The 61281-nt window shown below is 41.3% G+C and overlaps 1 protein-coding gene across 1 annotated transcript; it reads left to right on the top strand.

Annotated features, from left to right (window-relative positions):
* Window positions 1-26561: 26561 nt before the first annotated feature.
* On the top strand, window positions 26562-59988 carry RAB21 (RAB21, member RAS oncogene family; the record flags this gene model as incomplete). The annotated part of the gene is made up of 7 exons (XM_080705516.1): window positions 26562-26708; window positions 49019-49078; window positions 50453-50560; window positions 53773-53836; window positions 57469-57523; window positions 58698-58786; window positions 59846-59988. 7 exons carry the CDS (start codon window positions 26562-26564, stop codon window positions 59986-59988), a joined length of 666 nt encoding a protein of 221 aa, XP_080561642.1.
* Window positions 59989-61281: the final 1293 nt, after the last annotated feature.

The following is a 61281-nucleotide window of genomic DNA, read 5'->3' as shown; positions in this document are numbered from 1 at the left end:
TGCCACTATGCCCGGCAACCCCAGCCCTTTTTAAAATGTTTTTATTTGAAACAGGGTATTGCTAGGTTGCTGAGTCTTGCTAAATTGCTGAGGCTGGTCTTGAACCTGTAATCTTCCTGTCTCAGCCTCCCCAACATTGGGATTTTAGGCATGGACCACCATACCTGGCTAAGCATAAAGATTTAAATTAGAAGCCAAGCCGGGCATGGCAGTGCATGCTTGTAATTCCAGTGCTTGGGAGGCTGAGACAGGAGGATCACACAGGCTCTCAGTAAATTAGTGAAACCCTATTTCCAAATAAAGTATAAAATAGGTCTGAGAGTATATAGCCTGGATGTAGAAAAACCCCTGGGTTCCAGCCCAGTACCACAAAAATAAAATAAAATAAAAAAAATAGGGCTGGGGGTGTAGTTCAGAAGATCAATGTCCCTGGGTTCCATCTCCCGTACGGCAAATAAATAAATAAATCAGATGTCAGGCAAGGTGGTGAATATTTATAATCCCAATATTTGAGAGGCTGAGACAGGAGGATTGCATGTTTGAGAACAGCCTCAACAAGTAGTGAGACTCTCATCAACTTAGCAATACCCTAGGTGTGAAAATAAAAATAAAATAGGAGGAGGGAAATGTAGCTTGGAGGTAGAATGCCCCTGGGTTCCATCCTCAGTACCCCAGTACCAAAAAAAAAAAAAAAAAAAAAAAAATCCAAAAAACAAAACAAAAACAAAAAACCTAAATCAGTAATCTATGCTTCTATGTTAAGAAATTGGAGAAAAAAGAAAACCAAAGGAGATTCCTAGAAAAATTAATAAAGCTGGGCATGGTTTTACGGGATCGCACCTGTAATCCCAGTACTTGGGAGGCTGAAACAAGAGGATCGCAGGTTCAATTGTCTCAGCAAGTAGTGAGATTCTCATCAATCTAGGTGTAAGGGTGTGAGATGAAGCCATGGGTTCTTATTCTTAGCTAATTTTTAGGGAAAAAAATAGCCAGAACTATACTGCTGCAAATTTAAGCAATTTTATTCTTACAAAGGCCGAAAGAAGGGACAGAAATTATTATTATTATTATTTTTTGCGGGTCTGGGGATGGAACCCAGGGGCATTTGACCTCTGATCTACACCCCCTGCCTGATTTTTTATTCTTTATTTTGAAACAGAGTCTCACTAAGTTGCAGAGGGCCTAAGTAGCTGAGTCTTTCCGTGAACCCTGATCCTTCTGTCTTAGCCTCCTGAATGCTGGGATTACAAGCGTGTGACACCATGCCTGGCGAGACAGAAATTATTAAAGCACTACATCAGAGAGACAGACAGACACAGACATAGTGGAGTGCCTTGAAGGTAAGACACTGTGTTTGTTTGTTTGTTTGTTTGTTTGTTTGTTTGGTGGTACTGGGGGTAGAACCCAGAGGCTTTCTACTTCCGTGCTATACTCCCAGCCCTATTTTATATTTTATTTGGAAACAGGGTCTCACTAAGTTGCTGAGAGCCTCACTTAGTAGCTGAGGCTGACTTTGAACTTGTTCAATCCTCCTGTCTGAGCCTCCCAAGTGTGGGGATTACAAGTGTGCGCCACCATGCCCGGCACGACACTGAAGTTTTTGAATATAGAACAGTTTTTATAAAAATTCGTTATCTTCCATCTTGCCTAACCAATTGTCTTCCTGTCTAGACTAGGTGTGGGCATATGCCCATTATCTCTGGTACAAGCCTTTTGATGTGATTATGAGGATTTACTGTTACGGATTGGGAGAATATGGTTTTGGGGAACTGTTCCCGGGGACCCCTTTTAGGGTCCTGGACACAATTTCCCTCAAATCACAACAAAACCAAAACACAGAAAAAGAGAAAAAACACGGTTCTTGTCCTGAGCTAAGGATAAGTATACATAGCTTGGACACTTGCTAAAGATTTTTAAAAGTTTATTAAAAGCCAGGCGTGGTGGCGCACGCTTGTAATCCCCGCGCTTGGGAGGCTGAGACAGGAGGACCACACAGGTTCAAAGCCAGCCTCAGCTACTTAGTGAGGCTCTTAGCAACTTAGTGAGACCCTGTTTCCAAATAAAGTATAAAATAGGTCTGGGAGTATAGCCCGGAGGTAGAAACCTCTGTGTTCCACTTCCAGTACCACACACACAAAAAAAAGTTTATTAAAAATAGAAATACAGAAGATAGTTACAGTCCCATGCCAAAATGGCATGGGGGGGTGGTCCGAGCCAATTCACCACCCAAAGACACTGCATGTGGACCGAACTTTTTATACCCATGACCTCCATCTTGTTTACGTAATTCTGACATAGTAAAGGTCCCTGTAAGGTATCTCCCTTTACCCTGTAAGGTACCTCCCCCAGCAAGGTGTGGCAAGGTGTCTCCTTTCATGAAAGGCTAAGGTCAACCCCCTGCTCGGATCCTCCCTAGACTATCATGTAGACATCATGTAGATATCATGTCTTTAAAAAGAATAAGCCCCAAGCCAGGCGTGGTGGCGCACGCTTGTAATCCCCGCACTTGGGAGGCTGAGACAGGAGGAACGCACAGGTTCGAAGTCAGCCTCAGCTACTTAGTGAGACCCTGTTTCCAAATAAAATATAAAATAGGTCTGGGAGTATAGCCCGGAGGTAGAAAGCCTCTGGGTTCCACCCCTAGTACCACCAAAAATAAATAAATAAATAGAATAAGCCCCAAGCTGAGCCTGGTGGCACAGGCTTGTAATCCTCAAGCTTGGGAGGCGGAGACAGGAGGATCACGCAGATTCGAAGCCAGCCGCGCAGGCTTAAGAGACCCTGTTTCCAAATAAAAAAGTATAAAATAGGTCTGGGAGTGTAACCCGGAGGTAGAAGGGTTACCAGAATCCCCAATACCAGCACCAAAAACAAACAAACAAACAAACAAAAAAACCAGAGTAAACCCTAGCTCTCCTGTCGTTTTGACTTGCTAATTACTTTTAGCTAAGTCAATCTAAGTTTCAATAGCTGTTTGCTTCCTGACCGAAGCCAAGCCTTTCTCCAGGTCTGTCATTTTGACACAATTATTTCTGAAATATATCTATTAATAAGCAGAGCTTTCTCAAATCTTCCCAGGCCATTCCCAATACTGGTACATTTACTCTCTCTCATCCTGTTTGACCCAAAGACTTCTTCCTGTTCTGATGTAAGTGTGAGTCTGCCCCTGTCTCTGGTAGAAGACTTTGTTAAGATCAAGTAGTGTTACTTAGCTAAAAAAGTCAGGGGTCACATGGTGTCTGGCCCCTTTGACAATGGCTTGTACCATCCTCCAGTGTCCTTGGGGAGTTTTAGCCTATCTGCCAGAAGTTATTTATTATGTAAACTTGTCTTTAAAATATGAAGGCCCAGGGCTATAACTCTTTCCTGTACTTGCTAATCACCTCTGGTGCTGGGAACTCTGCCTCCCCCTCCCTGCCTGAGTGTCTGTGCAGCACCCGGGCTCTGACTACTTTTTACATTTTGAAATTAATACCAAAGCAATTTTCCAATACCGGCACATTCCCCATCACTAGAGAGACTCTGTTTCGAAATTAAAAAAAAAAAAAATAGGGCTAGGGATGTAGCACAGAGGTAGAATCTTCAGTACCACAGAGAGAGAGAGAGAGAGAGAGAGAGAGAGAGAGAGAGAGAGAGAGAGAGAGAGAGAGAGAGAGAGAGAGGGAGATTAATAAATAGAATTGATTAGCCAAGGGTTGTGGTGCATGATTGTAATCTCAGCATTTGGGAGGCTGAGACAGGGGGATCATGGTGGTTTTCAGATAGCCTCAGCTACTTAGTGAGGCCCTTTGCAACTCAGCTCAGTGAGACCCTGTTTCAAAATAAAGAATAAAAAAAAAAATAGTAATAGTGTTGGGGGTATAGCTCAGAGGTAAAATGCCCCTGGGTTCTATCCCCAGTAACCCCCCCCCAAAAAAAAGAATTAAGACTGATAAGTAGAGGCTGGGTGTGGTGGCGCACGCTTGTAATCTCAGCATTCGGGAGGCTGAGACCGGAGGATCCTGGTTCACAGACAGCCTCAGCTCCTTATGCCTTCTGCAACTCAGAGGTTTCAAAATAATAAAAGAGTGAGACCCGGTTTCAAAATAAAGAATAAAAAATAGGGCAGGGGGTGTAGCTCAGAGGTCAAATGCCTCTGGGTTCCATCCCCAGACCCTCAAAAAAAAAAAAAAAAAGATTGATAAGTAGACATTGTCGAAAAAGAAAGTACATAATAGTCAATATCAGGAATAAAACACAAGAAATCACCACAGACCCATAGATACTAAAGGATAATATGAAAGGATGACAGGAAAGGATGACAAGGGAATAGTAACTATAATTAGGACCAGAAGTAGACTGAAGGACCAGAAGAATGAGCTGACCGGGAGCTCTGTGAATGGAGCTGATGGCTGTCCATTTACATTAACACACATATCCAGGCCGCTCAGAGAATTTTTCTAGAAGTTCACTTGAAGGTTGCTGTTTTGGGATGAGGCAGTAGAAATAAAAGGATATAAGAAAATGGAGGATGTTAATAAGAGAAGGTTTAGGTGTTCAATATGGAATCTAAGCTTGGTGGTGGAGGAGTGTGACAGTACGGGGGAGCTAGAAGAAGGAGCAGAGGAGAGCTCAAGATCTAGTGTAAATGGACTGGGGAAGGGGATTGCACTTGGAGGTTAGGAATTAGGAGTTTGTAAAAAGGCCACACACGCGCGCACACACACACACACTGATATATTGAGAGAGTTGGTACTTGGAAAGCTTAATCATTTATTTTGCACCTACCATGTTCCAGTAATTATTCTGGGTGTAGGATATAGTAATGAGCAAGACAGAAAAGAAAACAGAAAGCATTTCTCAGGTAAGAGGCTTTCTTATTCTTTACACTGATTTATTTCTCAAGTACAGGGAAAATTACTGTTGTCTAGGCCTACTTTTTTGTATGTTTGTTTGTTTGTTTGTTTGTTTGTTTTGGTGGTACTGGGGATAGAACCCAGGGGCATTCTATCTTGAGCTACACTACTATCTTTTTTTATATATTTTGTTTGGAAACAGTGTCTTACTAGGTTGCTGAGGACCTTGCTGAGTTTGAGGCTGGCTTTGAACCTGTGATCCTTCTGTCTCAGCCTTCCAAGTACTTGGGATTACAGGCCTGTGACATCTCACCTGGTTCAAGCCTAGTTTAATGGTCAAATGTCTTTGGAATTTTCAGTTCCATAGAATTAATGCGTGTGGGCCTGCTACAGACTACAGTGTGACTTAGTAGGAATGTTGCCATTCAGAACTGAACTTTTAGCCATTTAATAATTTAGAAACTGGTGGCATATAATTCTGTTATCAATCATGTCAAATGTAAACACCTATCTGATACAGTTAGATAGGCCTTATACTCTGCTTTTTTTTTTTTTTTGGTGGTACTGGGGGTGGAACCCAGAGGCTTTCTACCTCCGGGCTATACTCCCAGACCTATTTTATATTTTATTTGGAAACAGGGTCTCATTAAGTTGCTGAGAGCCTCACCAAGTAGCTGAGGCTGGCTTCAAACCTGTGTGATCCTCCCGTCTTAGCCTCCCTAGCGCAGGAATTACAAGCTTGCGCCACCACGCCCGGCTTTCTACTCTGCTTATTTCAAAATATGATTTGCAAGTGCAAATATAAAATACACATTTACAATAAAACATTTACGACATCTTTATTAGTCCTTTCTTTTTAGCTCTTGAGATTACATATTTTTAATAGAAGCTGGTAAGCTAAATTTGATTTAAATTTCCACTTTGAGAAGAAATAAAATTCTTTTTTTTCTTTTAAATTTTTTTATTGTATTCAAACATCATATTGGGGTAAAAATTTTGTGTGTACAAACATGTACACATCGCTGATTTAACCCCTACCCAATTCCCACCCCATTCCCTCCCCGTCCCTCCTTCCCTTGCTTGGCTTAGTGATTGACTTCGATATGTTTAAGTACATTGTGTGTTTTAGAGATTTTCCTCTCCCCCCTCCTTTCTCCTTCTTTAGGTTGTCTTGTTTGCTGAAATAAAATTTCTTGAAACTCTTCTAGTTAACATCTGTAGCTTTAGAATGGTTTGTGAACTGTACCTTCCTCCTTCAGCCCCTCTGTCTCTTCAGTTATTTTTTTCTATAAGTCAGAAGAAAAGCTTTGGTGGTCCTTCTTTTCAATGTTGAAGGACATCTAAATTATGCAGCTATGATGTGGTATGGAGGTATATGCTTATAATCCCAGTACTTTGGAGGCTGAGACAGAAGGATCACAGGTTCAAAACCATTCTCAGCAACTGAGACCCTATAGCAAACTAAAAAATAAAATAGGGCTGCGGGTGTACCTCAGAGGTTGAACGCCTTTGGGTTTCACCCTCAGTACCAAAAACAAACAATGCGGTCTGGAATGGGTTTTAGACAGTCTGGTGATTTTCACTGATCTCCTGGCGCCCTCTTGTGATCAGTGCTTACAGTTACAGCTCCGTTCTGTTTACCTTTGGGGTGCATTTGAATTGTTGCTTTTAAGTGAAGGAACAGTGTCTTTTGAATGTGCAAAGAAGGGGAGCCGAGATTAGAATGTATCAGAAGCTGTAGGCCTGTGGGCAGGTCCAGAGGGAGTGGATACCCAATCAGGGAGTGGATTCTGATTAGAAGAAGAGAGTGTGGGTACTGAGCTGGCATCACACACCAACACCACACCTAATTGTAACTTTCCTTCTGGCCTCCCATAGCAGATTATGGAAGAGACATCTTGTCCTGTAGTCAACAAAGGCTGCTGATTGGTTGGGCAAATAAATTAGTGAAAAGGATCGATGGATAGGAAGTTCAAATTGGTTGGTTGCTATTATTTTTTTCTATTGTTGATTATTACTCTTATTGAAGTTCAAATAGGAAATGCTTAAGGTTTTTTTTTTGGGGGGGGTACTAGAGATTGAATCCAGGGTTGTTTTACTGATGAGCTACACCCAGCCCTTTTTATTTTTTGTTTTTAATTAGGGTCTCACTAGATTGCTGAGTCTCACTTAGTTGCTGAGGCTGGTCTTAAACCTGTGATCCTCCTGTCTCAGCTTTCCAAGTACTGGAATTAGAGACATGCACCACCACGCCCAGCAAGAGAAAACGTTATGTAAGAGGGCTCCAAATGCCCAAGAGCATGTCTCAGACCTCACGTCCTTACATAGTGTTTTGTAGGTTTAACTTCATTTATTAGCTGAGCGTGGTGACACATGTTTGTAATCCCAACATTTGGGAGACTGAGGTCTTGGCCAGCCTCAGCTACTTAGTGAGGCTTTTTGCAACTCAGTGAGACTCTGTTTCAAAATAAAGAATAAAAAATAGGGCTGGGCTGGGCGTGGTGGTGCACGCTTGTAATCCCCGCGCTTGGGAGGCTGAGACAGGAGGATCGCACAGGTTTGAAGCCAGCCTCAGCTACTTAGTGAGGCTCTCAGCAACTTAGTGAAACCCTGTTTCCAAATAAAATATAAAAAAGGTCTGGGAGTATAGCCCAGAGGTAGAAAGCCTCTGGGTTCCACCCCTAGTACCACCAAAAAAAGGGGGGGGGGCTGGGAGTGAAACAAACAAAAATTTCATTTATTCATTTGCTTTATTTATTTATTTATTATTATTTATTTATTATTTATTTATTTTACGGTACTGGGGATGGAACCCAGGGGCATTCTACCTCCGAGCTACACCCCCAGCCCTCTTATTCTTTATTTGGAAACAGGGTCTCAATGAGTTGCGGAGAGCCTCATTAAATAGCTGAGGCTGTCTGAGAACCTCGATCCTACTATCTCAGCCTCCTGAATGCTGGGATTAAAAACGTGCACCACCACGCCCGGCTCTATTCATTTGCTTTAAATAAAGCATATTTATAGAGCCCTACATTCCAGGATCTGGAGATCAAAATATGTGACAGACACAGTTCTAGCTCCCAGAGAATAGCAGATAAGACTGTAGTGAAAATGCCTGGCTTGCTGCCAACCCCCAAACTTCAGCCCCCTCCCCTCTGGGAGTTTTGTTTTTCCTCAGGGCTCCTACCTCTCTCATTGTGTCTGTGTATGGTGAGAGGGGGTCCCTCCGCTTTATCTCATAATACCCAATTTATTCTATTGCAAACGATTGCATATTATAGTATATTAGCTCAAACTTCTTGTACTTGTAAAAACAAACAAACAAACAAAAAACAAAGGCTACACAAAACCAGGGCATCTGTAAGTACTAGAATTTCTAACTAATTTGTAAGTAATTATAGTGGTATTTTCTGAATTCCCCCTTTGTCCCTAAGGGTATAGCAGGGTGTGGTGGCCCATGCTTGTCACCCCAGCATTAGGGAGGCTGAGACCGGAGGATCGTGGTTGCAGACAGCCTCAGCTACCTAGGGAGGCCCTCTGCAACTCAGTGAGACCCGGTTTCAAAATAAAGAATAAAAAATAGGGCAGGAGGTGTAGCTCGGAGGTCGAATGCCCCTGGGTTCTACCCCCAGACCCGCAAAAAAAAATAAAAAAATAAAAAAATAAATAAATAAATAAATAGAATAAGAATGCATTCTCTGTGACAGTTGCTGTAAAGAAACCAGGATGTCCCTGGAGGATTAAAAAAAAACCTTGGGGAGTCAGGCTTGGCAGCACACAGAGGTAATCCCAGTACTTGGGAGGCTTAGGCAGGAGGATCACAGTTTCAAGGCCAGCTTCAGCTACAAAGTGAGGTCCTCTGCAGTTTAACATGACCCCGTTTCAAAATAAAGAATAAAAAATAAGGCTGGAGGTAGAATGACCTTGGGTTCAGTTCTCAGTACCACAAAAAAAAAAAAAAAAAAAAAAAAAAAGACTTGAGGAGAGCTGGGGGTGTAGTTTAAAGGTAGAATGCTTGCCTAGCAAGAGTAATGCCCTGAGTTTGATCCCCAGTACTGTAAAAAATTAAAATTAAAAACTAAAAAATGCATCCAGGCATAGTGGCACACACTTGTGATACCAGTACTTGGGAGGCTGAGACCAGAGGATCACAGTTCGAGGACAGCCTCAGCTACTTAGTGAGGCCCTCTGCAATTTAGTGAGACCCTGTTTCAGAATAAAGAACAGCTGGGAGTGGTGGCGCATGCTTGTAATCCTAGCCTTTGGGAGGCGGAGACAGGAGTATCGCGCAGGTTCAAAGCCAGCCATGCTGGCTTAAGAGACCCTGTTTCCAAATTTAAAAAAAATATAAAATAGGTCTGGGAGTGTAGCCCTAAGATAGAAGGGCTTCCAGGAACCCCAGTACCACCCCAAACAAACAAACAAACAAAAAGATAAAAATAAAAAGTTAAAAAATAAAAGAATAAAGAATAGGGCTAGGGTGTAGTAGCTCGGAGGTAGAATGCCGCTGGCTTCAATCCCCAGTACTGCAAAAACAAACAAACAAAAAATTCTTTGAGGATACAAGATAATTCTACATGGAGAAATAGTGCTGAAAATATTTAAAATGACTATGTAAAAGACATACATAAATGACAAATGGTTTCCTCTTTTTTTGTGTGTGTGGCAGTGGGATTAAATCCAGGGGCATTTTACCTGCAAGCTATATCCCCCCCCACAAACACTGCCTTTCTTTCTTTCTTTCTTTCTTTCTTTCTTTCTTTCTTCCTTCCTTCCTTCCTTCCTTCCTTCCTTCTTTCTTTCTTTCTTTCTTTCTTTTTCTTTCTTTCTTTCAGTACTGGGGATGGAATCCAGGGACAAGCTACATCCCCAACCCTATTTTTTATTCTTTATTTTGAAACAGGGTCTCACTGAGTTGCAAAGGGCCTCATTAAGTAGCTGAGGCTGTCCGTGAACCGTGATCCTCCTGTCTCAGCCTCCCAAACACTGGGATCACAAGCGTGCGCCACCACACTCAGCTTACTTTCATTTTGAAACAGGGTCATTGCTAGGTTGCCAAAGCCCTAGCTAAGTTGGTATGGTGGTCTTGAACCTGCAATGCTCCTGTCCCAGCCTCCCAAGTACTGAGATTACAGCTGGAAAGCTTAAGCTCTTCAGTTTCTAATTTTCTTTCTATTCCTTCAGTTCTTCTTTCCATCTCTACTATAGTACATATAGGCAATTAGTAATTATGATGAGCTACAAAAATATGTCTTTTTTTGGTACTAGAGATTAAATCCAAGAACATTCTGAAACTGCTAAGCTTTCTTCCCACCCAGACTTACTTTATTTTGTAGTACTGGGGATGAACCCCAGGGCATTCTATCTCTGAGGTACATCCCCAGCCCTTTTTATTTTTGTTTTGAAACAGATTCTCAGTAAGTTTCTGAGAGTCTTGTTATGTTGCTGAGGCTGGTCTTGTGTGTGTGTGTGTGTGTGTGTGTGTGTGTGTGTGTGTGTGTGTGTTTCTGAGGGTGGAAGCCAGGGGCTTTTCTACCTCTGAGCTACACTCCCAGACCTATTTTATACTTTATTTGGAAACAGGGTCTCACTAAGTTGCTGAGAGCCTCACTAAGTAGCTGAGGTTAGCTTTGAACCTGCGTAATTCTCCTGTCTCAGCCTCCCAAGCCACCACGCCTGGCTTGTTGAGGCTGGTCTTGAACTTGTGATCCTCCTGTCTCGGCCTCCTAAATTCTGGGATTACATATGTGTACCACTATGCCCAGCTTCTTTTGTGTTTTCAAAACTTTAAATACTGGCTGCTGGAGTCAGCCGGTAAAAGTATGGGTTCTGAAGTGAGGCGTGAGGATGGAAAATTTTAAATTCTAACGTGGGGGAGCCGCCAGCCTACTATCTCTACTGGTCGACCCCTGTTCGTGGGTCAATATTTCCTACGGGTCGACGACTATGCCTGGGTCAGTATTCTTTATTGCGTCGACACTCCTGGCCAACTCAACTTCTGGGTCAATCTCATCTTTATTGTACCCGACGACGGGTTTGTTTTTCCAGAGGTATTTATACACAGCTACAGGTCAATCAACATTCTCGTGCTACCACCACCGGAATACAATACAGACCAATACAAAACACATCATTACAGATAAGCCTATCAGTACCTTCGTGTCATCACCACCTGATCCTTTCTCAGACCTCTTTGAACTTTCCATAACCCCAAACTGTGTTGGCTCTGGCCGAAGGACAGTCAGCTGACTCAGAGACACTAATCTAGGGGAAAGCCTTAATGGCTCCCCACAATTGGCATCTTGGGCTTCTGAAAAATCAAAACCCAATAAAACTATGATCTTTGTTCTGCATTGTTCTGCTGCCACAATCTCCTTTGATGCATAGGCTATGCCACAGCCCATAGAAATATTAGGGGGAAGCTGGGGGTGGTGGTGCACGCTTGTAATCCCAGCATTTGGGAGGCTGAGTCAGGTAGATCACAGTTCGCAGACCTCCTCACCTAATTAGTGAGGTCCTTTGCAACTCAGTGAGACCCTGTTTCAAAATAAAGAATAAAAAATATGGCTACGGGTGTAGATTAGAGGTAGAATGCCCCTGGGTTCCATCCCCAGTACAGAAAAAAAAAAAAAAAAAGAAAAGAAAAGAAAAAGAAAGAAAAGAAAAAGAGAGAAAGAAAGAAATATTAGCGGGGAATGCCCATAGATTAAAAAGTCAAAATGGAATTCCACCCCAATTTTTTTTTTGTGTGTGTGTGTGTGTGGTACTGGGGGTGGAACCCAGAGGCTTTCTACTTCCGGGCTATACTCCCAGATCATATATATATATATATATATATATATATATATATATATATTTTTTTTTTTTTTTTGAAACAGGGTCACACTAAGTTGCTGAGAGCCTCACTAAGTAGCTGAGGCTGGCTTCGAACCTGTGCAATCCTCCTGTCTCAGCCTTTCAAACACGGGGATTACAAACGTGTGCCACCACGCCTGGCTCTCTACCCCAATTTTTGAAACAGATGTTTATTGAGTGATCACTGTATGTTTGACACAGTACTAGTCCCCAGAGACAGTAATGTACCAGGTATTATAATATCTGAAAAGCCAGGCGTGGTGGCACACGCTTGTAATCCCCGCACTTGGGAGGCTGAGACAGGAGCATTGCACAGGTTCAAAGTCAGCCTCAGCTACTTAATGAGGCTCTCAGCAACTTAGTGAGACCATGTTCCCAAATAAAATATAAAATAGGTCTGGGAGTGTATCCCAGAGGTAGAAAGATCCTGGATTCCATTCCTGGTACCACAAAAATAAAATAAAATAAAATAAAATAAAATAAAAACAACAACAATAACAACAACAACAACAAAATTAAGTATCTGATAAAGCCCAGCATGGTGGTGCATGTTTGTAATTCCAGAATTTGGGAGGCTGCGACTGGAGGATTGCAGCTCACGAACAGCCTCAACTACTTAGTGAGGACTTCTGTAACTCAGTGAGACCCTGTTTCAAAATAAAGAATAGAAAATAGGGCTGGGGTTGTAGCTCAGAGGTAGAATGCCCCTGGGTTCCATCCCCAGTACCGAAAAAAAAAATAAAAAAAATCTGATAGCGCTTATAAACAATGAAAAAAAGTCAATATCAGGAGTGTGATAACAAGTATGAAGAAACCAAGGTCACTACAGAAAGTATGCTGAAGGAGTGATATATATATATATATATATATATATATATATATATATATATTTTTTTTTTTTTTTTTAATTTTTGGTGGTACTGGGGTTCCTGGAAGCCCTTCTACCTCCGGGCTACACTCCCAGACCTATTTTTACATTTTTATTTGGAAACAGGGTCTCCTAAGCCAGCGCGCACGGCTGGCTTCGAACCTGCTGTCTCTGCCTCCCAAGTGTGGGGATTACAAGCGTGCGCCACCACGACCGGCTGAAGGAGTGATATTTAAGGTACTATCTGAAGGGTATTGAGTTTGCGCTATCATTGAGAAATACTTATTGTGGAACATTCCAGAAAGAATCAACCACACTCAAGAGCAGGGAGGTGGAACTAAGCTCCTGAGAGGAGCAGAAGGGAGGCCTATGAGCCAGGAGCACAGAGGGAAGGGTGGTGTGCGATGGAGGAGGAAAGTGGCCGTGTGGGTGCTCTGTAGGTCCTGGACAGGAATGTGAGGTTTTAAGTGTGTCTGGCTACTGTTGGGAGAACAGGTTACATTAAGTGGCGGGCCAAAAGTGGAGGGCATTGTGGTAGGCTAGGAAAAAGTTGACGGTGAGCTCGAACTAGAATGGTGGTGGAAACTCAGAGTTGATGGATTCGAGATACATTTTGAAAGTAGAATCAATTGGGCATGGTAAAGGATTGTGAATACATGGGAGTAAAAGGGAACAAAGAGAACATTAGCTAGGTTTTATCTTCAGCAAATGTGCTCTTTACAGAGCTGTTTACTGAGGTGAGAAAAATCAGAACGGCGTTTGGAAGGAAATGGAGAGGTACATGTTAAACATTATCAAGTGTGAATGTCTATTCAACACCTAAGTGAAGATGTGACGTAGGAAGCTACCTTCATACATCTGCTGCTCAGGGAGTTAGAGAGCAGGAGTAAATAGACATAAATTTCGGAGGTTTTTTAACACATACAGGGGATTTTATACCACGGGACTAGATGTGATTGTTAAGTTGGGTCCTGCACTCATGTGACTTTGTGTCACATGACCTCTGCAGGGCAAGGGAGGGGCTGAAACCCCCGCGAGAATTGGGCGTTCCCACGAGTAAAACCCCCATCTCGCGAGATGCATGCCTTTAAAAGGAGAGCCCGCGTCCTCTAGCTTCGGACAGGCGCACGGGCCCCACAGTGCCTCGCCCTGATCCCCGGGAGAGCCGTGCCATTAAAACTTTACATGCCACGTGTACCGGACCTCTCTCGTGTTTTTCACACTCCGCCGTACTCACTTATTTTTATTTTACTCGCATTTAATTTTTTATTTTACTTATCATTTGGTGCCGAACCGGGAGAACTCTTGGGTCCCTCCCCATTTTTTTTTTCCTTTTTTTTTTTTTTTCTGTTTTCTCTTTTTATTTTTACTCTCTTTTTGAGCCCCGGACTCTCCGACCCGCCAGCAGCTCGACTGTGAGGTCCCACACCAGCGCTCCGCTTGCAGGCGTTGCTCCCACCACTGCCGCCGCTGCTGCCCCGTGCCTGCCCGGACCGTAAGCCATCTTTCCAGCCCCGAGCTCTGCTGAGAGCTCACGGCCATCTTTTCAGCCCCGCGCTCTGCTGAGAGCTCAAGGCCGTCTTTCCGGCCCCGCGCTCTCCGGGAGAGCTGGCGGCCTTCTTCCCGCCCCGGGCTCTGCTGAGAGCTCGCGGCCATCTTTCCAGCCACGAGCTCTGCTGAGAGCTCGCGGCCATCTTTCCAGCCACGAGCTCTGCTGAGAGCTCACGGCCATCTTTTCGGCCCCAAGCTCTGCTGAGAGCCGGTGGCCATCTTTTCCCGCCCATGTGCTCTCTTCCGGAGTGCCGGCGGCCATCTTCCGCGGCCACCACCACCGGGGCGTGCAGGCTCCACCGGCCGCCAGGCTGCTAGTTCCACCCGCCCGGAGCCAGGCTCCTTGGGTGATGCTGGCACCTGTTCTACTTGCTGACCTCCTGCACGGGCCAGGACCTCTGCCTGCTGCTTGGACCTCCTAAAACCGCCATTCCCGCCTGCCCACGCCGCCCGCCGCTGGAATGGGACCGCGTCGCCCGCGGACTGCGCCACACCGCGCGCCTATGTCTTCTCCGCGCCTGGCGTTGCTTAGACCCGCCTGCCGGGGCCGCCTGCCTCCTCCATCTAGGCGGCCGCCACTCTGCTAAACAGCCCCCGGCCCGCCAAGTCCAGCCCGCGCTCCAGCTGGTTCCTCCACTCGGACTCGCGCCCTGGCGCCCTTCACCCTGTGCCTGCCCACCCCTGCTGCCTGGGCCTGGCCATTCCGGAGTCGGCGGCCATCTTTCCGGCCCGAGCCAGGCAGCTTGGCACTTGCTCTGCCTGCCAACTGCCTGCGCGGGCCAGGACCTCTGCCTGCCGCTTGGACCTCCTAAAGCACTGTTCCAGCTTGGTTCTCCGGTCACCGCCGGGACCTCTGGCCGGTTTGCCCCACCCGCCCCGAGCCAGGCTCACTGGCGGTGCTCCTCGGGGCCCAGCCTCAGCGTCTGGCGCGTGCCTGGAAGCCATTTTGTCTCCACGCCGCCTGCCCGGCAAGCCATGCCGCCTGCGCACCCCCACTGATCCCACCTGCGCCAGCCGCCAGTGCCGTCCACACCAGCCACCGGCATCCACGCGCCCCAGCTCCACCACGCTCCCAGCAGCTTCTCAGCGCTTCTGTCGCAGCCAGCGCTGGCTGGCAACACTTCACTCCGGTAAACTGCCTCCTTCCCTTGGTTAGCGGGTTCCGGACTTGGGTCTTCCGGTCCACTGGGACCCAAAAATCCAAGCGCTTGGTGACCCATTGTCCCCCGGTCCACTGGGACCACCCTGTGGATGACCAGGTCATCCTCCGGTTTTGAGAAGGAATGAAGACGTTCTTCCCTATCTCTTAACCTCTGTTTCCGAACGATTGAGCAGGGAAATCGGGGACGCCCATTTCCTGTTCTTTGTTTCCGCCCGCGAACCAATTATGGGGAGTTGAACCTTTATACTAGCAGATGCCCTGAGAGCCTGTCTGCCTTGATACGAGTTGGGAAATAGGTTGCGGTGGCCCAGGAATAGTTAGGAACTTTTATAAGCAGTCTGGTATCCCTCCAAATGCTCTCCCCCATCAGCTTCCATTTATTTTCCCGCCAGCTGCCATTTTGTGATGGCGCGTAGTCACTGCCTGGTGATGTCACAGTCACCATCTTGGCCTGCGCCAGACTGCAATTTTGCTGGGCGGCCCGCTCGGGCGCGCCCTAGGTGCTGCGGGAAACGACAGGCCGGGGCTGGGGCGACACTCTCTGTCTGCCCGTGCGGAGTCCGCGTTGCCATTCTTGCTGGACACCCGTCTCGGGACGTGCTCTTTGTGAGTATAGGCCCGTCACAGCTGACAGAACCTTAACATAGCATCTAAGTTTTAATTCCAGAGAGAAACAGGCGGAAATGGAGCGTACACTCCGACTTTGTCAAAAAGCAGATCCCTGGTAGCTGCCCTTGAGCTGGCGGTGGCGGCTCAGCCCTCTGGAGCGCCACCTAGGTGTGGAGGACTGCAATGACGACTACCTTCAGGAGCCTGCCTGAAGTGGGGCGAAGCCACGCCCACCAATCAGACTGTGCCCGGCGTGTGGCCAGGAGGGCCACTGGAACAGTGCCCTTGGAAAAGGGTGAGCCCCAGGTGCCTCAACACAGGGGGAGCACCTTTCCAGACCAGGCCCCGCCGCTGGCCCTACTCAGCCTGGCTGAAGACTGATGGCTCCTGGATCCCTCAACCTCCATCCTCTTTGCCAGCTCAGGGTAGCTCTCCAGGTACTGAGTAAGCCAGTCTCCTTTTTGGTCGCCTGCTCAATCTCATGATTTGTTTTTTTCTTTAATAGCCCTTGCCTGTTCAAGCCTCCTCAAGCGCACATCACTAAGCTGTCCAGGGTAACCTCCAATTCGCACTGCAGCTATGCACCCACCTGCACCCCCTTCTGGGGGACTGGACTCCCAACTCCTCCCGGCCTGGGGCCCCTGACGACGCCCCTTGACAGCAGGAAGAAGCTAGAGGGTCCAATCGTCATCCATTATCCCTACCATCTAAAGGCCGGAATGTTAAGTTGGGTCCTGCACTCATGTGACTTTGTGTCACATGACCTCTGCAGGGCAAGGGAGGGGCTGAAACCCCCGCGAGAATTGGGCGTTCCCACGAGTAAAACCCCCATCTCGCGAGATGCATGCCTTTAAAAGGAGAGCCCGCGTCCTCTAGCTTCGGACAGGCGCACGGGCCCCACAGTGCCTCGCCCTGATCCCCGGGAGAGCCGTGCCATTAAAACTTTACATGCCACGTGTACCGGACCTCTCTCGTGTTTTTCACACTCCGCCGTACTCACTTATTTTTATTTTACTCGCATTTAATTTTTTATTTTACTTATCAGTGATCACCCAGAACAAGAATTTTATTGGAGAGACCTGAGATCTGAGTAGAAGTTGAGAATTGGTGGAGAAGCCAGTAAAGAGATGGAAAAGAAGCAGCAAAATAAATTCAGAGAAAAGAAAAAGATTGTGATCACCTGGAAGCCAGTAGGGAAACATGGGGCACACCAGAGAGAATAGGCAGCTGAGGTAAACCTGCAGAAATGTTAAGAAAATTGAGGCGAAAGAAGCGTGTCCGTTTGCTCTGATTTAAATTCCGGTGGAATAGTTGGGTTGGTTGCTTCTATTATGTGGTTCCATAGTTCCATGTACATGTTCTATGGTCTGGATCATTTACTATACTTTATTGTAACCCTTTTAATCATCTGTGGCTCCCTTTAGATTGTAAACTCCTTGAGGGCAGAGACCATGTTTGATTGGGTAGCATTTGTAGGAGAGTGACTGGCATATAGTAAAATGTGAGTGAATGTTTTTCAGTGAATGAATAAGTGAAGAATTAATGATGTAGAGATGCACAAAGGCTACTGAAACTCTTCCCCATTCCCAAATGCAAATGCAAAATAAGAATTACATCAGATACTCAACTCTAGGCATTCCATCAAAATTTAACAATTGAAATATCTGGATAGTTACACCGGAGACAAAGATGTGTGTGTGTGTGTGTGTGTGTGTGTGTGTGTGTGTGTGTGTGTTGGTTATGCTGGTGATTGAATCTAGGGCCAGGAGCATGCTAGGCAAGCACTGTACCACTAAGTTACATCCTCAGCCTAAGACTGGTCTTAATACACAAAAATAGTGTAAGAAGAGGGAGAAAAGGGAAGAGCCATTCAAAAAGCAGTACTTGATACATTAAAATGGTCCATTAACTCAACCTTATAACTACTAGTCCTTTCTCTGTTCCAAAAACTATTAAACTGGGCGTGGTGGCACATGCCTATAATCCCAGTATTTAGGAGGCTGAGACAAGAGGATCACAGCTTCAGGGACAGCTTCAGCAGCATAGGGAGGCTTTCAGCAATCTAGTAAGATCCTGTTTAAGTAAGTAAGTAAGTAAAATAAAGAAATAAAATATATAAATAAATAGGGCTGGGGGGGTAGCATGGAGGTAGAACACTCCTGAGTTCAATCCCCAGTACCACAAGAAATAAAAATAAAAATAATTTAAAAATAAAAGGAATATTAGAGCTGCATATTACCTTCCATGACAGTTTTTTTTTGTGTGTACAAGAAATAAAAATAAAAATAATTTAAAAATAAAAGGAAATATTAGAGCTGCATTTTACCTTTCATGACAGTTTGTGTGTGTGTGTGTGTGTGTGTGTGTGTGTGTGTGTGTGTGTGTGTGTGTTACTGGGGCAGTCTACCTCTGAGCTACACCTCCAGCCATTTTTTATTTCTGTCTTAAAATAAAATCTTAAACTGGGCATGGTGGCACATGCTTGTAATCCCAGCATTTGGGAGGCTGAGACCAGAGGATCACGGTTCGTGGACAGCCTCAGCTACTTAGTGAGGTTCTCTGCAACTTAGTGAGACCCTGTTTCAAAATAAAGAATAAAAAATATGGCAGGAGGTGTGGCTCGGAGGTCGAATGCCCCTGGGTTCCATCCCCAAACCTGCAAAAACCAAAACAAAACAAAAACAACAACAAAAAAAAAACTTGCTAAATTGATGAGAATCTCACTACTTGCTGAGGCTGTCCTTGAACCTATGATTCTCCTGTCTCAGCCCCCGAAGTACTGAAATTACAAGCATGCACTACCATACCCAGCTCAAGTTTCCCCACTTGATACTGTGCTGCTTGTTTCTGGTTAACTTGGTTTCGCCTGTATACTCGTCCTTTGTGTGTGTGAGAGAGAGGCTTACTGGTACAATGGAACAACATAAATTTGCACCCTCATATGCCTTGATCCTTTCCTGTCAGGAATCTATTTTGAGTTATCTACTCAGTGAAGAGTCCTCTCATTTTTACAGCTCTTCTTATCTGAGGAACTGGAGATCTAACTCGTTGTGGCATTTCCTATCAAGTTTATGCAGGCCAATCATAGCTGACCCCAAGACTGACCTAAGTTCTAAAGAGCACAGAGTCTACCCTAGAATCGACTGGTATTTCTTTCCATGCTTAGACTAATGTAGATCACTTGTTTTCTTGCAATATGCTTATGTATAAGTTTCATATGAATGCTGTAACAAAATAATATAAACTGGGTTGCTTAAAAGAAGGCACATTTGTCCTTTTTTGGTTCTGGAGGCCAGGAATCCAAAGGCAATATGTTGGTAGGGTTGTACTACTTAGAGAGGCTGTAGGAGTTCTGTGTGTTTTCCAGCTTTTGGTGGTTGTCAGCCTTCCTCAGCTTGTGGTACCTAATGTCAATCTCTGCCTCTATAAGCATATTGCCTTCTCTTCTATGTGTGTAGGATATTCTTCTGGTTATATAATGATATTTGTGATTGTACTTTAGCCCACTCTAATAATTTCCCCATCTCAAAAGCATTAATTCAGCTCGGTGTGATGGCACACACTTGTAATCCCAATACTTGGGAGGCTAAGACAGGAGGATTGCAGGTTCCATTCAGCCTCAGCTACTTATCCAAATGAGATCCTGTTTCAAACTAAAGAATAAAAAAATAGGGATGGAGGTGGGGCTCTGTGGTTTAAGCCTTAGCACTGCCAATAATAATAATAATAATAATAATAATAATTATTATTATTATTATTATTATAGTAATAATAATTCATTAATTCATTTCTAAAAGCACTCAGTCTAATATCTTTGGGGGCCACTATTAGCCTACCACAATTTTTACCTATATTTGTCTACTCTGTGCTCAAAAGTATGTCAAATACTTGTTGAAATTCATGATTTTTATTTTGTTTTCTTTGTAGTACTAGAGATTGAGTGCAAAAGCTCTCTATTATTGAGCTACATCCACAGTCCTTTTTTTTTTTTTTTTTTTGTACTGGGGATTGAACCCAGGGGCATTGTACTTCTGAACTACACCCCCAGCCTTATTTGTTATTCTTTATTTTGAAACAGGGTCTCACTAAGTTGCAAAGAGCCTTACTAAGTAGCTGAGGCTGGCAGCAAATCTGAGAGCCTCCCAAGTACCGGGATTACAAGCCTGTGCCACCACGCCCAGCCCACAGCCCTTTTTATTTTAAGACAGGATCTCAGTAAGTTGCCCAGACTGGCCTTGAACATGCGATTCTCCTGCCTAATCTCCTGAGTAGCTGGAATTACAGGCATGTGCCATCATCCTAGTCCATGAAAAAAATTTTCTTTGTTTTTTGCGGTACTGAGGATTGAACCCAGGGGCATTCTATCTCCAGCACTATTTTATAAAACAGGGTCTCACTAAGTTGCAGAAGGCCTCAGTAAGTAGCAGAGGCTGGACATAAACCTGCAATCCTCCTGTCTCAGCTTCCCAAGTATTGGGATTACAGCGTGCGCCACCATGCTCAGGTCCTTTTTTATGTTCAAACAAGGTCTCACTAAATTGCTGAGGCTGGCCGTGAACCTCGATCCTCCTGTCTCAACCTCTCAAGTACTAGGATTACAAGCGTGTGCCACCATGCCTGGCTTTAAGCTTTATTTATTTATTTATTTATTTATTTATTTATTTAGTGGGTCTGGGGATGGAAACCAGGGGCATTTGACCTCCAAGCTACATTCCCTGCCCTATTTTGTATTCTTTATTTTGAAAGAGGGCCTCACTAAGTAGCTAAGGCTGTTCATGAACCGCGATCTTCAGGTCTCAGCCTCCTGAATGCTGGGATTACAAGGGTGCACTACCACGCTCAGCTAAACACTCTTTTATTTTACAATAAAATATCTTATTATTGTAATTCAGTGATGAATGCAAAGTGCTGCATTTAGGTTCCAAGATAACCACGCTATTACATGCTCTGGGCTATATATAATCTGGACTATGGTTGAAAGGATTAGTTATAGTGAAGACAGAAGAAAACTGGAAACTTAAAGAAAGATGACATAATTTTCTTCATATATGTGAAGATGTTTTACATGGAATAAGTATTAGGTGCATGCCCTATAAAGTGAATCGGAAACCATTATTTGTAGGTGAAGAGAGGCAGAGTTCAATCCACTAGGGGACGAATTCAGAATGGACAATAGAAGAGGCCTCCTCAAAATGCAGTATTTCCTAGCTCTGAAAATGTTCATGAGTGCGCAAAGCCCTGAGGGAGGTAGCAGAGATGAAGAGTACAAAATACTTCCTCAGACATAATCATGAGGACATTTCATAAAAAACAAAATCTCTTTAATGATTGATTCTAGTTAAATCTAAGTAATATTTTCCTTCTCTAATCCATTTTTCTAATTATAGCCAGAATGATTTTTTTTGGGGGGAGGGGTACTGGGGATTGAACCCAGGGGCATTCTGCTTCTGAGCTATACTTCCCGGCCTTTTTATTTTTTGTTTTAAAACTGGGTTTCAGATGGGCATGGTGGCACACACTTGTAATTCCAGTACTTGGGAGTCAGAGATAGGAGGGTTGCAGGTTTGCAGCCTCGGCTACTTAGTGAGACTCTCTGCAAGTTAGTGAGACCCTGTTTCAGAATAAAGAATAAAAAAAAAATAGGGCTGGGGGTATAGCTCAGACATAATCATGGGTTATGTTAAACTGGGTTTAATCGCCAGTAATGCAAACCCAAAAACCAAAAACAACACAAAAAACCCAAAACCAAACCAAACCCAGGGTCTCACAAGGTTCCTGAGAGTCTTACTACCTTGCCGAGGCTGGCCTTGAACCTGTGATTCTTCAGTCTCGGCTTCTCAAATATTGGGATTACATGTGCATGCCATGGCAGCCCATCAGAGTTTTCTTTTAAAAGGTCAGTTCTGGGGGACTTCTGGGAAGATGGCGACCGAGAAAAGCGGGGCTTAAGAGCCTCGCTAACAACCAATCTCCATTACCACAAAATCAGCGCCTTTCAGCCAGAAAACACCATCACCAGAGAAACAAAAAAATCACCAGGCTCCAGAGAGAAAGCGGTCTGAAAACAGAGCTCAGAGCCACAGAGGAGATACACCGGCCTCACGCCCGAGGACGCGGCAGCAGCGCCATACTGCCGGCAGCAGCGGCGAATTCAACTGATGGCTACAGCAAGCCGAGGTGAGCCGCTGCGGAACAGCCAGGCGAGATTTTTCAGCGCAGGGAACATCTAAAGCTCCCAGTGGCTGAGCTCAGCACACGCTGCAAGAACTCAGAGTGGAATTCAAAACCAAGAAGAAATAAGCCAGCCTCACGGCCGAGGGCGTAACAGCGGCGCCATATTGCCACCGGTGGCAGCAGCAGCGAATTCAACGAGTCCAGTACAGCTACATCTGCAAACTCAAGAACAGTGAGTCAAATTGTGGGCCACAGAGGAGAAACCCCAGTACTATACTTCCTGGGACTTGACCCAGTGGGGGAGTGGCGGTGGCAGAAATATCACACCATATGAGAACGTGCAACCTGGCACCCCCCATAGTTTAAAGCAGCCTCTATCGACTCCCTGAGTCGGAGACTCTGTGATACAACCCAGTAAAGGAGTAGTGGGGTCTGAGATACTACAGACTCGAGATCCAGAGCACCTTAAGTGAAGTCATAGTGACCCAAGGGAAGAACCCAGAGAAGGCACAAACCTCCGAAATCATGGGAAAGAGGAATAACACTAGAGCAATGAATGCCCACAACCCCACAACATCAGAACCCGATAAAACAGAAAATCAGAGATTTCTAGAAGATCAAATCAGGAAAATAACTGTAGAAATAATAGAGGTGCTTCGAAAAGAACTCAGAGAGAGCCAAAAAGAGATAAAGGATGCAATTAATGAAGTAAAGGCCTCAATTCAAAGCACAAACAACCGATTAGACCACATGGAGAACAGAATCTCACTCTTAGAAGATGATTATTCCAAAAATGAACGCATAGTTTCTAATCTAGAAAAAAATATCCAACAGAAGGAATCTGACATTGAAGAAATATGGGCCCATTTTAAGAGAGCTAACCTAAGAATAATTGGAATAGAGGAGGGAAAAGAAAGTGATACCAAAGGGATCAACAATCTCTTCAAGGAAGTAATAGCAGAAAATTTTCCAAACATAGAGCAAGAGGTTGATACACAGATCCAGGAAACTTATAGAACTCCCTTTAGACAGGATCGGAGAAGAGGATCCCCATGCCACATAATTGTCAAAATGACCAATGTGGAAGCCAAGCAGAGAATCTTAAAGGCAACAAAAACAAAGGGCTAAGTGACATTCGAAGGCAAACCAATTAGAATCACTCCAGACTTCCCAAACGAAGTCATGAGAGCCAGAAGGGCTTGGAGTAACATATTCCAAACTCTGAAAGAAAACAACTTCCAGCCAAAAATTTCCTACCCAGCAAAACTTTCTATCAAATTAGATGGAAAAATAAGAAGCTTCCACGACAAACAGAAACTGAAGGAATTTATGTCTTCAAAACCAGCGCTAGAGAAAATACTCAAAGAGATTAACTACAAAGAAGAAATAGGTAACACACACCAGAACCAGAGAAACAAGAGTTTCCATCCAACAGACAACTAAGATTGGTTATCTGTGGAGATTCATTATTTATGTTAGTCTTTTACCTATCTCTAAATGGTATTGTTTGCCTTTATTGTTGTTAATTTTTAGAATGTCTAGTTGGAATATTAATATACCTTCAGATATAGCATTTGGAAATATTTTATCCCATTCTATTAGTAACTTTTAACTCTGTTTACATTGTCTTTGGATATACAATTTTTTTTATTTTTTAGGGAGTTTGTATACTCTTCTGTTGCCTGTGCCATTGAAATCATATCCAAGAAATCACTGCCAATTTCAATGTTGTGAGGTTTTATGACCCAGATTCTCTTCTAAAAGTTTATAGTCTTAAGATTTATATTTAGGTCTTTTATCTATTTTGAGTTAATACTTGTATATGGGATTAGGTAAGGGTCCAATTTTATTCTTTTCCATGTAATTATTATTTTTCAACAATATTTAGTTAAAAGATTATTATTTCCACCACCAAATGTTCGTGGAAACCTTGTCAAAAATAACTTGATAATATAGGGAAGAATTTAGCTCTAGGCTTGTATTTAACTCCAATGGTTTATATATCTGCCTTTAGAACAGTACTACACTGTTTCAATTATTGTAGCTTTATATGGTTTGAAATCAGAAAATATATATCTTCTAGCTTTGTTCTTTTTCAAGATCGTTTTGGGTATCTAGAATCCATATTCCATATTAGGATAGATTTTTTTCTGAAAAATAAATATATAAATATATGATAGTTTCACTTAAAAAAATAGAAAAAAATATTCTCTGGTAAGAAAGAAAGCAAAAAGAAATATTGAAATGTTATCTTTAAGTCATCAAAAGCTTGGTATCAGACAAATGAAACTGTTATGTGAAATTATCATTTTTAATTTTGGATAAATTGCTATAATACTAGATGTCAACCACTAAGCCAAGCATGGGAAGGAGGGATGGGGAGGGAATGGGGTGGGGATATGGTGGGGGCTGACTGGGCGATGTGTTCATGTATGTCTACAAAAGTTTGTATCTCACTATGATGTATGAATACAGTGCACCAATAAAAAACAAAACAAAACAAAACAAAAACAAAACAAAACATAACAAAAAAAAAAAAGGTCAGTTCTGCCGGGCGTGGTGGCTCACGCTTGTAATCCCTGTGCTTGAGAGGCTGAGACAGGAGGATCACACAAGTTTGAAGCCAGCTTCAGCTACTTAGTGAGGCTTTCAGCAACTTAGTGAGACCCTGTTTCAAAATATAATATAGGTCTGGGAGTATAGCCCAGGGGTTGAAAGCCTCTGGGTTCCACCCCCCGTACCACAAAATAATATAAATAAATAAATAAATAAATAAATAAATAAATAAAAGGTCAGTTCTGGTTGTGTCAGCCCCCTTAGTAACACTAGGCATTAAAACTCTTCATTTGATTTAAGGCCCTTTCCATGTGGACCCCTGACTTCCTGACCAGTTCCTTCTAGAGTTCTTATCTGCCTTCGCGTCACACTTTCAGTTGCTCAACTTTATTGGGGATTCAACCCGGGGCATTCTACCTTCAAGCTACACCCTCAGACTTATTTTAAAACAGAGTCTCACTAGGTTGATGAGAGTGTCACTAATTGCTTGGGCTGTACTTGAACCTGAGATCCTTCTGTCTCTGCCTCCCTAGTACTGAGATTACAAACGTGCACCACCATGCCCGGCTCAGTTGCTCAATTTTATTTATTTATTTATTTATTTATTTATTTATTTATTTATTTATTTTGGTGGTATTGGGGGTGGAACCCAGAGGCTTTCTACCTCTGGGCTATACTCCCAGACCTTTTTTTTTTTAAAATATTTTATTTGGAAACAGGGTCTCACTAAGTTGCTGAGAGCCTCACTAAGTAGCTGAGGCTGGCTTCAAACCTGTGTGATTCTCCTGTCTCAGCCTCCCAAGCACAGGGATTACAAGCGTGCGCCACCACACCCGGCTCTCAGTTGCTCAATTTTAGATGTTCCTTCCTGCTAGTGTGGTTTCTTGGGAGGAAATGTATTTCATGAAGGAAAAGGGAAGGCAGATGAGGAAAAATAAGCAACAATTAAACAAATAAAGTCCATCTAGGTTAAGTTGGTATAGAAAACAGAAGAGACATAATAGTTTAAGATGGATCAAGCGTTCATTCATTTCCAAATATTTATGGAACACCTATTATGCTCCTGGCTGGAAATTCAAAAGCAGGTAAGTACTACACACTCCTTGCCCTTAGTACTACACACTCCTTGCCCTTACCAAACCTAAAGCTGAATCAGAAGAGACGTACTTAGCAAATTTCCATGGGAGTGGAGTAAGAGCTCGGATACAGATGGTATGCCATTGTTGTGAAATACCTAACTTAGCGCGGGGCAGGAACAGAGAAGAAGAACTAGGTGGACAGGGAAGCCTTTCGGGCTTAAGCAAAGACCTGGACAGTCTGGAAAACTGAAAGTTCAATAATAGCCTTCATCTGAACTTCCACAGAGAAAGAAATTCAAGGGCACCAGGGTCGATTCGGCTTACGGTGACCCCCTGCCATGAGAGGTCATTAGTCCCAAGAACTAAGGCCTGTCCCTGGGCCAGAACGGTGACATCCTGCACTTCACACGGCCAGAGCTGGGCTGGCTCTATCTAATCTCTGGCTCTTGATTCCCGCAGGTTCCTTAGCAGCACAGCGCAGCGCGGGCGCGGCCGCAGACAGGTGGGCGGGGCCATCGACGCCACGCCCGGGCCACGCCCTCGAGGAAAGCCACGCCCACTCCGGCGAGTCCCGCGCGTCCCCGGGGCCGCCCCGGCGCGCGGCCACGTGACCCGGAGCGTGACGTAGGAGGAAGGAGACGCCATTAGAGGGAGGCGGAGAGGGAGCGCCGCTCGCCTGTCCTCCGGATCCTGCCGAGCGTCGGGGCCCGCGGCTCGCGGGCTTGCTCTCGGGGTCCCGGGCCTCGCGGCGGAGGGAGCGGCGGCGGCGGCGGCGGGGCGGGCGGCCGCGGCGGTGGGGAAGGCGCTGCCGCGCGCGGCCGCGGGGAGCTCGGCGCGGGTCTCGGGCTCGCGCGGCGGCCGGGAGCGGCGGGATGGCTGCGGCCGGCGGCGGGGCGGCGGCGGGCCGAGCCTACTCCTTCAAGGTGGTGCTGCTCGGGGAAGGCTGCGTGGGGAAGACGTCGCTGGTGCTGCGCTACTGCGAGAACAAGTTCAACGACAAGCACATCACCACTCTGCAGGTGCGGACCGGGGCCCCCGCCGACCTGCGGCCGCCCGCGAGGACTCTGCGGGGTCCGCCTGGCAGGCGTCGGGCCTGTCACCCCCGCCTTCGGGCTGCCTTTCCGGATTGGCCGGGGGGGACACGCTGGGTCCGGGCAGCCGGTGGACGTCAGGACAGGCTGATGGGAGGGGAGTGGAAGGGCCCTGAAAAGCCCCCGGGATCCCCCGTGGTGGCTGCGCACACCGGGCTGTCCCCGTTCGTGGGCTCGGATTTCCCCGTTGATGCGCTTCCGCTTGGGCCTTGGGTGTCTTCACCCGACAATATCTCAGGGTTGTGGCCCTTTTCCTTTCTTGGGAATTAGGAACTCCGCTGCGGATTGGATTTTGCGAACTAGATTAATTGTAACTTCAGCGCTGCCTGATGACAAAGTGTTTTATGCAAGTTCCATTTTGTCCTGTCTCTGAGTAACAGCAATGGCAAAAGTCATCTCTGAAGGGTTTTTGAAATGACCACTTGCCGGCCAGATTACGCAGTTTTATTGCAACCTGCGTGGGTCTTGACTTGTGGGTCACTTATTCTGCTAGGTGGGTGTACCCTCCTTGAGACGTCACGTGAATACTGCCCAACAAATCGTCCCTAAACTAAGAGCTTAGCTGCTTTTGCTATTCATTTTCTTAACCTTTCTTCTGCCGTTACATTGGGAAAGTGCTAAAATGTAATCATTCGTTGTGAAGCCAGGCCTTTTGGGGAAGTGATTCTCTCTCCAGTCTCCTAAAGAAATTATTTGACATGTTAGGAGAAATTTATCCTACTAATCTTGCCTGATCAGTTTGGCCAGAGGCAGTAAGGTCTGCTCGATTTGAATTTGATTGTCTAGATTCATATCCCACTTCCATCTATTTAAGTAGCTTCTGACTTGGGGTAAGTTGTTTAACCTGTCCCTAAATTTTTTGGTTTGTTAAACGGCCATAATAGTGTATCTAGCACACAGGGTTCTCAAGCATATGTAAAAGCACTTAGGACCTGTTCCAGTGTAACCACTCTATTATTACTGTTCCAACTTGCACAATAGGTCATAATTAGTAGTTGCATAGTGTGCAAGAATATGGATGCTATTTAATGGAATGTACAATCTCTGAATCATTGTGACATTTGATGATTGATGCCATGATTATTACTCTTGATACCGAGGATTGAATTTAGGGGCATTCTACCTCTGAGCTACAGCTCCAGCCCTTTTTTATTTTTATTTTAAAACAGTGTTTTGCTAAATTGCAGAGGCTGATCTCGAACCAGTGATCTTCCTGTCTCAGCCTCCCAAGTACTGGGATTACACGCTTCTACCACCACGCCCAGCTGATGCCATTATTAAGTTACTGAGTGTAGAATTTACAAAGATGCTCCGGTTCTGATTTCATATTCTATTTTTACGCCTCTGTCTTAAATTCCATATAAAGCATAATATCTATGTGTCAGGTCCCGCTGACAGAAGTTAATGATGCTGATGCAGTAGTGCCCAAGCTCAACTTTGAACTCAGGTCTGAACTCAGGTTTGAGCAGTTAATTTACACTGCTTCTGGACATTGATAAACAACCGACTTAGCATTTTCCTTTGTGCTAAGATAGAAAAGAAAACTATTGTAATTGAGGTCTTAATGATGTTTTAAAATTATAATTCAGCCCTTCAATCTAAAAGCTACAGTTTTATTATACATTACAAAAGCATCCTCAAGCAGGGTAAAGATTTTATTTTATTTTTTGGTGGTATTGGGGAGGGAACCCAGAGGTCTTCTACCTCCAGGTTACAATCCCAGATCTATTTTTTTAAAATATATTTTATTTGGAAACAGGGTCTCACTAAGTTCCTGAGAATCTCACTAAGCTGCTGAGACTGGCTGTGATCCTCCTGTCTCAGCCTCCCAAGTACTGGGATTACAAGTGTGTGCCACCACACCCAGCTATGGTAAAGATTTTTGAAAGCTAGAGATAACCCACTGCAAACCACCTAGAAAAGAATGAAATTGTGGTAGATCTCTACAATGAAAAGCACAGCAGCTTGGCATGGTGGCACACGCTTGTAATCCCCACACTTGGGAGGTGGAGACAGGAGGATGACGCTGGTTCAAATGGCATAAGAGACCCTGTTTCCAAATAAAAAGTATAAAATAGGTCTGGGAGTATAGCCCGGAGGTAGAAGGGTTTCCAGGAACCCCAGTACCCCCCCCCAAAAAAAAAGCCCAGCATTCCTGCATTATATTACAAAATTGAGAATTTTATTGTATACCAATGTATAGAAACAGCACTCTATCTGATCTCTTTCTCAGATATCAGTTCACCTTATCTTTCTTAAAAGTTTCCTTTTTCCAGGAGACCTATAAGACACAGCCTTAAATGCTTTCAATTTTGTTTTTTTCTTTTTCTTTCTTTTCTTTTTTATTTTTTGGTCAGTAATGGGGATGGAACCCAGGGGCATTCTACCTCTGAGCAACGCCCTCAGCCCTATTTTTTATTTTTTATTTGGAAACAGGGTCCCACTGAATTGCAAAGGGCCTCACTAAGTAGCTGAGGCTGTCTGCGAACTGTAATCCTCCTGTCTCAGCCTCCCAAATGCTTGGATTATAAGCATGTCCCACCACATCCAGCTTACATGCTTTCAATTTCTAAAAATGGGAAAGAGATCATCAGAAGATAGGAGAGGAAGAGTTGACCTTTTTCTCCTGTCAAAAAATTATTTATATAAAATACTTTGTGATTTGCAAAAGTACACTTATATGTTCCTATTTTAAAAAATTATAGGGCTGACAGGAACCTAGGGTAGTTTATGGTTCTCTCAGTCTTTTGTTAAATATTTCAGTCAAGTGATTGTCCACTTTTTTTTTTTTTTTTTTTTTGCGGGTCTGGGGATGGAACCCAGAGGCATTTGACTTCCGGGCTACACCCCTGTCCTGTGTTTTATTCTTTATTTTGAAACAGGGTCTCACTAAGTTGCGGAGGACTTCACTAAGCAGCTGAGGCTGTCCATGAACCGTGATCCTCCAGTCTAGCCTTCTGAAGCTGGGATTACAAGTGTGTGCCACCACGCCTGGCTTCACTTTTTTTTTTTTTTTAAACATATTGGAAGCCGGGTGTGGTGGTGCACTCTTGTAATCCCAGCACTTGGGAGGCTGAGACAGGAAGATCACACAGGTTCAAAGCCAGCCTCAAGCTACTTAGTGAGGCTCTCAGTAACTTTGAGTGAGACCATTTCCAAATAAATTATCAAATAGGGCTGGGGATGTAGCCTGGAGGTAGAATGCCTCTGGGTTCCATCCCCAGTACTGCAAAAAACCAACCAACCAACCAACCAAATAAAAAACATATTGGAGGTGAAATAAATTGAAGTTTGAAAGTAGAAAACTTACTGTGTCCTGAGCCAACCTATTTCATTTTTACATAGGTGTAATATCCAACAAGTTTTTCTGTGTGTAAAACCAAAGTCTATTTCCTGTAGCTTCCAGTCCTAGTTCTGCCTCTGAATCTTGGTCTTATATGACATTACTTCTCATAGTTGAAGATAGCTATCACATTTGGTACTCTCTTAGGTAAACAGCTTTACCTGGACCTTCAGTGACATTATTTTAAATCCTTTCACTATTTTGACATCTTATTCTTGACTGTTTCTTTAATCACTGTTTAATCATCATACTTTTTAAAGGGGATGCCTTGAACTATAGAATTGATCCCAGATGTGGTTTGAACTGAAAAATGGAGACGCTCATGCCCCCTCTTGTGAATTCTTTTCTAACACTGAAGTAGAAAAGATTCTATGAGCTTTTGGGGCCACTATTCCCTTGATTAATATTGGGTTGGCTGTCAACCAAAAACCATCTTTGTCTGAAATGCTTTTTAAAAAAAGTTACGTTGGTCACATTTTCTTTTCTTTGATTTTGCAGTTAACTTTTTTTGGAGGGGGGGTTCCTAATATATGTGACCTGTTAAAATTGCTTTGATTTGCTCTGCTGGTTAAAACTTGTTAATGCCTATTTATTCCTTCATTCATTTATTCATTTTGTGTTACTGAAGATGAAACCCAGGGCTTCACCCATGCTAAGCAAGTTCTCTACCACTGAACTATATATCCCTCGTCATCGTTGTCGTCGTTGTTGTTGTTGTTATTTATTATTATTATTATTTTGTGTGTGTGTGTGTGTGTGTATGTGTGTGTGTGTGTGGTGTGCTGAGAATTGAACCCAGAGGCATTCTATCTCTGAGCTACCCCTCCATCCCAATTTTATTTTTTATTTAGAAACAGGGTCTCACTAAGCTCTGAGGCTAGCCTTGAATTTGCAATCCTCCTGTCTCAGCCTGTCAAGGACTGGGATTACAGGCATGTGCCAGTCTTTTTTAAAAATTTTATTTTGAGACATGTTCTCCCTGAATTGCCCAGGGGAGCCTCAAACTTTCAGTCCTCCTTCCGCAGCCTCTTGAGTAGCTGGGTTACCAGTATGTACCATTAGCATTCAGCACCAGGCTGTTATTGACCTTTTAAATCTTAAGTTTGTAAGTAATGAAACATTGGTTGGGCTCTTGTGGGTCCAGCACTAGATAAGTACTGGACATGCAAAGAAGAATAAGATATGCTACTGTCTGGATTCACTACTTTTGTGTGTGTGTGTGGGGGGGGGGTACTGGGCATGGCACCCAGGGGCATTCTACCTCCGAGCTACATACCCAGTCCTATTTTTTATTCTTTATTTTGAAACAGGGTCTCATTGAGTTGCAAAGGGCCTCACTAAATAGCTGAGGCTGGCTTCGAACCTGCCGGATCCTCCTGTCTCAGCCTCCCAGATGCTGGGATTACAAGCCTGTGTCAGCATGCCCGTCTTGGATTTGCTACTTTTAAACTTTGCACCTGAAGATTTGGTAAGAATGCCTTCAGTGTTACCATCCAATCATTAATAAATACTTTAAAAAAGAGGAAGCATGTGTGGTGGCGCACACTTGTAATCCCAGCACTTGGGAGGCTGAGACAGGAGGATCGCACAGGTTCAAAGCTAGCCTCAGCTACTTAGTGAGGCTCTCAGCAACTTAGTGAGACCCTGTTTCCAAATAAAGTATAAAATTGGTCTGGAAGTATAGTCCGGAGGTAGAAAAGCTCCTGAGTTCCATCCCCAATACCACACACACACACAAAATAAATAAAAATAAAAAAATAAGTAAATAAATAAAATAAAAGAGGAAGCTGGGTACTGTGGTGGCAGGCCTGTAACTCCAGTGGCAATTTAGTAAAGCCCTGTCTTGAAATAGAAAATAAAAAGTTGAGCTGGGCTTGGTGGCGCACGCTTGTAATCCCCGCGCTTGGGAGGCTGAGACGATCGCACAGGTTCGAAGCCAGCCTCAGCTACTTAGGCTTTCAGCAACTTAGTGAGACCCTGTTTCCAAATAAAATATAAAAAAGGTCTGGGAGTATAGCTCAGAGGTAGAAAGCCTCTGGGTTCCACCCCCAATACCACCAAAGAAAAGAAAAAGTTGTAAGGGTGTAGCTCAGCATGAGACTGCCCCTGGGTTCTATCTCCAGCACACACACACATGCCTAGAAAGAAAGAAAGAGAGAGAAAGGACCAAGTATAAAGCTCTATAAAAAGTCTCACTACAGTCTGGTGATACATGGCCAGAGGTAACTTTTTCTTTAGATCCCAGAATCTTAGGGTCAGACTTCTTCAGACCATACATGGCCACAGATCATCCCTTCTTCTTTCCCCTTGAGTGAGAAACATAGTTATTAATGGAATATTGTGTACATGTACATATTAGTGGTAATAGAATGAGAAAACAGTTTAATGTATGTATGTGTGTGTGTGTGTGTGTGTGTGTGTTTTACCGGAAATTAGATTCTGGCGTGCTCTACCAATGTACACCCCCAGCTCTTTTTTTATTTTGAAACAGGATCTTTCTAAATCATTGACTTGGATTACAGGCATTTGCTAACTGGGCCTAACTTAAAAGCAACCTATATTGGCTACTATATTTTTTTTAATGAAATGTAAACAGTTATTCCAGCCTTAAGGTTCCCTTTTTTGCCCTAGCTACATTATTCTTGCTCACAAGGATTACCATAAAATGCTATGTTTGATGTTTGTAGAAAACAAGATATGCTGTGTTTCTGCGTTTCCCAGATTTATCAGGAAGCCATTTGATGTGGTTGAAAGAGAAAAGACTTTGAAGTTAAATTGGGTTTGCATTCTGACCTCCATTTCATAGCTATCATGATCTTGGCAGGTTATTCTATGTGTAAGCTGGCTCCTTATCTATGCAGTGGGAGCATCTCACTCATAGATCTTTTATGTGGATCACACTAACAGTCACATGTGAAGCTCCTAGCACAGTATCTGACACGTGTTTGTGTATTTATCCTTTTTACCTTCGTGTGTGTGTGTGTGTGTGTGTGTGTGTGTGTGTGTTTTGGGTGCACAGCCATTTGTGCTGGAGTTAGAACCCATGGCCTCACACGTGCTAGTAGCTCTACTGCTATATTCCCAACCCCTGGCACATGTTTGTTTAATAAATGTTTGTGTTGAATGAATAGATAGTCCTTAATTTATGTTTGTTTCTTTTATGGTAACTCAGAAAAGAAAGGTTAATTTGAAATTTGACTTGAATTATTATGAGAATCCATGTCATCTTTGGGGGATCAATGATCAATCTTACAATTACTTAATGATAATATATAGAGAGATAGATGTAAAATATTATATGCACACACATATCTATATCTGTATTTTTTTGATACTGGGGATTGAACGTAGGGGAATTCTACTTCTGAGCTGCACCCCTGGTACTGTTTACTTTTTTTTTTTTTTTTTTTTTTTTGGTGATACTGGGGTTCCTGGAAGCCCTTCTACCTCCGGGCTACACTCCCAGACCTATTTTATATTTTTGAAACAAACAGGGCCTCTTACGCCAGCGCGGCTGGCTTCGAACCTGCGCGATCCTCCTGTCTCTGCCTCCCAAGCCTGGGGATTACAAGCGTGCACCACCACGCCCGGCCCCTGTTTACTTTTTATTTTGAAACAGTCTTAATTGCAGAAGTCCTAAGTCGCTGAAACTAGCGGTGAACTTTCTGAGAACTTTCTGAGAATCCTCCTTTCTCAGCCTACGAGAACTGGGATTACAGGTGTGCACCACCATGTCTGGCTCCATGCTAGAGTTTTGACTGGTATTGATATTTTTGGAATTCACTGGTTTGTTGTTATGTTTTTAATTAATTAATTTATTTATTTATTTATTTGCGGTACTGGGGGTGGAACCCAGGGGCATTACCTCCAAGCTACATGTATCCCAGCCTTAATTAATTAATTAATTTTTGCGGGTCTGGGGATGGAACCCAGAAGCACTCGACCTTCGAGCTATACCCCCTGCCCTATTTTTTATTCTTTATTTTGAAACTGGGTCTAACTGAGTTGCAGAGGGCCTCACTAAGTAGCTGAGGCTGGTCTCAGCCTCCCAAATGCTGGGATTACAAGTATGCGCCACCATGCCCAGCTCCCAGCCTTATTTTTTATTCTTTATTTTGAAACAGTCTCACTGAGTTGGAAAGGGCTTCCCTCACTTAGTAGCTGAGGCTGTCCTCGAACCGCGATCCTTCTGTCTCAGCCTCCCAAATGCTGGGATTAAGGGCATGCGCCACCACGCCCTGTTGTTACTGTTTTTAAATTATAATGTCTTCCATTGTGTGGTATTTTAGTATTGCTCTCTCTTTCCAGAGCTACTCCTGAGTTGCTGATAGTTATGTAGTAATCTTATAGATGAGTTCTCTGTCCCAGAACTTGAATTTATGGAGTCTCCCAAGCTGTCTTTTGTGATATTCTCACTGATTTGAGGTTTTGATTAACTTGATAAAGAGGATTGGGATGAATGAGTTACTGCTTTTTCTATGAAATTTATTAAGACAATACTACTGATTCTAAGCAATTTAATTTTTTTTTTTTTTTTTTTTTTTTTTGGTGGTACTGGGATGGAACCCAGGGGAATTCTACCTCTGGGCTACATCCCCAGACCTATTTTATATTTTATTTGGAAATAGGGTCTCACTAAGTTGCTGAAAGCCTCATTAAGTAGCTGAGGCTGGCTTCGGACCTGCACAATCCTCCTATCTCAGCCTTCCAAATGCTGGGATTATAAGCCTGCGCCACCACGCCCGACTTAGTTAAGTTTCTTGACTTTATTCTTAAAGGATGGTGCCACTTCCTGTCCTTGGTATGTCTTTATATCTGCATTCTTGTGTGATCACCTCCTTTTCTTTAGTTATATCCTTTTTTCCCCTCTTATTGAAGGTGCCTGCTAAAGACTATGCTCTCTAACTTCCATCAGTTTTTGCTAATCTCAAAGCCGGGCGTGGTAGCACACAATTGTAATCCCAGCATTCGGGAGGCTGAGACCGGAGGTTTGTGGTTCGTGGACAGCCTCAGCTACTTAGTGAGGCCCTCTGCAACTCAGTGAGACCCGGTCTCAAAATAAAGAAAAAATAGGGCAGGAGGTGTAGCTCAGAGGTCAAATGCCCCTGGGTTCCAGCCCCAGACCCGCAAAAAAAAAAAAAAAAATTGCTAATCTCTATAAAAAGCAGCATTTTTAACATAGTGTGTAATCAGAACACCATCATCTTCATTTTTTAGGGTTCTAATTGTAGAATTCCACCTCTCTCTCTTTCTCTCTCTTTCTCTCCTGAAATCTAGAGTAGACGACTGGCATTTGATTAGCAAAGTAATGCTGTAAGGCTGGCTGGACAAGTAGTATAGCAAATTAAAAAACTAAGTCTTGAGCTGGGCATGGGGGTGCACACTTGTAATCCGAATACTTGAGAGGCTGAGACAGTAGGATCACAGGTTCAGAGCCAGCCTTAGCAATTTAGTGAGCTCTTAGTGAGGTTATGTTTTCAAATAAAATAAAATTGGGCTTGGGGTATAGCCTGTAGGTAGAATGCACTGGGTCAATCTACAGTACTAAACAAACAAACAAACAAACAAACAAAACAAAACAAAAATCCCAAGACTTGGATTGAATTTCCAAGTTCCCACAAATAGAAATGGATTCTTCCTAAGCCCAGTATACTACTAGACCTCCCCCCACCCCAGGTGGAATTGAGGATTGAAGAGGGTTAGAGGGTTTATCACTGAACTATGTCCTCAGCCCTCTTTATTTTTTATTTTGAAATAGGATCTGAGCCTGGCATGGTGGTACATGCTTGTAATCCCAGCATTTGGGAGGCCGAGACCGGAGGATTGCAGTTCACGAACAGCCTCAGTTGCTTAGTGAGGCCCTCCATAACTTAATAAGACCCTGTTTCAAAATAAAGAATAAACAATAGGGCAGGGGGTGTAGCTCGGAGGTCTAATGTCCCTGGGTTCCATCTCCAGACCTGCAAAAAAAAAAAAAAAAAAAAAAAAGGAAAGAAAAGAAAGAAAGAAATAGTATCTCACCAAGTTGCCCATGCTGGCCTGAAATTTGTGATTCTCCTGCCTTAACTTCCCATGAGGTTGGGATTACAGTCTGGGTTCCACCATGTTTGGTTTGTTGTTGTTCCAGAATCAATCAAAATCAGGCACATTCTACTTCCAACCTATACCCCCTTGCTGTATGTATGTATGTATGTATGTATGTATGTATTCATTTATTTATTTTCATGAGATGCTGGGAGTGGAACCCAGGAGCATTCTACCACTGGGCTATATTCTCCAGCCCTATTTTATTTTTTATTTTGAATCTGGGTCTCATTACATTGCTGAGGGCAATTACATTTCTGAGTGGTCTCAGTGAACCTTCTATCCTCCTGTTTTAGCCTCCCAAGCACTGAGATTATAGGCATGTGCCCCCATGCTGGCTACATTTGGCTTTTTTAAAGCACCTTAACTTCCTGAGCAAGAGTTGGAATTCAGTTTCTCACAGTTGATTTTGTTTGGTATCATAGTCTTTGATCTAGAAATCTTGGTTTTCTTGTTTGTAAGATTGATATTTTGACTATCTTATCTTTAATATCTGAAATATCTTCAAACTAGCTCTGGAAGCAACATCACTGTTGATTTAGCTAATTCATTATAATATCATTATACAATACAATAGGTAAAACATTTATTTTTAGTCTTTTTTGTGTATGAGTGGTACTAGAGATTGAATCCATGGGCATGCTACCTCTGAGCTAAATCCCTAGCTCTATTTTATTTTTGTTTTGAAACAGGGTCTCACTAGGTTGATGAGACTCTCACTACTTGCTGAGACTGTCTTTGAACCTGTGATTCTCCTTTCTCAGCCTCCCAAATACTTGAATTACAGGCATGTGGTGCCTGGTTCTATTTTTAATCTTACTTATCTCATTATTTTGCTAGATAGATGTGAGCCCTTTTTTTTGGGGGGGGGATTGAACTCAGGGACAGTCTTCCTCTGATCTAGATCCCCATCCCTATTTTACTTTTTATTTTGAAACTGGGTTTCACTATGTTGCTGAAGGCCTCACTAGGTTGCTGAGACTGATCTTGAACCTGTGACCCTCCCATCTTAGCCTCCCAGTACTGGAGTTACAGGTGTATGATGCCATCACGTCCAGCTTTTATTTTATTTTTTTAATTTAGATTTTCAGAGACACAGATTTAGGAAAGGAGGTACCCATGTAAGGGAAAATGTGGGTTATGTCAGGACAGATGTCTTTGAGGTAAAGTAAGAAATACTCATTCAAGTTCCTGAGGGAGAAATAGCTGGGCATTTTCTGTTTTTAAGAAAAGAGTTTTTTTTTAAATTATGCTAAAAAAATCCTTAATATATAGGTATTCCTTATCTTAGTGCCATTTTCTGCTTTGTACATTGTGCTGCTCCTTAGCAATGACTTTGGGACTTTCCTTTTGTGTGTGCACACAGGGGTTGGGGGATTACTGGGGATTAAACCCAGGGGCCTTCCACCTCTGAGTTATATCTGCAGCCCTTTTTATCATCATCATCACCATCATCATTTTTTTTTTTAATTTTGAAAGAGGGTCTTTCTAAGTTGCTGAGAGTCATGTTGAATTGCTAAGGCTGGTCTTGAATCTGCAATACTCCTATCTCAGCCTCCCAAATACTTCTTCTTTTTTTTTTTTTTTGTGTGTGTGTGTGTGTGTGTGTGTGTGTGTGTGTGTGTGTGTGTGTGTGTTACTGGGGGTGGAACCCAGGAGCTTATCTACCTTTGGGCTATACTCCCAGATCTATTTTATACTTTATTTGGAAACAGGGTCTCTCACTAAATTGCTAAGAGCCTCACTGAGTAGCTGAGGCTGGCTTAGAACCTGTGATATCCTCCCATCTCAGCCTTGCAAACGCTGGGATTACAAGCATGTACCACAACGCCTGGCTTGGAATTCCTTTTTGAAACTCTTACATGGCACCAAGCTGATTGTAATCCTCTTTTTTTTTTTTTTTCTTTTTAAAGAAACCAAGAACAGGAAATACAGAAATATGCAAGCACCCAGCTTAGTTTTCTGGTAGCTAACTTTTATTGCCTTGTTACAGAAGGCTAATTTTATAAATAATCTACTTGAATTCTATTAAGTAAAGTCTGGAAGTGATAATAAATGCTTTATTTTTTATTTTTTGGGATACTGGGGATTTATAGTCATGATTATTTTATATCAGAATTACCACCATGCTGGGCGTAATAGATACTTTAAATACTTAAGTCTGCAACAGTGATAGTGACTATAGTAAACATATACAACTAATTATATACATAGTATATGTAGTGGTAGGTGAAGACAGGAAGGTGTTCACAATTTAGTTTCAGTGTTTTCAACAAATTCTTTACAATTACTCTTTTTATTTCTTATTTTGGGGGGGTTCTTGGGATTGAACCTCAGAGACATTCTATCCCTGAACTCTACCCCCAAATTATTTTATTTTTATTTTGAAACGGTCTTGCTAGGTTGATGAGAGTCTCACTACTTACTGAGGCTGTCCTGGAACCTGCAGTTCTCCTGTTCAGTCTCTCAAGTACTGAGATTATACAGGCATGTGCCACCACGCCCGCTTTGCACTTACCAGGTTTTAGATACTTTGCTTTGTCAGTAGTTAGTAAGCATAACAAATGATAGAAAGGCTGTCATTTGTCATGTCATTTATTCCAATCATTTCTTCTTTGTAATCCTATTTTAATTAATTAATTAATTAATTTGTTTATTCCCTGGGGAATAAACCCAGGGGCATTCTACCTCTGAGCTACACCCCCAGCCCTATTTTTTTATCCTTTATTTGGAAACAGTCTCACTAAGTTTTGGTGGGCCTTACTAAGTAGCAGAGGCTTGTTTCGAACTTGCGATCCTCTTGTCTTAGCCTTCCAAATCCTGGGATTACAAGCATGTGCCACCATGCCCAGCTTTATTTTATTAAACAGATTTTTTTTTTTTTGGTGATGCATTATGATTTCAGATAAAATGCTGGGTAAATAAGCACCAGGTACAAATAACAGCCTGTGCTAAGATTTTTTCTGTTGCCTGTAAATATCAGAAAATAAAATAATTGAGATTTGAAGAAATAGGGTGAATACTTCTTAGGTTTTGGGGGGAATAGGGTAGAAAATATGCCATTGCTTTGATTCTTGTTACTTTGTGCTTAACCTGGGAATATTTTGGAAGGTGAGCTGGTGTCCAGGCACACTTTCTATCCAAGTAGAGGATTGCCAGATTAAGAAATTGTGTGTGTGTGTGTGTGTGTGTGTGTGTGTGTGCGCGCGCGAGCATGCTACAATACAGAGCTTTGTGCAATGGAAAAAGCACTGTGGAGTCAGACAGGCTTCTACCTATTGCATCACCTGGCTGAGGTGTCTGGCCTTAGGTGAGTCTTTGTCTTTCTTTAAATCTCAGGTTTATAGCTGTACAATAGAGCTGAGTATTTCACAGGGTTGTTGCCGATATTAAACAAGCAAGCCCAAGCATAGATGTTGGCATGTAGTCAGTATTTTCCCCTACTTCCTGTAGTTCTAGAACCTTTTCTGTTGCCTTTGCATAATTTTTTTTTTTTTTTTTTTTTTTTGCGGGTCTGGGGATGGAACCCAGAGGCATTCTACCTCTGACTGAGCTACACCCCCTGCCCTATTTTTTATCCTTTATTTTGAAACAGGGTCTCACTGAGTTGCAGAAGGCCTCACTAACTGAGGCTGTCCGAGAACCGGGATCCTCCGGTCTCAGCCTCCCAAATGCTGGGATTACAAGTGTGTGCCACCACACCCGGCTCAGAAATTGTTTTTAGCATGTGCATGTGAGCAGTTTTCATGGGAGTGAGTATGCTCCTGGCTTTCTTCAGGTTCTTAAGCTCACGATCGCTTCCCCCTTTCATCTTCACTCTATTGTAACAGTTAGGAACCACTGCCCCGGAGTAAGTATAACCACAAATGGGGTTTTAGTAGTCTGACCAAATTAAGTGTGCACCTTATCCTTTTGATTGTTTGTGGCTGTTTTGATATTATGTTAAACCCCTTAGCTTTATTCTCAAATTCGATGGCTGTGTGTGTGTGTGTGTGTGTGTGTGTGTTACTGGGGTGGAACCCAGGACTTTCTACCTCTGGGTATACTCCCAGGCTTATTTTATACTTTATTTGGAAATAGGGTCTCACTAAGTTGCTGAGAGCCTTACTAAGTAGCTGAGGCTGCCTTTGAACCTACACAATCCTCCTGTCTCAGCCTCTCAAGTTCTGGGATTGCAGGCGTGTGTCACCACACCTGGCAAATAATGGCTTTTTAAAGTATTTATTTTGTGTTTGTGTGTGTACATGTGTGTGCACGCAGACGCATGCTGGGATTGAACTCAAGGTCATTCTATCCCTGAGCTATGTCCCTACCTCCTTTTTAGTTTTTATTTTTGAAACAGGATCTTAATAATTTGCCGAAAGTCTATTGCTGAGGCTGTCTTCAAAGCTGCAATTCTTCTGTGTCTGCCTTCTAAGTACTGGGATTACAGGCATGGGCCATTGTGCCCGGCTCTGTAATGGCTTTTTTTTTTTTTTTTTTTTTGGTACTGAGGATGGAACCCAGTGGTATTCTTCTGCCTCCAAGCTATACCCCGAGCCGAGCCCTAGTTTTTATTCCTTATTTTGAAACAGGGTCTCAGTTGCAGAAGGCCTAAGAAGCTGAGGCTGTCCGTGAACTGTGATTCTCCTGTCTCAGCCTCCCAAATGCTAGGATTACAAGCGTGCGCCACCATGCCTGGCTTACAATGGCATTTTTTTTTTCAATTTCAATTTTTTTTTTTTTATTGGTGCACTGTATTCATACATCATAGTGGGATACAAACTTTTGTAGACATACATGCACACATTGCCCAGTCAGCCCCACCCGATCCCCACCCCATTCTCTCCCCATCCCTCCTTCCCATGCTTGGCTTAGTGGTTGACATCTAGTATTATAGCAATTTATCCAAAATTAAAAATGATAATTTCACATAACAGTTTCATTTGTCTGATACCAAGCTTTTGATGACTTAAAGATAACATTTCAATATTTCTTTTTGCTTTCTTTCTTACCAGAGAATATTTTTTTTCTATTTTTTTTAGGTGAAACTATCATATATTTATATATTTATTTTACAGGAAAAAAATCTATCCTAATATGATAGTATTTTCCAGCTGGGCATGGTGGTTTACACTTGTAATTCCAGCATTCAGGAGGCTGAGACAGGAGGATTGCAGTTCACAGCCATCCTTAGCTACTTAGTGAGGTCCTTTGCAACTCAGTGAGACCATGTTTCAAAATAAAAATAAAAAATAGGGCTGGGGGTGTAGCTGAGAGGTAGAATGCCCCTGGGTTCTATCCCCAGTACTGCATAAACAAACTATTTTCTCTTGAAGGCAATATTTATAAAATATTAAAAACTTAAATTCTATACTATAGAAGGAATCTTTCTACAGAGTGTAGAAGTATGAAGAAAAAAAGATTTAGTTGAAAAAAAGAAGATTTAGTTGGGGATACTTTTTTCTTTTTTTTTTTATGTACTGGGAATTGAGCCCAGAGGCACTTTACCTCTGAGATACACCCCTAGTCCTTTTTAGTTTATAATTATATATTGTTTGTTTGTTTGTCATGCTTTTATTGGTACATTCTAGTCTCACATCATAATGTAAATCATAACAATGACACATGCACACAGCTCCTGGTGCCCCCCCACCTCCTTTTTACCCCCTTCCCAAAACAACGTACTGAGATTGATGTTGGTATATTAACATATGTACACATAGTTGATGGTAGTATTTCTGTTAATGAACCTCTGTCTTCTCCCTCTCCTTCCCTTAGACCACCTCCTTGGCTCCACTGAGGTTTCTCCTGCATTATCTGGAGTCCTAAACTTAGAGGCATTTACCTCCAAACCACACCTCCAGATTGTTTTTATTTCTTATTTAGAAACAGAGTCTCACTTGGTTTCTGAGAGCCTCACTAAATTGCTGAGGCTGGCTTCAAATCTTTGAGCCTCCTTTATCAGCCTCCCAAGTACTGAGATTGGGATACAGTTATACTCCACCATTCCTGGCTTTTAGTTTTTAATTTAAGACAGGGTCCCGCTAGGTTGCTGAGGGTCTTGCTAAATAGCTGAAGCCGACCTTAGCACCTGTGATCTTCCTGTCTCAGCCTCCCTAGTACTGAGATTACAGGTATGTGCCATGCCTGCCCTTCCTTCCTTCCTTCCTTCCTTCCTTCCTTCCTTCCTTCCTTCCTCCCTCCCTCCCTCCCTCCCTCCCTCCCTCCCTCTCCCTCACCCTTCCTTTTTTCCTTCCTTCCTTCCTTCCTTCCTTCCTTCCTTCCTTCCTATACTGGGGATTAAGCCCTTCAGATTCTAGGTAAGTGCTCAGCTACTGAACTGTTGAGCTGTATCCCCAGCCCTTTTGGCCATCATTTTGAAGCAGGATCGTTCTAAATTGTCCAGGTTGGTCTTGAACTTATGAAACTACTGCCTCAGTCTCCTGAGTAGCTGAGATTACAGGTGTGTGTCACCATGCCCAGCTGGGACCATTTTATAATGTGCTTTACCAGTGGATTACATATTTGAGTTAAAATAATTTGTTTAGCTGGGCATGGTGCTACATACCTGAAATCCTAGTACTTAGGAAGCAGAGGCAAGAAGATCACAGGTTTATTAAAGCTTATGCATGATAATTTAGCAAGAACCTGTTTTGAAATAAAAACTGAAATAGGTCTGCAGATGTAGTTCAGAGGTAGATTACCACTGGGTTCAATCCCAATGACTGCAAAAGCAGTAATAATAATTCGTTTTACTACTTGGGATGCTGAGGCCAGAGGACCACAAGTTTAAGGCCAGCCTGTGTAACTTAGAGAGACCTTGTCTCAAAAAAAAAAAAAAAAGGGCTGGGAATGTAGCTTAGGATAGAGTGTCCTGGATTCAGTCCCTGGTACTGGGGGCTACGGGTTAGTTTATAAGGGAAATTTTAGGTACTCATCTCTTGCTATAAAATTCATTTATACCTGGGCACATTTATAGATGTGTTTATCTTCATGGCAAGGGTCAGGATGGCTCAGTGCCTCCAGGTGTTCAGGTATTAGTCTAGAAGGTGCCATAGCATAGTGGCTATCATGTCTGGAGCCAATCTGCCTGGCTTTCAAGCCCTACTCTTTCGCTTTCTGTGTGACTGTGGGAAAGATAACTCTTCTTGAGTCTCAGTTTCCACATCTGTAATAGCTGGGAAATCATATCTGACTCATTGGGTGTTAGGAAAATTAACTGAGTTAATATTTGAAAAGCTCTTAGAACATTGCCCATTTCATTATAAGCACTGTGCAAATGTTAAAAATATGTAATCTAGTTAACGGAATATTTACACTAATTGAAAAGATAACTTACAGTACAAGAAAGTATAAACTGTGTATTATAAAATTAAGTTCTCTAAAATTCTTCAGGATATAGAAATTCTCTGAATTGTGTACATAGACTACGAAAACTTAAAAATTCAAGGAAGAGGATTATATAGGTTTGAACTGAATAGGTGAGATTTGGAGAGCAAATAAATAATAGGCCCAAATTGGAGGGTATTTTTATGAACAAACAGAATTAAAAGAAATATCAATAAGGTGGGTGTGGTGATACCCCCACCCCTGTAATCCTAGAACTTGGGAGGCTGAAGCAGGAGGATCACAGATTTGAGTCCAGCCTCAGCAGTTTAGTGAAGCTCCCAGCAACCTAGTGAGGTCCTGTTTACAAATAAGAAATAAAATAAGTCTGAGGTTTAGTTCAAAGGTGTAGAATACCTCTGGGTTCAATTCCCAGTCTCTCTTCGTATATCCAGCTGTCTGTCTCTGTGTGTGTGTGTGTGTGTGTGTGTGTGTGTGTGTGTGTGTCTCTCTCTCTCTCTCTCTCTCTCTCTCTCACACACACACACACACACACAACTTTGTATAGTTTTTGGCAGAAACTAAGCATTCACTAAATGTTAGATAGTATTTAGTATTAACAGGAGTAGAAGAAATGACTAGTGTTTCATTGTTTTGATGTACCATATTTGTGTATTAACTAATAGTCTACTGCTGAGCACTATGTTATTTTATTGTGGGCTTTCCCCCGAACCATTATAGTTAATTCTGATAAAATTTTTTGTATAACCATAATTCCTATCAAGATAGTTAATACTGTCTTTTAAATTTACCATGGGAGGGTAGTCAGAAGATTTATTTATTATGGTACTAGGGATTGAACCCAGGGCCAGTCTGCCTCTGAGCTATACACCCATCCCTGTTTTGCTTTGTTTTTTGGCTTTTTTTTTGTGTGTGTGGTACTGGGGATGGAACCCAGGGGAATTCTACCTCCGAGCTACACCCCCAGCCCTATTTTTTTTATTCTTCATTTTGAAACAGGGTGTCACTGAGTTACAGAGGGATTAAGTAGCTGAGGCTGGCTGCAAACCGCAATCCTCCTGTTTTAGCATTGCAAATGCTGGGATTACGAGCGTGTGCCACCACGTCTGGCTTTTTTATTTGGAAACAGGGTTTCACTAAGTTGTGGAGAGCCTCACTAAATCGACGAGGCTGGCTGCAAACCTGTGATCTTCCTGTCTTAGTACTGGTATTACCGGCATGAGCCACGATGCCAGTCAGTTAGAAGTTTTAAAGTGGGTGGTAGAAATGAAATGAGGAAGCTTTACCAGCTCTGATCACTGTCCTCTGTTGACAAACCCCACAGCACTCATGACAAAAAGGTCATGGTGGTACTAGCTGTCAGGAGGGGTGTTGTTCACACATGCTTATTAACTCTTCTATGAGTTAAAAGATTTTAACAGAGAAACTTTGGGAAGGTAATTTGACATGTAGAGGAAGCTGTGAGAGGAGATCAGAGGTGTTCACGTTATGGCATAATACAAGACCAGTGATTGTAGAGCCCAGAGGAAATATGAAGACAAGACTTGGGAGGTTTGGGTGTTTATGACCTGCCAAGGGAGAAAGAAGATATTTCTAAGGTTCTAAACCTTACTGATAATTCACACTTTGTAATCCTAGTACTTGGGAGGCTGAGATAAGAGGACCACAGGGTTGAGGTTTGACTTTCTAGGATAGTCTCAGCAAGTAGTGAGATTCTCTTCAACGTAGGGAGACCCTGCTTCAAAATAAAAATTAAAAAAATAGGGCTGAGGGTGTGGCTCAGGTAGAATGCCCTTGGGCTCAGTCCCCATTCATATTCATATTCATTCATTCATTCTCTCTCTCTCTCTCTCTCTCTCTCTCTCTCTCTCTCTCTCTCTCTCTCTCTCTCGCACACGCACACACACACACACCCTCAGTGACAACTGGGAATAGTGGTGTATGCTAGGAGTCCTAGATAATTGGTAAGCAGGAGAATTATTGATGTCTAGGAATTCTAGTCTTATGAGATTCAACAGCTCTAAAATAAGCAAAGTATAGTGACTTGGGAGTATGATTAAAACAGGGTTGAAATAGGAAGACAGTTTTGGAGGAAAGGTAAGTTCAGTCTTAAGTATGTTTGAAAGAGAGGGGCATAGTGGTACACATCTGTAATCCCAGCACTGGGAGGTTGAGACAGGAGAATCTGAGGCTCAAGACTAGCTCAGAAATTTGGTGAGACCCTAGGAACTTAGCAAGACCCTGTTTCTTTCCTTTCCTTTCCTTTCTTTTCTTTTCTCTCTTTCTGTCCGTCTGTCTGTCTGTCTTTCTATTTTTGTGGTACTAGGGGTGGAACCCAGGGGCTTTTATATCTCTGGACTATACTCCCAGACCTATTTTATATTTTATTTGGAAAAAGATCTCACTAAGTTGCTGAGAGCCTCATTAAATAGATGAGACTGGCTTTGAACAAGTGCGATCCTCCTGTCTCAGCCTCCTAAGCACTGGGATTACAAGCATGTGCCACCATGCCTGGCAGCAAGACCCTGTTTCAAAATTAAAAAGGCTGGAGGTGTAGCTCAAAGGTAGAATGCTTCTGGGTTCAGTCCTCAGTACAATCAATAAATAAGTTTGATCTAGGTATGGTGGTACATGATTGTAATCCCAGTATGTGGAAGACTGAGGCAGGAGGATCACAGGTTCTCGGCCACCTTCAGCAGCTTTGGCCATCTGCAATGTAGTGAGACCCTATTTCTAAATAAAAGAATAAGATGGGGCTAAGGGTATAACTTGGAGGTAGAATGCCCTTGGGTTCCATCTCCAGTACCACAAAAAAGAATAAAAGTTTGAAAAAGTTATTTAAGTTGACTTATTCATCAAATATTTGAATAGGATTCAGATTTTAAGTTTCTTTTGCATGGCTTTGATATTGAAACCATGAATAAAATGGATTCAAATAAATTACACAGCTAGTAAGTAACAAAGCTGAGACAAACCCAAAGTTCATATTCTTAGCTCCTCTGCTGTAATGAACAGAGAAGCTGTTTATTCACATTAACTGTTATACATTTGGTCTTCTAATTTCTAAGTTATTTCTTTTGCTTTTTAAATTTTATTTATTTGTTTGTTTGTTTGTTTGTTTGTTTGTTTGTTTTGGCTGGTCTGGGCATAGAACCCAGGGGCATTTGACATCCGAGCTATACCCTCTGCCCTATTTTTATTCTTTATTTTTGAAACAGGGTCTCACTAAGTTACGGAGGGCCTCGCTAAGTAGCAGAGGCTGTCCGCGAACCACGATCCTCCTGTCTCAGCCTCCCAAATGCTGGGATTACAAGCGTGCGTCACCACACCTGGCTCTTGCTTTTTTTAGAACCTTTTTCTGTAGCCGGGCATGGTGGCGCAAGCTTGTAATACCAATGCTTGGGAGGCTGAGACAGGAAGATTGCACAGGTTTGAAGCCAGCGTCAGCTACTTAATGAGGCTCTCAGCAACTTAATGCGACCCTGTTTCCAAATAAAGTATAAAATAGGTTTGGGAGTATAGCTCAGAAGTAGAAAAGCCCCTGGTTTCCACCCCAGTACCACACACACACAAAAAAAAAATTAAAAAACCTTTTTCTGGAAAGCCGGGTGTGGTGGCACACACTTGTAATTCCAGCATTTGGGAGGCCTAGACAGGAGGATCCGAGTTCGTGGACAGCCTCAGCTACTACTTAGTGAGCCTCTTGGCAACTCAGTGAGACCTCGTTTCAAAATAAAAAATAAAAAATAGGGCTGGGGGTGTAGCTCGGAGGTACAATGCTTCTGAGTTCCATCCCCAGTACTGCAAAAAAGAAAAAAAAAACCTTTTTCTGTATAATCTTGGATTTAATAAGATACCCAGAGTAGTAGAGGGTAATACTCTTAGATTTATCTCAGCTCTGTCATTTATATATATGTATCTGTGTACTTCTTAGCCACTAAATTCAATGAATTTTTCTTAGTTCTAATATCTCGTAGTGTACCCAGTACACAATGTCCTTCTTGAAATCTAGGGTTTATCATCTTCTGTAGTATTCCACCTTCCTAGCTTCTTAATTTTTTTTTTTTTTTTTTGCCTTTCTTCTCTGCATTTTCTTCTATATAGGTATACCCACCCAGACTATTTCTACAAAGCTCTGGAGTCAGCTATGTTCCTTCTTTTAAACATGCCAACTAACTCTGTTTCCCACATTGATATCCTCTCCAATAAGGTTTGACTTTATTCTCTTTTTTTTATCTTCTGGTCTTAGTTCAATTTATTTTTGTTTTTCTCTCCAACTTTTGTAGTGGTGTCCTATTTTCCAGCACACTAATCTAGGTAATCTAGCCTCCCCTCCTATCCCTAGGTCATCTATCTTTCTTTCTTTCTTTCTTTCTTTCTTTCTTTCTTTCTTTCTTTCTTTCTTTCTTTCTTTCTTTCTTTCTTTCTTTCTTTCTTTCTTTCTTTCTTTCTTTCTTTCTTTCTTTCTTTCTTCTGTATTGAACTCAGGGACATTCTACCCCCAAGCTACACCGTCAGCCAGATTTCTACCTTCAAGTTACACCCACAGCCCAATTTTCTTTCTGATTTGGAAACAATCACACAGTTGGTCGTGTGTTTCAGCCTTCAGTGGCTTTACTTGTCTGTTAGGAAAACATGCTACTACTCCTAAAGGGGAGATCATATGTTGCCTTTCTTGTGAAACTTTTGATTTGTCCAGTGTTAAACTTCTAGTCTCAGCACTCTCCTTAGGGTGTTCTTGACAGGACCCTCCATCTTAGCACTTAAATTCTCCAGTATACTACAAGCTTGAAAGCTAGAACTATGTCCTTTCCTTTGTGTGACATTAATACTTAGGATACTTATTAGGCGTATGTTAAATAATTCAATTATATAAATGCAGAACCATTTTGAATAATATTTGTATATAGTAATCTACCAGTAAGCATTTGTTATATCTTAGAAATCTCTTAGACTCTTCCTATGAGTAAAAAAAAGGTTACATCATATTAAGTGCTCTAGAACTTGGAAGGCTGAGGTAGGAGAGTCACTAGTTCAACTGGTCAGCCTCCATAATTTAGCAAAACTCATCTCAAAGTAAAAAGGACTGGGGATATAGCTCAGTGGTAGAGTGCTCCTGGGTTCAAGCCCCAATTCTAGGGGAAAAAAATTAAATGCTCTAGGAAAAATTTTGTACTGAGAACCATTTTCTTTGTAATTTTTTTCTTTTGTGGTACTGGAGATTGAACTATGATCAGGCATGTGGTTTACCAATGAGCTATATTCCCCAGCTTTTTCTTTTTAGTAACTCGTGTTTATAAAATATGATTTTTAAAATAAGAATGTAAGTAATATTCTATCTTTAATGAAAATAATGTTTATGAGTTAAAATTCAATAATTACTTTTTCGCTCAGCAAGATTCACATTGAGATAACTTATTCATGGATAGTTGTTAGATTTCTTTTATATGAAACATTAATTAATGTGTTTCTCTTTTTTTAGGCATCTTTCTTAACAAAGAAATTAAATATTGGTGGGAAAAGAGTAAACCTTGCCATATGGGTGAGTTAACCTTCTTGATTGTATGAGTGGAGTTATCTGCCTATTCTTAGTATTCTAATAACTAATTGACTCAAGGAATGAGAATTTCTGAAATTTTTTAACCTGAGGTTAGCCAGAATTTTTTAAAATTTGGGTTTAAAGTCACAGGTCTGAAGTCTGCCTCAGCAATTTAGCCAGGCTCTCAGCAATCTAATGAGATCCTGTTTCCAAATAAGAAATAAAATTGGGCTGGGGGTGTAGCTTAAAGGTAGAATGCCTCTGGATACAATTCCCAATACCAAAAAAAGAAAAAAGAAAAGAAGCCTAAAATCTGGTTAAGAATCTTATTTGGAATATAATAATTTTGTATTTAAATATTGCTATCAGAAGTTTTCAGCTACTGAAGAGAACTCAGGGCTTTCACTGTAGAGAGTGGACACGATGGGTGGGACAGCCTGCTTGGCCTCCCTTCCTCCCACCATCTCTATGGACCAGTCCTCTAAGGGACTGGCTGGTAGAGAATAAGGCAAGAGGGTATGCTCTTTGATCTCCTCTCCCTATGCAGGGAATCTAAATTTAGAGGAGGGCCTATTCCTGGCTTATAATGCTATATTGGTCATTATGACCTTTTCAACTGCATTTGTTACTTAGTGGAGTGGGAAGGTTGTTGGAAAGAATTGGGAGGGGGAAATTACCTTTGTATAATAGTAAAGTGTTGCATATTGCTTATAACTTGAATATATGTGTGTGTGTGTGTGTGTGTGTGTGTGTGTGTGTGTGTATATTTTTTTTTTTTTTGCGGGTCTAGGGATGGAACCCAGGGGCATTTGACTTCCGAGCTACACCCCCTGCCCTATTTTTTATTCTTTATTTTGAAACTGGGTCTCACTGAGTTGCAGAGAGCCTCACTAAGTAGCTGAGGCTGTCTGTGAACCGTGATCCTCCAGGTCTCAGCCTCCCGAATGCTGGGATTACAAGCGTGCGCCACCATGCCCGGCGAATTAAAATATTTTTAATGTGTTTTTTTTTTAATAATGTTTTGGGGTTATCTGACTTTATGCTATATTGTTTCATCAATCAAAAGTTCACAGTAAGCTGGGCATGGTGGCACACGCTTGTAATCCCCGCGCTTTGGAGGCTGAGACAGGAGGATCACACACATTCGAAGCCAGCCTCAGCTACTTAGTGAGACCCTGTTTCCAAATAAAGTATAAAATAGGTCTTGGAGTGTAGCCCAGAGGTAGAAAGCCTCTGGGTTCCACCCCCAGTACCACACACACACACACATGCACGCACACACACATGCGCGCGCGCACACACACACAGTTCACAGTATTTGCAATAACATACTTTTTTTCCCTTTCTGAGCTAATTAGCATTTGTTGCTTTATTTAGGATACAGCAGGTCAAGAGAGGTTCCATGCTTTGGGTCCAATTTACTACAGAGATTCAAATGGAGCAATTTTAGTTTATGATATAACAGATGAAGATTCTTTTCAAAAGGTATTTTATTTACTTTTTGGATAATAACTTAATCAGAAAAACAACAATGGTGATTTTCAAGTCTCTAGTAATATGCTTTTGTTCACTAATATGATTAGTTTAAAAAAATTTTTTTAAAGTATGCAGTTTGCCTAAATGTGACCATTCATTTTTTATTGGAGTATCGAATTCATGTTGATTAATTTATACTAGAATGATGGTTTATTGCATGGTTTTCTCAAATATTAGGAAAGGGAAATAGCTTAATCTTCCAAAGAAAACAGAGACTTTGTTCCTCCCTTTTAAAAATCACATACATTCTTTGATTTCATACATATTGGGTACTTTGTTAAGAGAAAAAAAGGAAGAACAAAATAAATTTTATACTCTTTCTCATCACTACATATTCTAGAAGATGTATTGTAAATTTTAAATGGATAATCTAGGTAATGTTTATTTAAAATTTCTTTCTCTTTTAAATTTTACTTCAAACTTTCACCCCAAATGAAGAATTAATTAATTAATTAATTAATTGGTGATACTGGGGTTCCTGGAAGCCCTTCTACCTCTGGGCTACACTCCCAGACCTATTTTTTATTTTTATTTGGAAACAGGATTTCTTAAGCCAGTAAGGCTGGCTTTGAACCTGTGCGATCCTCCTGTTTCTGCCTCCCAATTGCAGGGATTACAAGCATGCACCACCAAGCCCAGCCAAATGAAGACTTTTTAAAGTTATTTGGGACCAAAAATGAGTTACCATTAAATATAATCTCTGAATTCTCATCATATCACGATCAGGTTAAGTTATTTATTTGGCCTTTCCTAATAAAGTCTTTTTTGGAATAAATTTGTCAGCAGTGTGTAGCAAATTTTCAAGGCAGAAACTATTCTTACCTTGAGTTACAAGATTGTTCTTTCTTCTAATATTACTTGCCTTTTGGTTTAGTTTTTATTTATTTTTCTTTTCATTTTTTTCCAACCTAATGAAACCGATGTACTTGTTACCTTGTGGAATATTAATGACACTGGACAACAGTCCCAAGGAGCAGGAAAATGAGACAATAAGAGGCTTGCTGATTTATTGATTTTTAGAAGTTATTTTTGGATCTGGTGTTTCTTGCTGTTTGCTATCCCTCCCTGGCTTTTTGCATAAAAAGAAATGGTTTGAGTATTTTATTGAGTAAAAGAAAGATGAATATTTTAGGTTGCAAAGTGACCAGCTATTTTTGCTACATAACATCTTCAAACCTTAGTGGCTTAAAACAGTGATTGATTTTTTTTTTCTCATAGTTCTGTGGATTGAACAGTAGTTGAGTAATCCTAAGTAATAATCTCAGTAGCTGGGATTTTATTTGTTTGTTTGTTTATTTATTTATTTGTGTGTGGTGCTGGAGATCAAACATGTTATACAATACTACTGAGCTACATCCTCAGCCTCAATAACAATTAAAAAAATTAGATTAATAGGTTGTGATACTGTATCACAGGGAGTGAGTAATAAGCAATTATGTTTCTTTTGGTGTGGTGAAGATGTGCATTTTATAACATTGCTGTCATTTTTTTCTTATGTAAAATCACCTAAGTTTAATGCTTGAAAAATGTTACGCATATATGTAAATGAAACAGATAAATGGAGCTGTACCAAGAAAACTGTGGTTCAGTCTATAATAAAGAAGTGGTAGCCGGGTGTGGTGGCACATGGTTATAATCCCAGCATTTGGGAGGCTGAGACCAGAGGAACGTGGTTCACGGACAGCCTCAGCTACTTAGTGAGGCTCTCTACAACTTAGTGAGACCCTGTTTCAAAATAAAGAATAAAAAATAGGGCAGGAGGTATAGCTCGGAGGTCAAATGCCCCTGGGTTCCACCCTCAGACCCACAAAAAAAAAAAAAAGAAGAAGAAGAGGTAATGATAATACTTACCTTTGCTTTTATAAGGATTTTGGGTTAACGAAAGATAGTTCCTCTGCATTCCTGCAGAGAATAAGAGCGTGGAACTGTTACATTTGTACCATAGGACCAGATGCACAGTAAGTGCTTACCACATATCTTGTGTAATTTTTGTAACGTACAGATGTGTATTTTTTTAAAGAAAGGTATAGTGTAAGTATGTGATTTGATTGCATAGAAATTAAATATTAAAAGAAATGGAAGCAGGTATCTAGATTTATTCTTCATTCTATTTTATTGTAGTCCTGTTATTATAGTATTGAAAAACATAAAGTAAGAGCAGGGTGTGGTGGTGCATGCTTGTAATTACAGCATTTGGGAGGCTGAGAGAGGATCGCAATTTGTGGACAGCCTCAGCTACTTAGGCCCTCTGCAACTCAGTGAGACCCTGTTTCAAAATAAAGAATTAGAAAATAGGACTGGAGAATGTAGCTCAGAGGTAGAATATCCCTGGGTTCCATCCCCAGTGCTGAAAAAAAACATTAAAAAGATTAATTTACTTAATTCATTCCCAGGTGTGTCTACTGCTGTGCTACACTTCATCCATAGATAGTGGAGAATCAGTTTGTTATTGGAGTTATTATATATCAGTGATTCTCTACCAGAGGATGACAATATCTGGAAACATCTTTGGTTGTCTCAACCAGAGGATGCTGTTGGCATCTAGTGGGCGGAAGAAGGTGATGCTGTGAAAGCATCACACTTTACCCAGGACAGTCCCCAACAACAAAGAATGATCTCAGCCAGAGTATCAATAGCACTAAGATTGAAAAACTTTGTCATATACTAAATGATGAAAACTTATTTTGCCATATACATTTCTTGGTGCCCATATACATTTTTTTTCATTGAATAATATAGAAGTTACTACACCCTCTCTTTAGAAACCCATTACAGTAGTGAAGACTATTTTAATCCCATGTGTTTCTAAATCCAAAGTGATGCTGAACAAATCTAATATCAGAGGCTAGACTTGACATGTGTTTGTCTGGCAAATAGTTTTGTGTGGATTTTTGGAAAATTTGTAAGAATTTGTAATTAGGGTCTATCTATATATCTTAGAGATATAGAGATATCTGTCTATTATGTTTGTATTTATGTGGTTTGCAATACAATCTGGTAATAATGATCTATTAGCAAATTTATTCCTAGTAATAATGAAATATATGGGCTCTTAGACAAGTCTGTAGTATTTTGATAATGTTGAATATTTGACATGATGATAGTAATTCTAATTGGAATTTTTTAAATATTGTTTTTAATATTAATTCCTTTATACACAGGTAAAAAACTGGGTCAAAGAATTAAGGAAAATGTTGGGAAATGAAATCTGTTTATGTATAGTTGGTAAGTATCATTAGTTTTCTTTTTTATTTCTTTGTTCCTTAATGTTCTATTAAAGACAAAATAAACAAGTAATTCTTATTTTAAAGGGATATGAGAAATTAATATCATTTTAATATTTAACAATAATTTAAGATTTGGAGGTATTTTCAGGAAATTCAAACTCTGTATTTTTAGGAATGCCTTGGGGAATAAATGAAAGCTAAACACATGAAGCTTTTTAAGTATCTTGTTTTAATTCTGCCTTTATCACCATAAAAAAAAGCGTGTTAAAAAAAAGTGTGTAGGATCTAATTTAAAATTAAAACAAACAATTTAAATTATTATTCTATAACTTGTCCTAGGGTGGAGAAATATTTAATAGATTTCTAGAACAACTGAGTCTTAACTGTAGAATTTCTTTTTGGCTCCCCTTTTTAAGTGTATAGAATTTCTCTTTGACTTCCCTTTTCTTTAGCTGAATATTTCTGTGACATAAAAATTGATTATTGAGCAACAAAAATGTATTATAAATAATCCTGTGTACTAACAGACATCTTTTAATTTAATCCTAATTACCCAGAAGCTGAGTCTTGAACATACTTAACTGTCCAGTGTTAAGCAGCTACCAGAGATGGATTTGAACTGAATTCATTCTCAAGCTGGGCTTGACGGCACATACTTATAATCCCAGTATTTGGGAGGCTGAGACAAGAGAATCTCAGGTTCGCGGCCAGGCTCAGCAACTTGTGAGGTGCTCTGTAACTTAGTGAGACTCTTTTTCAAAATAAAGAATAAAAAATAGGGTTGGGGGTATAGCTCGGAAGTAGAATGCCCCTGGGTTCCACACCCACAAAAAGAAAAGAAAAATAGGGCTGGCGGTGTACCACAGAAGTAGAATTCCCCTGGGTTCAATCAGCAATTTTTTTTTTTTTTTTTTTTTTTTCAGTACTGGGGATGAAACCTAGGGGCATTGTACCTCTGAGCTACACCCCCACTCCTATTTTTTAGTCTTTTAAAAATTTTTTTGAAACAGGGCCTCACTGAGTAGCTGAGGCTGTCCGTGAACCACGATCCTTTGGTCTTCACCCCCCCAAATGCTGGGATTACAAGTGTGCGCCACCACGCTCAGCAGCATCAGCAATTTTTGAGGCCATTCACAACTTAGCAAGACTGTGTGTGTGTGTGTGTGTGTGTCTGTGTGTCTGTCTCTGTCTCTCTGTCTCCCTCTCCCACTCTCTCTCTCCCCAAATAATGTCCAAGATTTGTTAAGATTATAGGTGTGCTTGCACATGCCTGTTATCGCTGTATTTGGAAGGCTGAGCAGAGGAGGATCAAAAGTTTGAAGCTAGCCTTTGAAACTTAGTGAGTCCCTCTTTCAAAATGAAAAGGGCTGGTGGTGTAGCTTAGAGGTAGAATCTACTGGGTTCAGTTTCATGTACCATACACACGCACACGCACACGCACACACCTATAAAAAGATTAGTCAAGATTGTAGAAACTTTTTAACCCACTAATTGTCTCTTTTATGTTGATAAAAATTCAAAGTTAGGAGACTGTCCCTGAAGGATTGTGGGTTCAAGACCAGCCTCAGCAACTTAGTGAGACTCTCAACAACCTAATGAGTCTACATGTCAAAACAAAACAATAAAGGGAGAAGGGCTGGAGATGTAGCTCAAAAGCAGAACACTCCTGGGCTCAATATCTCTTTTTTTTTTTTTTTTTTTTTTTTTTGGGTCTGGGGATGGAACCCAGGGGCATTTGACCTCCGAGCCACACCCCCTGCCCTATTTTTTTATTCTTTATTTTGAAACAGGGTCTCACTAAGTTATGGAGAGCCTCACTAAATAGCTGAGGCTGTCCATGAACCGTGATCCTCCTGTCTCAGCCTCCCAAATGCTGGGATTACAAGCGTGCGCCACCGCGCCCGGCTCTTTTTTTTTTTTTTTTATTGGTGCATTATATTCATACATCATATTGGGGTAAAAAACTCATTTGGACATACATGTACACATCACCGATTTAACCTGGGCTCAATTTCTAGTAACACACACACACACACACACACACACACACACACATCTACAAGAAAACATATCATAGAGTATAAATTGGAGCTAAAGTCTCTCTCTTCGTTATCTTTATAATGGGATTGAACTATTAAAGAGACATATTTTGTGCTTGTTTGTTGGAGCCACCTGCCACCAGATGGTGTTTTTTGCATTCTTTGTAAAATAAAGCAACTTATTTTTCCTCTGGTTACTGTCAGATATATTGGCTATAGCATTTAGTAGATGAAAAAATTTTATTGACAATATAATGTAGAAAATCAAAATTGATATGGAATTTCCTGTTGAGTTAGGCAGGTAACTGTTTCAAGAAAAGAAAGTTCATTACTGACTTTGTTAGTAGTCATTGAGCTTTAGTTTGTATCTTCCTCTCATCCTTAGGCTGTAGTGGCAGATAATTTCTTGCAGTTGCCAGCAATTAGGTGCTTAGATTATTTGAGCTCATCAAGATTCAGAACCCCTGGGTTTGTACTTCTTATACTGAACATTATATCTTTCTTTGGGTGCTTTTTGTTGTTTTCTAAACTCTATAATTCTCAAGAACAATAACAAAAAATGAACTTGATTAGAAGACTTTTTTTTCTTCCTAAAAGTTATACTAGAAGAAGTAAATATTTGTTTGAAGTATCCTTTTTAAGGGCATTTTTCCCATTCTTATCTGTTGCTTTCATTACTTTTAGTGCTGTGTGTGCCCAGTCTGCTCACCTTAACTTCTGTCCCATGTTCAATAAGGAATCTACAGTGTACAATGTCATTTTTGTTCTGATGATTTTTTAGCATAATCTCAGCTTTGTTTCATTATTCAAACAGAGCTAACCTTCTTTTCAATAATTTTAAATCTGCACGATAATCATATATTAAGTGCTAATAAGTCATCAATATTGTTTTTCTCAAACAATAAAATTTCCCTTCCTATGGAGTACTTATAAATCCATACATTTTAAGCCGGGTATGGTGCACATGCTTGTAATTCCAGCATTTGGGAGGCTGAGATAGGAGGATCACAGTTGGCGGGCAGCCTCACCTGTGAGGCCCTTTGCAACTCAGTGAGACCCTGTTTCCAAGTAAAGAATAAAAAATAGGGCTGGAGGTGTAGCTCGGAGGTAGAATGCCCCTGGGTTTCATCCTCAGTACCACAAAAAAAAAAAAAAAAAATTAAACTTTTTATTTCTTTTCAGTTAATATTATCAAGGAAATCAGAATACTCTTATGGCTTAAGTCTAATATGTCTTAGTGATCAATAAGATAACCATAATTATTTATTGCCTCTAAGTTGATTAGGAAGCACAGAAAAGTTTTGTTCTTTTAGCCATTTATACTTTGTTAAAAATTGTAAGTTTTTCTGACAGAATCTGTAGGTTCAGGAGGGAGATATGCATTATGTATTTGAAGGAGGTTGAGATGTTCACTTGACAGTCATTAACAGCCTTCACATCATAGTGATTTCTTTTATAGTTTTAAGTCATGTAAGGGTCTGATGGGAATTTGTGGGGTTTTTATGTAATTAAGATGGTAATTATGCATTTAGAATTGGCTTAATTTTATTATAAAAGTTACTAAAATTTAATATTTTCTTTTTCAAATTAGGTAATAAAATAGACTTGGAAAAAGAGAGGCATGTTTCCATTCAAGAAGCAGAATCGTAAGTGCTGGGCTTCTCCCTTAAACCTTCTTCCTCTCACCCCTTCCCTCCCCACCACCTGATACTTCCAATTAGAAGTCTTCTTCATACAGTGTTTACCATTTAGGTAGATTGAGCTCTTGGATTCAGTGAAGTATGCTTACATTGGTAACTTTTTTACTTTTGGCAATCTATGAAGATATTCTCTGTGTGTGTGTGTGTGTGTGTGTGTGTGTGTGTGTGTGTGTGTGTATGGTACTGGTAATGGGATCCGGGGAGATTCCACTTCTGAGCTATAGCCCTAGCCTTATTTTATTTTAATTTGAAATAAGATCTCACTAGGTTGACAGTCTCACTGCTTGCTGAGGCTGTTTTGTAACCAAGATCTTCCTGTCTCAGCCTCCTGAGTATTATAAGTGTGCCCCACCACACCCAGCTTGAAGATATTCTTTTAGCTCTCCTTTGGATTCCATTACAAGAATGATATGGAAGAAAACTATCATGATCAAACAGGAAGTGAATCACAAAAACTTTAAAAAATATTTGAGCTTCAAATTAATATATAAAAATTTCAAGTTTTATTATAATTGTGTTTAAAATTTGGCTCTGCTGGGTGTGGTAGTGCATACTTGTAACCCCAGTACTTGGGAGGCTGCAACAGGAGAATCATAGGTTTGAGGATAGACTCAGCAAAGTAGTGAGACTCTGAGCAACCTAGAAGATCCTATTGAAACTAAAAAATAAAAAGGGCTGACGGTGAAACTCAGAGGTAGAATGCCCCTGGGTTCCATCTCTAGTACCATGGGGGAAAAAATTGGTTCAATGTATAGAGAGGTTAAATAACTAATATTACCTTACTGCTGGGCATGGTGGCACATGCTTGTAATCCCAGTGCTTGGGAGCCTAAGGAGGATTGCACAGGTTCAAAGCCAGCCTCAGCTACTTGGTGAGGCTCTCAGCAACTTAGTGAGACTCTGTTTCTAAATAAAATATAAAATAGGGCTGGGAGTATAGTCCGGAGGTAGAAAAGGCCCTGGTTTCCACTCTCAGTACCACAAAAATAAATAAATAAATATTATCTCATTAAACTTGGGTAAATTAATGTCATGAAACAAATTAATAAGTCATTGAAATCACTATAGTAACAAATTTCAACTCTTTTACATGAGTCACTAATTTTATTTTATTTTTTAAGGTATGCAGAATCTGTGGGAGCAAAACATTATCATACTTCAGCCAAACAGAACAAAGGAATTGAGGAACTTTTTCTTGACCTTTGTAAAAGTAGGTATACTAGGGTGGCACACACCTATAATCCTAGACTTTGAGAGGGTGAAACAGGAGAACCGCGGGTTTGAGGATCGCCTTAGAAACGTATTTAAATCAATGAGTCCTCTAGCTGTTCTTTGAAGAATCTTAAACTCTTTATTCTTCAGATATTATTTGCTTAAAAATATTATTAAGTACATGACAAAGTAGTGTACAATTCTTTGTAAATATACTACAAAGTATGTTACGAGTTGAAGAATTAATCCTGTGTTCTAAATATAACTTATACTTGAAATAACTTTAATTTTGACATGTCCCTGAGTGTGTTTGGAAAATCTTAAGTCACTACTTATTGAAGACCTCCGAAACTTAGTGAGATCCTCTTTCAAAGTAAAGAATAAAAAATAGGACTAGGGATGTAGCTCGGGGTTAGAATGCCCCTGGATTTCATCCCCAGTACCACACTGAAAGAAAGAAAGAAAGAAAGAAAGAAAGAAAGAAAGAAAGAAAGAAAGAAAGAAAGAAAGAGAGAAAGAGAGAAAGAAAGAAAATCTTAAGTCATATACTTACATACTACCATTTGTTCAAAGCAAAATAAATTTTTTAGCCAGGTGTGGTGATAATCTTAGTACTTGGGCAGCTGAGATAGGAGGATCTCGAGTTTGGAGATTGCCTCAGTGATTTAGCGAGACCCTGTTTCAAACTAAAAAAATAAATGGGACTGGGGGTGTAGTCCAGGAGTAGGACACCCCCCCCCCTCCGGTTCAATCCTTAGTACCATCAAAAAAAATTTTTTTTCTTTTTTCTCTATTGCTGTCACTATGGAAATTATACCACTGGATGGATGGTACACACACACACATGCACACGCACACGCACGCGCTTGCTACTTAAAACTAGTTTTTTAAAATTTCTGTGTAAAGCTATTTTAGTGAGCTGACTCAATATTCATTATATTTAGTTTCCTTGTTGATTTAAAGTATCTTAATATAGTTTCAATTGTGTTTTGAAATGATAGAAAAAGAAAAGTCAATGTTTGCACTTCTAATAATTTTTTATTTCTCCCTCTTTCAGGGATGATAGAAACGGCACAAGTGGATGAAAGGGCAAAAGGCAATGGTTCTAGTCAGCCAGGAGCTGCAAGGCGAGGTGTACAGATTATTGATGATGAACCTCAAGCCCAGAGTGGTGGTGGAGGCTGCTGTTCTTCTGGATAACTGTTCACACCTGAGAAATTAAAGACAAAACAAAACTGTGGATCATTGCCCTCAACATGAAGACTGCCATATTCCAAGTCACATTATTTTACCAATGGAGTTATAGAATTAACAGTATTTTAAATTACATTTATAACACTGCAGAGACCTTAAGTGCTAAACTTAGTGGAGTTTGTGACCAGAGAATTGGCATTTTCTACAAATGTTAACAAAGCAATTACCAATGGCCTTTTTTCATATTTTTCTTTAATGAGGAATAATATGCATGTAGAAAAGACCTACTTAAAGGCTTCATTTATATTCTTTTAAATCAAATCTTTATTTAATAACTTATATATGTTGTTGGAATGGTATACATTTTTGCAGCCCTTTGTATTTTGTGGTAGTTTGAATTGTATCACTTCTAAACAGCAAACTGTTTTCATTTTTGTTTTTATTTAGCAGATACCTGAAGTACTATTTTTGCAGGGTTTGCACAGGCCCCTAACTGTCTACTACTTTGATATAATCTGTACATCCTGTATGCTGAGCTGGTAAAATACATTGTAAATTACATATTAAATATTTTATCTGCTTTTACAAGTGCAAGGTGCAAAAATATATACAATAGTCTCATTGATGACTGTAAAGTGAAATAACATTTGGTGATAATGCCTAAGCTTTTTGACTCTGATATAAAGATCATCACTCCCCCTTCACTTTTGTCTTAACTTGAAAGTGGCGTGTTTAAATTTTCACCTATATTTTACTTGAATTTTTGCTGTTGTCCAGTTTTTGCCTCTGTAAGTCCATGTGATAATTGAACAGCAGCATTTGCCTTTTGGTTTGGGTTTGAGTTTTTTTTGTTTTGTTTATAAAAAGAGATGACTTCTGCCGAGTTAAGCTTTACAATGGTTACCTTAGAAGAATTTGAGTGGAGCATGCTGAGTTTCACTTCTGCAACAACTTTACTTTTCGCTTAGGCTTTACATAAGATGGCGTCACTGGCCTGAGAAGAGAGGAAGAGGTTCCAGATAGTAGCCGTTCACCAAGACTCACTCATACAGCATGTTAGGTAGTTTATGCTCCTGAGGCAGCACTTTTAGATCCCTTGTGAGCAAGTTGGTTTTGTTCACTGCTTGTCAGGTATCAACACAGAAAGTTCCATTCATTTTGTAAGATCTGTCCTGAGTTTCTGTGAGGATAGCATTTCCTGTAATGCAGTTATAGTAAACACTGGAAAAATTTATTATAAAATTATATTCTTGTATACTTTGTAAATTAGTCATTAGATTTTTTTTCTCTCCCTTAGCA

This window comes from Muscardinus avellanarius, assembly GCF_963383645.1.
Source record: "Muscardinus avellanarius genome assembly, chromosome: 11".
Classification (NCBI taxonomy): Eukaryota; Metazoa; Chordata; class Mammalia; order Rodentia; family Gliridae; genus Muscardinus; species Muscardinus avellanarius.
The sequence above is the reverse complement of the archived record's forward strand: the minus strand, read 5'-3'. Positions and strand labels throughout refer to the sequence as shown.